The following is a 72,089-nucleotide window of genomic DNA, read 5'->3' on the forward strand; positions in this document are numbered from 1 at the left end:
ATTTGCTTTACCCAGCAGTTCAGGAATATCAGCTAAAATGTCATGCTAAATGAAGGAAAGGAAATGGAAGAAACTGTTGAGTTTAGCTTTATATAAATACTGCAAACACTTATGTATGCATTGGATTTTGTGATATCTAATTTAAACTAGTATTGATCAGAATTCTTTAAAAATGACATTTGGTACCTTGAAAATGGTCCAGAAAGTCTTTATGAAATGATATGTTATCATTCCTTCCAGGTATGGACAGGGATTAGCTGGAAACTGGCTGAAAGCTAATGCATGAGCGAATCAGGTTATAAAATTGATACCATCTATGAAAGTCTTCAAGAATTCAGTTCACTTCAACAAAAACTTATTTAGCATCTACTAAGCGCCAGATACTACGTTAAGAATTAGCAACCATTAGAAGAATAAGACAATTTCAATGGCCTAAAGGACCTTAAAGAGTGGTAGGAAAGACATCAGTAAATTTCAGTGGTTTGAGTTATTTCTGCAGTGCAGCAGAAGTTCAGAGGGTGGTATTTGTATTTGTGTTGGGGAGTGTGGTGAGTACTTCAACCCAGGCTGGGGAGTCATGACCAGCTTTCTGGAGGAGATGATGCCCAAGTTGGTTTTCAAGGATGAAGTTAGAGGGTGACAAGAATTGCTATTGCAATTAACTAGGAACATAGGTCTTGAGGTTATGTTAAAGGGATCTTTTGTGTGTTTTACCCTCTTAATTTTAAAAAAAACACTTCATATATGTGACTGTCTTATATTTCAGAATCTTTCAAATAAATCCCTTCAAGAGCAGTGTGACACTTCAGAGAATAGGATTCAATCATTCAACAAAGTATTCCATTAACTTAACTTATTTTAATATGAAGAATAGCCATTTGTTCTTTGACAAACAATTAGTGAGCAGCTACTACATGTCAGGCGCTGTCCTACACGCTGAATTTGAATTGAAAGCCTTTCTCTTCTCTCATTAATCTTATATCCCATTATATAGACTTCACCCAAATCTATGAACAACAGAACAGCTATTACAGCACATAAAACACTTTCTCATGCATACTTTAAATTTTACAACAGTTCTGTGAAGTGGTAGATTGTCCTTGCTTCCTTTCTTTGAGGCACACTGCACTCACTTGCACACCTCACTTGCACATCTGTGAAATATTAAATGTGAGGTACAGAACCCTCGGACTACTTCTCCTCTTGTTTGATCCCAACCTAATCCTAAAATTTGAGTTTTAGAATTGCAGCCTCTTGATCCAATTTAACAGATCAAATTCAATAAATATTTGTTTTTACCATGGGCCAAGCCCTGTTTAATATTAGGAATACCATCTCAGGGAGCTTACAGTATAACTAGAGAGGCAAAGAGTCATATAATCTCAAATAAATGTATAGTTACAGACTCTGATAAAATTTTTAAAGAAAGTCCCATTGTGCTATGAGGAGGTATAATGGGGTAAGAGAAAGACAAAGGGAGGTATGTTAGTGAGGATTTCCAGTAAGACTTTATTCATGTGTTCAGGAAGACTGTGTTGGAGTCAACTTAGGAGAAGGTGTGTATGTGGTGTATGTGTGTGTGTGTGTGTGTCTATGTGTGTAAGACAGAAAGGCAGGGAAGAGGGAAGAAAATTCCAGAAAGAGATAAAAAGTGTGGGCAAAACTTTAGAGGCAAGTTGGATTATACAAATAGCATTCAGTGGAAGAAAGAACTCTGTAAGAAAACTACATTTAGAATGTGGGAAGGTCTTGAGTTCATTTTGGGGCATGGTGAGCTTGAAGAGTCTTTATACTAATAGAGATTTCATTTTAAGTAGGAAGTTGGGTTTCTAGGAGTAGAGGTTAGAAGGAGCACTGGAGTGAGTATATAGAACTGGAGTCATCAATATACAGATGTCATTGAAGCTACAGTCATGAAAAAGATCAATTGGAGAGAAAGAGAACAGGGCATGGAAGTGATGCTACCACACCAGTAGCCAAATACTAATAGCCAAGAAAAAAAAGATGATCAAGGAAGAAGATGGAGAAGAAAGAAACAAAACAAAATAAAATGAAACAGAAGAATGTGGGTCCTGTCACTCAGGCTAGGGAAAGAGGGTTTCTGGAGTGAGGGAGTGACCAATGGTATCAAATATTTCTAAGAGGTCAAATAGGATGAAAGATGAAAATGCCTATTGAACCTGGCCCAAGGTAGGGTGATCATAATGAGAACCGTTTCAGTGGTGTGATGGCAATGGGCTGGGGGTCAGTGGAGAGGATTCGAGAGACTGATGACAACAGAGGGCCAATGAGGTCAAACTTCTCTACTGATAAATCTGGCTTTGAAGAGAAGTGAGAGATTAAGTGGTAACGGGCAGGGGGGGCGGGTGGTAGATGCAGGCCCCTGGAGTGTTTCTAAAATGGAAAGAGAGGCTTAGGCTTTTTTAAGAATAAAAAGAATCTGGTTGAAAGGGCAAAGATGAAGATGCGGGGAAGAGAGGTTATAGTAGAAGAAAGAAGGTTCCTAAGAAGGCAAGTGGGATAGAATCCAAACTGTGAGTAGAGGGATTGACCTAAGATAGGAAAAAGGACCCTCCCATATAATGAGAGGAGAGAAATGGGGAGGAAAATGGGTGCAGTGCAGGCAGTTTTTAAGTCTGGCAGTGGGAAGTGATGGCATTCCCCTATAGTGCTTTCTATTTTCTCTGTTAAGTGGGAGTGGAGGCCATTAGCTAAACTTGAGATGGTGGTTGATGCTGTTATATGGCTTTTACACTGTTTGAATCTTAGTTTCCCCTAAGGAGTTGGTTTGTTCCTCTTTTCTCTAGACATCGCAGCCTACTTTTCCCTATCAAAATCTGGCCTTGGAAGTTGGGGTGGCCAGATGGGGACCCAGAGATATCCTATTCCAGACCAAAGCCAACTTACCCAATGAGAGAGATATGCAATAAGAAATAATGAAAGGGGCGGGGAAGGGAACATCTTGCCACCCTGACTTGGGTGAGACCTTAACTTGAAGGATTCTGGAGGCTAGACTGGAGCACGTGGCCTATAGGCTAAGCCCTACTCTGTCCAGCCTTCCGTTGCCATCATCAAAACAAACAAATAGCACACTTGAATTTCAGATCCTCTCATCCTAGCAGATCACATGTAAATGATAAGGCTGAAACTGTGGAAGAAGCCTCGGTGTCCATCGAAAGATGCGTGGATAAAGAAGCTGTGGTCTATGTATACAATGGAATATTCCTCAGCCATTAGAAACGACAAATACCCACCATTTGCTTCAATATGGATGGAACTGGAGGGTATTATGCTGAGTGAAATAAGTCAGTTGGAGAAGGACAAACATTATATGGTCTCATTCATTTGGGGAATATAAAAACCAGTGAAAGGGAATAAAGGGGAAAGGAGAAAAAATAAGGGGAAATATCAGAAAGGGAGACAGAACATGAAAGACTCCTAACTCTGGGAAACGAACTAGGGGTGGTGGAAGGGGAGGTGGGCAGGGGGTGGGGGTGACTGGGTGACGGGCGCTGAGGTGGGCACTTGACGGGATGAGCGGTGGGTGTTATTCTATATGTTGGCAAATTGAACACCAATAAAAAATAAATTTATAAAAAAATAAATGATAAGGCTGTATGAGGGTACATGTGTCCTGAGTGCCTTGGACAAGCAGGCTTCAAGCCCAACATGGGGCCAAAGTCCTGGCTTAGCTGCTACAGCAGTAACAGCATGACCTCTTTTATTCCAAGATGGCCCCATGTATAGGGGCAGCATGGAGGGAGGGGAGCCCTGCTCAGCAGGAGAGGCATCATAGTCTTTTATATTTGGGACACGTACCCTGAGTTTTCTCCTGCAAATGTATACTTCTCTGAATCACACAAACAAAAACTGTCCATGAATCTTAAGTTTGGTGGACATTTCTGAGCTTGAGTAAATTGTTTTATAATTAAAATAAATTATTATGCTGCCCCACTTGCTTAGTGTTAGCCAAGTACCCCAAAGACAGTAGCAATTAGAACACCTTCCATTAACTGTGTTGATCTGGTGCTGCTACCTTTCCACCCCTTTCTTTTACAGCCAAACTTCTCTGAGCTCTCCATCTGCTTCCTTCCTTTTCTTACTGACTTCATCAGTTCCTATCATCTGCCTTCCAGCCCAGAACATACTCTCAGGATTCATCAGTAACTTTTCAATTATTAAATCTAATTTTTCCTTAGTGTATATTATCTTGGATGCATAAAGAATTGGACTCCACTCATTTGCCTTCCGTGGCAGCTTATCTTACTGGTTCTGCCTCTAAATGCTCTCAGCTATGTTTACCTGTTCCTTCTTCCTCCCATTCCACCCCTGTGGATACCTGCCCTCAGCCTCTGTTCCTTTCCCACCCCCCTCGATTTTCTTCCTGGAAGACATTTCATGACTCCAACTATCACCTTCTGTGCAAATAAATCCAAAATTTATTTCTCGACTTCTGACATTTCTCCCCAGGTCTGGTCTCCTATCTCCAGCTAAATTATGCAGAGATCCCACTAGGTGTCCTGCCACTATCTCAAATGTAATAGATCAAATGCTGAATTGATTATCCCTTGGACTTAGTTTCTTTTTCAGTCACCAGCAGATCATCTGGATGACAGTAGAGTTTCCCACACCTGACTGGTCATCAGAGTCATTCTGTTGTGTGATGCTGGACTCCATGGTCCAAAGAGCTCTTCAGGTGTTTCCAGTGATCAGCCAAATTGGAAGCACTGTTCAAGGGAGAGGATCATCAAAGTAACCAATCTTAGGTCCTAGGATGTCGTAAATTTATTCTGTACCCTGTCTTCCTCCAAATTAGCACTGATATTTAATAGCAAAGTGACACTGAAAAAGCTATTTTATCTCCTTGAGCCTCAGTGCTCTCATCCTTAAAATGAATATCAAAATATCTACAGCAGATTATTGTCATGATGAGAAAGTGAGATTAGATGTGTAAAACATGCAGCATTGTGGCTTGTATACAACAGGGGCTTTCGAATTTACTTGCTCTACCTCTAGTCTTTCTAGTTCATTCTCCACACCACTAGCAAATTGATTTTCTGTAAGTGTCACTTTTATTTTGTCACTCTTCCTCATGACCTCTGTGGTTTCCCATTACTTTCAGCAATAATACCTGGACCCTGGCTCCAAAGGCAAAGACGTTTCTTCAAGAGTAGTTTTGTGGTGTTTAACTATCTTTAATTTCTGATTTAGCATCCGTGTAATTCAAAATTTAGAAACAGATTGTTTTTCATAAGTATGAATGTTAGTGATTCTGAAATTTGAGTCGCAGCCCCCCCCGATGGAACAATATAAAAAATAATCCTTATCTTGTCAAGCTAGTCCACAGAAATACAATTGACCCTCTGTAGCAAAAAAAAAAAAAAAAAAAAAAAAAAAAACCATACGCTTGTCATAAAAATATTAAAAATAGAGGAAATAGGAAAAAGCAATGGCACTGTACATGTATATTAAATACTTGAGCTACATCTACTTTTCCAGCCCAGGATCTTCTGGGGTTAGCCCCCTGAGCTACGATGTCCTTCGACAGATGAATGGATAAAGAAGATGTGCTATATATACACAAGAGAATATTACCCAGCCATCAGGAAAGATGAATACCCACCATTTGCTTCGGCATGGATGGAACTGGAGGGTATTATGCTGAGTGAAGTAAGTCAAGTGGAGAAGGACAATCATATGGTTTCACTCATACGTGGAATATAAGAAATAGTGAAAGAAATTATCAGGGAAAGGAGGGAAACTGAGTGGGAAAAATTAGGGAGGGAGACAAACCATGAGAGACTCCTAACTCTGGGAAAGAAACAAAGGGTTGCAGAAGGGGAGGTGGGTGGCTTGTTCCCACTAAACTGTGAATGATTGATTTCAGATTAGCCTCTGAGCTGATAGCAGGAAGAGAAAGAGCATGAAAATGGCAGAGGCCTGGATGGAATGAAAGGTAGCCACAAAAATACATGTCTTCTAGCATGGTTTTACCATGTTGGCCTCCTTTAATCCATGAAGGCCATTTATGTTTTATACGTCAGGTATATTGTCACTTTACTTCTTCCAGTTCCCCTTCATGATTAGTGTTGCAGAATAGTGATATTAGCTGTTTGGGGTAAAAGGCTGTTCCCAGAACTACAGAACAGCTTGCTGACGCCTCTGTTTAGGATGGTCTTTCCCAAACCAGGGAAAGAGAAGCTTTCCTCTCTCTCAGCACGGTGGGTGTGCCCGCTGCACACAGACGCTGTGTTACTCAATAAATTTTTATTCCAAAAGGAGTGTTCACCTCCAAATTTGCTTTTGTAAAGAAGTGATTTGTGGGGCCTCAGCCTTTCCAAGCTAGTCACTTCTATGAGAGTCTCTTTGTTTGTTTTTACATTTTTTAAATTTAAATTCAATTTGCCAACATATAGTATAACACCCAGTGCTTATCCCATCAAGTGCCCTCCTCAGTGCCCATCACCTAGTTACCCCATCCCCTCACCCACCTCCCCTTCCGCAACTCTTTCTTTCCCAGAGTCAGGAGTCTCTCATGGTTTGTCTCCCTCTCTAATTTTTCCCACTCAGTTCCCTTCCTTTCCCTTATAATCCCTTTCACTATTTCTTATATTCCCCATATGAGTAAAACCATATGATGATTGTCCTTCTCCACTTGCCTTACTTCACTCAGCATAATACCCTCCAGTTCCATCCAAGTCGAAGCAAATGGTGGGTATTCATCTTTTCTGATGGCTGAGGAATATTCCCTTGTATATAGAGACCACAGCTTCTTTATCCATTCATCTGTCGAAGGACATCGTGGCTCCTTCCACAGTTTGGCTATTGTGGACATTGCTGCTATGAACATTGAGGTGCAGGTGTCCCAGCTTTTCACTGCATCTGTATCTTTGAGGTAAATGCCCAGTAGTGCAATTGCTGCATCGTAGGGTAGCTCTATTTTTAACTTTTTGAGGAACCTCCCCACTGTTTTCCAGAGTGGCTGTACCAGTTCACATTCCCACCAACAGTGCAAGAGGGTTCCCCTTTCTCCACATCCTCTTCAACATTTGCTGTTTCCTGTCTTGTTAGTTTTCGCCATTTTCACTGGTGTGAGGTGGGATCTCATTGTGGTTTTCATTTGTATTTCCCTGATGGCAAGTGATATGGAACATTTTTTCATGTGCTTGTTGGCTTCTTTGGAGAAATTTCTGTTCATGTCTTCTGGCCATTTCATGATTGGATTGTTTGTTTTTTGGGTGTTGAGTTTGATAAGTTCTTTATAGATCTTGGATACTAGCCCTTGATCTGATATGTCATTTGCAAATATCTTCTCCCATTCTGTAGGCTGCCTTTAGGTTTGGTGACTGTTTCTTTCTTTTGCTATTCTCTCACCTCAGCTCTGAGAGATGGAGGAGGAAATGGGGAGTTACTGATCGAGGGGTGTAAAGTTTCAGTGAAGTAAGATGAATAAACTCGAGAGATCTACTCTACAATATTGTACCTAGAGTCAACAATAATGGGTCGAACACTCCCAATTTGTTAATAGGGCAAATTTCATGTTAAGTGTTCTTACTACAAGAAACACAATAAACTTAAATAAATTAGTAAAACTGCTACTAAAAAAGAACCCACATGAATAGAGAAAACTGGCTACAAAATCCAGCCTGCCACTAATGAATTTTGCTGATCTGAGCAAAGGACTTAATTGTTCAGAGCCTCAGTTTCCCAACCTGTAAAATGGTGTTGCAGGAATCCCCCTTGAACAGGGTTCAGATGAGAGAGTCTATGAGATCCTAATGGCAGTTATCAGTTATCTAAGGTTCCTGCTGTGGCTCCTGATGCATACTGTGTACTGGGGACAGACTTTGGTGATTTTTTAACCTGCACTTGCATTAGTTGATACCAAATTGCTTTCCCTTTTCTTATAACACAGGCTGCTGACGAAGGGGGCAAAGGAAGCAGGAGTAAATAGCAGAGATTATTGACGATTTCTCCTAATTCCCTGAGGGCTGCTTTTACCTCTCTCCTTTGTTTAGGGGTCTCTTTCACGTTTAACCTGCAGGCAAGGCAAATAAACATTGTTTACAAGATATTTGAGTTCCTCCATTCCCTGACAACATTTCCTTTCACTTCCTCTCCACCAGAAGCCAGAGCAATGACCAAAGTGGCAGGAACAAAAGGAGACTGGCAATGGAGAGGCGCCTGTCCATTAATTCACCCAGAAAAGATTCTGATTTAAGGTAGTATTCTTTACGCGGACACGGGTAGTTACTAATTTGATTTTGGTTTTCTCTGATTTTGATCTGACTTTATCTGAGCATAATATAAACATAAAATTCTTCCCAAAGTGAAAATGTCCCCATTAGTTTTTTTCTCATATACAGACACATGTTCTTTGAAAAAAAAAATCAAGAAACGAGGATGAAGTATAAGAAGGAAATAGAAACAACCCACAAGAGTATCATCTAGAAATTATTTTAATTAACAGAAAGAATTTCACCCTATGCATATGACATTTCTTGCTAGACTCCTATGGATGGATATTCGAGTTGTTTACAGTTTTTAAAGATAAAAACCTGTACATCCATGTCTATAGCAGTATTGTTCACAATAGCCAAAAAGTGGAAACAGCTCAAGTGCACATCAATAGTTTAATGGATAAACATTATGTGATATATTCATGCGAGGGAATATTATTCAGCCGTAAAGTTCTGACACACGCTCCAACAGCGTGAACCTTCAGAATACGCTGAGTGAAAGAAGTCAAACACAAAAGGCCACATATTATATGATTCCATTTATATGAAATGAGCAGAATCAGCAGCTCCACAGAAACAGAAAGCAGATTAATCTTTCCCAGAAGAAAACAGTGAGTGACTGCTGATGGCCACAGGGTTTCTATTGAGGGGTGGGGGGAGAGCGAGAAAATGTTCTGAAATTAGATAGTGGAGAGTGATGCAAAACTTTGTGAATCTACTAAAAGCCATTGAATTGGCTCTTTAAAAGGGTGAACTTTATGGTATGTGAATTACATCTTAATAAAACTGTTATTTTAAAAAAAAACTCAAGGGATAAAAGCATTCAAGAAAACTATCTGGAGGTCAAAATGTCAATAGCTGCCAAAATGCCAAGCTTCTATCGTAACAAGTAGCATTGGCAAGAGTGGTTTGAATTGTCTGATGAGGTTACATATCATATTGAAGAGTAAATGGGAGGTGATAAAATATAGACTGAGTTTAGACAACTCTTTTGAGAACTTTTGATGGGGAAGGAAGAGAGAAGTAAGGCAATAACTGGAGAGGAAGTGAAGAGGAAAGATGTATTTAACTTTAAGTTCTAGTTTTGTTTTTATTTGGGCAGGAGAGAGACTCATGCATGACTCAGTGCTGATGGAGAAGGTCCAGTAGAGTAGGACAGCGGAGTGAGAGGAAAATACATAAATGGCAATTCTTGAGAAAGTAGGAGGTAAGGCTTAGAGTTTGATAATGATAGACTGTAAAATAACTGTTTTGAGAAAAAGGAAAGAGATGACTAGGATGCCAGGAAAAAAAAACTTTGAAGCAGTTCTGGAGGTCTCCTCAAGGCCTTGAATTTATGGTAACATTCATTCATTCATTCATTCAGTCAGTCAATCATGCACAATGCTACTCACCTATGCTATCCTAAGGACAACACACTAAGTCATATGCCTTGCCAGTGGTGTGTGGTGATCCAGGGCGTTTTGCAGGGAGAGTGCAGTGGAAGCACCAGGAAAGAACTGAGGTTGTTGGCAGGAAAATGATCACAATGAAAGACCACACCAGTTAGGACAGAGAGGGAGGGAAGTACTTCAGAAATGGGTAAATATAGAAGAAATTAGAAGAGTGATTAGAGGTCTTGGTATGGTCAAATAATAATAAAAAGGACTATGATTTATTGCATGCTTTCTCAGTAGTGTCATGCTAAACATTGTGGGATGTATTATCCATTCAGCAACTGTTATTTTCATTTTAAAACAAAACAAAACAGGGGCGCCTCGGTAGTTAAGTAGTCGGTTAAGCATGATGGTTAAGCATCTGCCTTTTGGCTCAGGTCATGGTCCCAGAGTCCCGGGATTGAGTCCCATACTGGGCTCACCACTCAGCGAAGAGTCTGCTTATCCCTCTGCCCCTCACCCCAACTCATATTCTCTCTCTCCCTCAAATAAATAAATAAATAAATAAATAAATAAATAAATAAATAAATAAAATATTTAACAAAACAAAACAAAAACAGAGACTTAGATCAAGAAGCTTGCTCAAGTTCCTAAGTCTAGAACATGGTAGAATGGATATTCAGGCTAGGGGATCTGACTCCAGAGCACTTGCTCTAACTGTTGGGCTACTTCACAGCTACAGATGTAATTCATGTAGCCAAGGCAGAGAGTTGGAAAGATAGGAGTTGTGCTTGTTAAGTGGTGATGTTTACAATTAGGAAATCAGGCATGAGCATTTTAAATGCTGAAAAGGACCCAGGGCCTTTGTCCATGGGGTGTGGGCATCAGGAATAGAATATTAAGGAAGACCATTGAAATTATGGAAATAAAGGGAGGTTTGAGACCAGCCTTTGGATATATTTGTCCACCTGTATGCTCAACTCTCTAGAAATGTTAGCAGAACTTGGAATGGAGAGGAAGACTGTGAATCAGGTTCTAGTCTATACTAAATAAAAGACAATGAAAAGGAAGTTGGTGGAGGGCAGTGATGCCAGAAGAGCAAGGATATTATGGGATGATGGGTGAGAATTGGTTTGGAAGTGTCAGTGGGGACCATATCCCAATGCTGAGGTTTGTGAAGTTTGAGAAAATTAACAGACTCTACTAGAAAGAGCAGAAGAATTATTCTCAGAACAGAGCTAGGGTTCATTTTTAGGCCTTGACTTTTTTTTTTTTTGATTCCTTTGAAAGGTACTTGAGAATTTGATGGAAGCCACAGACTTGTTCTCAGGAAACTGCATGTAAACACATACGTACACAAAAATTGCATACAATGTATTCTATTGGATGGAAAATTGATTTCTTTTCAGAGACAGAATGTAAAATCGATCTTCAAATAACTGCATCTTTAAATCTTGCTTTTTCGTACAAACAACAAATGGGCATTTCCTAAAAACTTAACATAATTCCAAACTATGCAAATTTTAACAGTAAATTTTAATGTGCTTTAAAGCAAACCTTAATGAGGATGCTCAGGTTTATTCACAAAAAGGAGAAAGTGAAAGTCAGGATGGATGGAAGGGGGAAGGAGGGCAGGAAGTCTGGGAGGGAGGGAAGGAGGGAAAAAGGAGGAAAGGAAGGAAGGGAGGAAGGAAGGGAGGAGAGAGAAAATGTTGCAGGACTTTAATGTGGAAATACACTTGTGCATGGATTTATTGTACATTTATCTTTATTTTGATGCAAGAAATAGAGAACACTCTGATTTTACTTATTTTATTTTATTTTTTTGCAGCACTTTGACTTTAAAACTAACCCTCTCATAATTCACTTTTCCAGATGAGGGTGAGTTTATATGGGGAATTCCAGAGACCATCTAAGCTTCTGCATTGAGTAGCTGAATTCATGTAACATCATTTTCTTTGTCCTCAAGCCAAAGAAGCTACCTTTAAGAAGGGCTATGACATGAATGCTGCCAGTGTCAGCAAGAAAATTATAAGGATTTCATGTTTTGATTTCAGTTCCCTAAGTAGAAGTAACTTCAAAATTTTTTTTTGGTTTTGTTTTGTTTTTAAAATTTCCAGGTATATCTGCAACTTTCTGCTTACAGAGACATTGAAGCTTTGCCATTCTTAATTCCAGGCTGTAAAAATACTTCATTACCATGACATATATAGTCCTTTATCTCCAATCTTCTCTGAATGCACGTATTCTTGCAATAGACTCCGTGATAGTGAGGAAAGACCTTGAGTACGATAATATGCCACATGAATGTGTCTAAACGTGGCTTCCAAATAAGGCAAATCATTAATGGACTCTGTTCTGAAAAGCTGTTCTTGGAATTGTCTTTCCTTTTCTCTGTCAAACAAATAAAAATAAAAATGTAAATATCTGCATGGAGGTTAATCAGATGCTTCAAGATTTGCCTTGTGGAAAATCAGAAAACTCTGGCATGCAAGTAAGGAATTTCACATTCTGCTTCCATTTCTTGATGAAACTTTGGGATAAGCTGGCCAATCCTGTTCAGTTTCTGATGAAGTTAATGACTTTCTCAGTGGAAAACAAGATTCGGTGCCAATATATACTGATGGAGATAGCAGTGAGTCACATGGACATATGGAGCTTCTTTCTTTACTTAGCTATGAAAAATATCAGGCACACTCCAGTCTCAAGTCTTTTCCACTTGTTCCCACTGCCTAGAACATTCTTCTTGCAGACATCTGTATAGATCACTCACAACTTCCTTCAGATCTCATCAAATGTCATTTTCTTAGAGAGGACCCCCTATTCTCCTTTTATAAAATGGCATGGAGCCCTCCCCTCAGCAGATACTCCCCCCAATACCATGCTTTGTTTTCCCTATGGCTCTTATCACCATGCGATATAATTTATGCTTGTTTGTTTATTGTCTCTCTCTCCCACAGGACCTGTGCTCCACAAAGCCTGAGCCATGGTAGTTTTGTTCATGTCTGTTGTCCTCAGCACCTAGAACAGTATTAAGCACAGACAATATAAATTTGTTGAACGCATGTTTCATCTGTTTAAAGTACAATTTTTTGTCTAAGTTTCTCCAAAAAGGGAGGGATTCTCTGTGTGTGTGTGTGTGTGTGTGTGTGTGTGTGTGTGTGTGTGTGTGTTTTTCCAGTTGTTGCCCTTCACTGTTCACTCCTTACTCCTGCTTGAGGCTTCTCACGAACCCTTCTGGGCTTTCCATCACGGCTCTGCAAGCTGCTGTCCTCTCTCCATGCTGTTCTGCCTCAAGCATAAATAGAGCCTATTTATTTTCTTCTCCAAGGCTATACTAACATGTTTTACTAAATATGTGAGGCTTTCATAAGAGGATTACAGAAGAGAAAAAGAAAACTTGGAAGTCAGTTCATTTGTCATTATCTGTCATAAAGGGTTTCTTGCTGACTTCTTCTCTTGGCTCCAGCCATCCCATAGGTCAATGCAAACTGTGATCTGTTCTTTAGAGCAGAGCCTTTTCTCCCATCTCCTCCCTTTCCTGAGCCTCAACTACCCCATGAATCTCAATCCCAAAGTAAAAGAGGAAAGGACTCCTTTCTCTGGCTGAATAAGTGACAAATTAACAAACTCTAGCACCAAAAACAACAGCAACAAAAACAAAACAAAAATCACTTCCATGATTCACACCTTCCCCAAGGTTAAATACAATCCTCCCACCATGCCTAGGATCACGAAGCTCTCTACATCATCACAGTGTATACATATTTGCAGATGAAACTCTGATTCTGTACATGGAAGTCACATCACTTTTTCCATGCATTCTCTTCATGGCAGGAAGTTTTTTTGTCAAGGCCACATAGTTATCTTTCTTTACCTGGTTTCAGATCTCAGAAGAACTGCCGTCTTTCATGTCATCACATACAAAGAGTGTGGTCTAGCGGCGCCTGAGTGGCTCAGTTGGTTATGATCTGACTTTGGCTCAGGTCATGATCCTGGGGTCCTGGAATGGAGCCCTGTGTTGGGCTCCCTGCTAAGTAGGGAGTCTGCTTCTCCCTCTGCCCCTCCCCCTGCTCTCTCTCTCTCAAATAAATAATTAAAATCTTAGGAAAAAAACAACAACAACCGAAGAATGTGGTCTAACCAAAATGCAGCAATAACCAGATCATTCCATGAGTCAGGGAGCTATACTTGGTGGCCATCTGATAGAGTGATAGGAACTCACCTTTATCACTTAGAATGGGATCAAAATGACCGAATGTGAACAAGAGAAGAAGAAGAGAAGAAATAGCCTGCTTCTGTGTTAAGTATGATATGGGATTGTTTCCTTTAGTTGTTCAGTAAGGTAATCTCTACACAATAGGGGAGTTGTCTGAAATAGAGGATGAATAGAAAGACTACTATACAGATGATCCGGTTTTCTCTTTCTGGGCACATAGGGAACCATGTTTCCCTGCCCCATTGCTTTTAGGAAGGGGCATCCAACTAGTTCTGATGAATGGATCACTCCCAGACTGAAGCATGACAAAAAAATGTGTAAGGATGTCATGCCTATGCACCCTCTGCAGTGGGAGTTGAAGAAGGCATACATTTTGGATGGCACATCACCAAAGTGGTGGAATCTCGATCAGCATTGGCCCATGCAGCTGATGGAGCAGAATCCACTCTGCCCACCCCTCCACCGTGATCAATGCTGAATGTAAACTCTGAGACAGAAATAAATCTTTACTGTAGTAAGACAAGACAAACAAAAGTCAACAAACTTTCACTGCCCCAAAATGCACCATTAGATTTCTTTATTACATTATTGTACTTGTGATTATAGTACAAATTAACTCCAAGGATTTTAGTCTTCCATAAACAAGGTGATTAGTTTTCTTCCATCTCAATATAGTTCTTTCTCCATGATACCTCTCTCCCAGAATTTCTAAGTAGTTGCAGTTTCAAAAACAACCTTAGTGATGGCACAGTTTTTCTCTCTTTCTCTTTTGTCTTGTAAGATAAGAATCATCCTAGCTGAGTACAGAATGAGGGTGGTGAGGAGTAACTCTAGAGGCCCAGAAATGATTGTGGTAATTGTATTAATGGAGGATATTGGTTTGGGCAAGAGTGATGGCTGTGGGTATGAAGAGAAAGGATGGATTTGAGACATGTTTCGGTGGTTCAATCCATAGGAGTTGAAAGGTAAATAAACATGGTGTGAAGAGTGAAAGACACGGAAAATCAAGGATGAATCTTGTTTCCTGGCTCAGGAAATTTTGAATAATGTTTTAGTCATTCCAATGCAGTGTTTTCATTAAAAAACCCTAAAACTAGAAACCAAAAACAGTCTACAGATTCAAGGTAAACATTTATATTTGCTAGATTCATGATTCCTTTCATACAAACTTTCAGCATAAAAAAATATTGTGGCTTCTGTGTCCCACTTCAAAGATAAAAGTATAACCAAAGGAAATGGAAGTGTCCTTATAATGTATTTCCTTTGAAGTTTTCTGTAACTTTATGCTTACAGTAAGCAACGGTAGATCTCTTTAATCATAAGGCAGAGACATTTATTTAATTTTTTTCGATAGTAAACAATTCTAGACATTGTAATATGGTTTTAAAGATGATCTTATATTATTTGATTATATATACAAACAACATAGACCTTTTCTAGTAAGACAATATTCTTATAATAATGGCAAGTTTTTTTTTACAAAGTCATATTTCAAAATAGCAGGAAGAAAATGTAATAATTAATCTTTTTAAGCATGTCACTGAGCCCATGAAGCATAGTTCATAGACCCCACATTAGAATCTTTGAGCTCTAGCCAAAGTGGAAGATGAGTTTTTCAGGAACTTAAAGATGTAATGGTCAATCAGATTGGTGTTTCAGAAAACACAGTTGAAAGATTTGGGAGGGAGATGGAAAAGTCGGGCACGGGTTGATGAGAATAACTACCAAGCAATTTGGAGGTTAGAGGACTGGATGAACAAGAAGCTTGCGTATGTTGACTAACAAAGATGACTAGAATGTGAAGTAGCTGATTTGAAGATTGACACACTATTCATCTTAGGCATTTTTTCACTGATGGGAAAAATGCATGTGGCTCAGAAATTACCAAAGACTTGGATCGGTTGCAGCTCCAAAGAAACCTTTGTTTTTCAGGATGGGAAGCTTTGCCTTGTAGAAAGAGTAAGTAGGTTTCCATATTGATAACTTGGAGTCTTGGGAACAGCCAACATATCTTGGAAGCACTTCAGAATTGCTTGATGCTTCACCTTGGCCTCAGTAGTCTCTTTAAGGACATGTAAAGGAAGCACACTGCTCCTTGTTTTTATTAATCTAGAAATAAGAAACATAAATTCCTTAAGAGAAAATCCGCCCTATTTCCCTTTCACATCTGTTACCAAACTGTCTTATCAAATGCATCTCTTTTGAGAATCTCTTTTTACTCTAAGATTCTTGAAGTGATTGTACCTGGCTTGTTGAAAGGATCCAGACATTTCCTCCTGTCTTTTATACAAATGACATACATTTCTAATGTCACTTCATATAACGACACTAGATTATGTTGTTCCTGGTTTTCGCTGCCATGGTTCCCTGCTCCTTTCCTCCATATAGTTATCATAATTTAACAAATAAATATTTGCAAATTTGATTAATATCTATCTCTATACTATAGATGTCAAGGGAGCAGGAATGTTTGTTCTAATCCCTCTTGTATCTTCAGTACCTAACCCAGAGCCAGTGTGGATAGTTGCACAAGAAAAAAAAAAATCTTGATTTATTAAATGTATGTTTAAATAAATATTTTGCCCCTTTTCTTTTTTTTAATATAGTTTCTAGGAAGAAAAACATTTTAATCTCACTGTAACAGAATGTTTTCTCACTTGCTGGGGAAATCTGACCATGTTTACAAGGAACAAATTGTGCAAGATGGTTAACAGTGCATGTGTAAATAATTAATTAAAAAATATTTGGATGTTCAGTATTCAAGGCAGATATTTGCATTGTCAAATTCCTATTGATACGGTTTGATTTTTCCCTTCTATAGGATTACTGAACTTCTATATGTTGCTGAAAAGAGAAAAGAGGTGTCATTAGGTCTTGGTTTCATTTTTGGCTTTATATATGACTTAGGGTAATTCATGAACTGTGAGCCTAAGCCTTGTCAGCTGTAAAATAGAAAAACTCACATGACTGTATTATTTTCCACAGAATGTTGTCAAGATAAAATAAGACATAAGACATTTGAATATTTGGTTGATAAAAGTATCATTTATATATCTATATATATATCACCCAATATGTATCTATTCATTAAAAAGGAATATGTACATATATATTAAATATTTTACCAATAAAATATCTATGTATAAATATACTCACACAAATAATTATTTAGCTTGGTCTGGCTATGCATATGGTTAATATTCAAATGGTAGGGGATGACTACATAACAATGATAAAAATAGTGATGATAACTATTTATTGATATTTTTTAATATGCTAAGCATTGGGCTAAATGCTTCACATATATTTTGTTATTTAATTCTTACAGAAATATGTTAATCATTTTTCCCTTTCCACTTCTACTCTTCTCATTCTCTCTCATACTCAATCCATGAAATTAGATGTTGTATCCATCAATCCACTGAATCTTTTCTTCTCAAGGTCACCAGTGGCCTCTGTGTTGACAATGTCAATGTTCATTCAGTTCTGCTCTCCTCTCACTCAACCCTTCTGCAGCATATGACAGTAGTAGATCGTTCTGTTTTGTGCAGCACTTTATTTGCTTGGCTCTATGACACTACCCTCCCATGATTTTCATCTTCTTGACCTCTAAATATTGGAAATCTCTAGAGGTCAGACCCAGGACCTCTTTTCTATTTTAACACATTCCTACTGGGATCTCAGTCTTGATAGCTTAACCATATTTATACCCTGATAATGCCCAAATTTTAAGATACACTTTTGACCTTTTTCCTGAATGCATACTTACATATTCAATGACCCACTGAATACTCTCACATAGATGTCTAATGAGCATCTCTTAACTAAACTCTTTATAAAAATTTCCCTCCTTTTTACCTCTTTCTTCAGTCTCCATTCACCCAGGTGCTTAGGCACAGAACTTTGGAATCATTCTCATTTTCCTTCTCACAACTCACATTAAATCTATCAGAGGTTATATTCAATCTGCCTTCAAATGCACCATGAATCTAACCACTCTTAGCAGCTGCCAAATGCCATTTTCCTACTTGAAGCCACCACTGTCTCTTGCCTGCACTATTGCAGTTACCTTTACTTGGTCATCCTTTATCTATTTCTGGTTCCCTAGAGTCTATTCTCCACATAAAAGCCAAAGCTATTTTTTCAAACCATGATTTGGATCATGATACAGAGATCAAAAATGTCCAATGGCTTCCTGTCACAGAGTAAATCCAAAACACTACTATGGCATATAAGTTTCTACTGTTATTCTTTGGACTTTTTAATTCAATTCATAAGTCTCACAGATCTTACTTTTTCTCAAAATTGCCAGAGTATTTCAGACTGAAGATGTTTGCATTTGTTCTTTCTTCTGTGTGGAAAGCTCTTTTCCACATATTCACATGGATCACTGCCTCGTTTCCTTCAGGTCTCTGCTGAAATGGTATCTCCTCTGAGGCTTTATCGGCCCCTGCTCTTGTCTGACTACTATCAGATTATCCAGAACTATTTTCTTCTTTGGAACAATTATAGCTACTTGAGATGATATTTCATTTTTTTTTAATTATAAGGTGCATGAGAGTAGTTCACTGTAGTATCCTTACTCTCTAAAACAGTGCTTGGAATATGGCAATATAAAATTAAAATAAGGGATCCCTGGGTGGCGCAGCGGTTTAGCGCCTGCCTTTGGCCCAGGGCGCGATCCTGGAGACCCGGGATCGAATCCCACGTCGGGCTCCCGGTGCATGGAGCCTGCTTCTCCCTCTGCCTGTGTCTCTGCCTCTCTCTCTCTCTCTGTATGTGACTATCATAAATAAATAAAAAAATTAAAAAAAAAATAAAATAAAATTAAAATAAACATTTTATTTTTAGAGAACCCTCTGTGGTCAATCTGATTACCATTTTTTTTTTTTGAATAGGAAAGATAACTAAGACTCAGAATAGTCAAGTCATTTTGTCAAGATCAAGATCACATCATTGTTAAGTGGTATAGTCAGGATTTGAATACTGATCTTGCACTTTAAACCACTGTGTCATACTATAATATACTGCCTTCCCTTTCTATGTAATTATCAATTATCTTACAAATTCAGGAGCCCTAAATTTCCATAAACATTTTGTCAAGATATTTGTGTGTGTGTTCACATTTCAGCACTCTTTGCCTTTCTAGGATTTTTTTTTTTTTTTTGAAGGTTCATACACATCTGCACTCAACAGCTTATGTTTCAGAGTCCCTGAAGGGAGATTTAAAGAGGAGAAAACCACCTGCTGAAACATGTCAATGCAAAGATTGTTAAAAACAATCAATGACACTTCCCTGACAATTGGATAAATGCACAGATGCTAAGAATTTCAGACTACAAAGTGAAAGTGATATAGTCAGGTGACTTTTATCTCTCTGATCCCGTGTTCAAGCTTTGCAGAGGCCTGAAGCAGTACTTAAACCATAACACCGTTACAGGAAGAGCCATTGACTTCAGCATTAGACAAGACCTAAGGCCAGTTCCTGAAGTCAGGTTTTACTGATTTTTAACACTAAAAAGATTTCTCTAAAAGCATATCTGGCAATTGTCTTTTTAAGGTGCTTTTAAGAAATGCTAAATTTTCTTCTCTTTCAACCATTATTCCATTTTCATTTTGTGTACATTTAAAGAAAATCTTGAGTCTGGAAGTCAAAGCATGCAACATATCAGTTTTGTCTAGATGTATGTCAATGATTGGATGAAAGTTGAAAGACCAATTTTTTGGTTATGTGATGCCAAGAGTTGGATATTTGAGAATATCTGAATATTATCTGAATATTTTTCACTTGCCCATGAAACATAATAATTGTTAACATTGAGTGTATTATGCTATGCAAAATAAATCAGGCAAAGACAAATACCATATGATTTCACTCACACATAGAATTTAAGAAACAAAACAGATCAACATAGGGGAAGGGAAAGAAAAATATATTAGATAAAGAAAGAGAAGGGAGGCAAACCAGAAGAGACCCTTAACTATAGGGAACAAACTGGGAGTTGCTGGAGGGAAGATGAGTGGGGGATGGGTTAATTGGGTGATGGTATTAAAGAGGGCACTTAACGTAATGAGCATTGGATATTATATTCAACTGATGAATCACTAAATTCTACCCCTGAAACTAAAAAGAAAAGAAAAAGAAAAAAATAATCATTAACATTTATGAAATCCTGGTTCTACCACTGCTAGTTGTGTGACCTTGTGTACATTACTTAACTTCTTTTTTTGCATGTCAGTTTCTAATTTGTACACTGGGGATAATACTAGTGCCAATCTCATGGGATTTTGGTGAGGGTCAGATGAGACAAATGTTAAGCACTTAGCGTTCAGCAGGATGTGAGGGTTCCAGAAACACCAGCTATTATAATGTATACATGTGACTTCTAGATCAGAGTTCCTTTTCCTTGACCCATTGACATTTTGAATCAGAAAATTCATTTTGTGGGGTGCTATACTGTGTCTTGTAGAGTGTCTAGCAGCATCCCTGGGCTCTAAATACTACATGTCAATAACAGCCACCCCTTTCCTGCTGTGACAACCAAAAATGTATCCAGACATTGCTAGATGTCCCCTGGGGGACAAATCACTCCATGATGAGAACAACTACCAGACAAATGATTTATATATAGTATCTCATTAGATTTTTCATAACAAGCTTAGGGGGTAATTAATAATTTCATATCATTTTAATGAATGAGGAAAGTAGACTTTGGGAACATTCATTATTTGCCTTAAGACACATAAGACATACTTGTGAAAATTGAGTTGTTACTAGAATCTGACAGCCTGACAACAAAGCTGCAATGGTATGTTCATTAGGTGTGTCTCAGGTGATGGGTTGTTCCCATGCACAATGCCAAGAAGTCAACATTCCATTGCATTTCCAATATGCCCTGCTCAGGAGCCCATGGTGGGCTTGCTCCATGTGGCTTTACAGCTCAGTGTCCTTCTTTACGACTTACTGTTCTTCTCTGCGTTAAAGAATGCTATACTTTTCTGTTAGGATCAGCCTATGAGCGAGGGCTTCTCTCTCAGGAGCATTCTCATCTTAATGTCAAAGCAGAAGTTTCCACCCTTATCTGCGCTCCTGAAACTTTTCCAATGAGAGTAATAGTGCACTGACTTCTGCTTAATAGTTATTGCAGACTTAATTGAAAAAAACGAATTCAGGAATTTTATCTGAAGAATTTGTGGTGCATTGAGAACAAGGTAGAGAATAAACAAATTAACAAAATAAACTGATAAGCCCCCCCTTCCCTTGCTTAAAAGTTAAGAACAGACAATTCCTAAGTAATCTGTGAGTATTCTGACTTTGGCCTTTCCTAGATGTTTCCTGGTCTTAGGTTTCTAAGTTCTTTCTCTTTTTAATGATGTAGATTTGTAGTTAGGGGAGAGGAGGCAGAGAGGGAGAGTAATTTCTTTTTCCATCTTCATCTTCCTGGATTCATCTGCTGCATTTTTCACTTTTGTGGCTCCCATAATAGTACTTTGTTATGGCTTCTCCTCTCATCTCTGGTCAGCTACTCACTGTTTCCTTTCTTGGCTACTTCCATTTTGGCAATCTCTCAAATTATTGAACCCCAGGGTGGGATCTGTAATCTATAACTCGTCTTATGTTCTATATTCTTTGGGCAATCTTATCCAGTCTCATGGTTTCAGATACCATTATCTTCCAGTGGATTCCAAGTTTTTGTCCTTAATTTGGGCCTGTGCCCTGAGTTTCAGACTCATCTATCCAATTACTAGCTTAGCATCTCTACAGGAATGTTCCATGGGCACTGTTTTCAACATGTTCTCACTAAAGTGGATCCCTTCCCTCAGTTGGTGACAAAACTATCCACCCAGTTGTTCAAGATAGAACTTGTGCATCATACAAAATCTATAATGTCTCATCTCTCTGTGAGACAATCACCTAAATGTCCTTTGGTAAATGTTTTCTCAGCTTGTGACAGAGATCCTGAGGTATCAAACTGGACATTGTAAGCCTTTTATGCCACAGGGAATGATGTGTGGCCTCTGGGGTTTGATTCTCAGTGGGAACGTGGGAGTTGGATCCTGGGCCAGGACTCTTGACCAAATCTCTTTGCATCGACATGCTGCTCTTGAAGCTATACCTCTCTGTGTTACTTCCCACCGAAAGAGTGGGGAAAAATGCCAACAACAAAAACATGTTCTGGCTTTAAACTTGTTATATTAAATACACTATTTTAAAATCTTAGGTATAAAAAATATAAAACAGACATAGAATAGTTTTTCATATTGCACACATATTTCTGGTTTTCTTAAAAGGATCATCACAAAATTTTTTTAAATAGGTCTCAGTAAATTAAGAAAGTACATGATTAAAAAATATTTCATACAACTTTTTAGGGACAGATTGGACATATTGGAAGATACCTCCTCTTTAGATTCATAAATGTACATTTTCTTATTAGTGCTTATATTGCTATATGAATATGTGCTCAATATCCACACTTACATGTGATTTATTTATTTATTTATTTATTTATTTATTTATTTATTTATTTATAAAAGATTTTATTTATTTGAGAGAGAGAGTGAGAGGTGTGTGTGCAAGAAAGCACAAGGGGGGGAGTTGATGGGGTTGAGCAGAGGGAGAAGGAGACGGAAACTCCCCACTGAGCAGGGAGTCTGATGCAGGCTGGCTCTCAGGACCCTGGGATCATGACCGGAGCCAAAGACAGTTGCTTAATTGACTGAGCCACCCAGGTGCCCCCTAAATGTGACCACATTTCTAAAAAAGTTATGTATTTGTGTATTTTGTTCATACAAAATGTAGTAAGCTCTTTTAAATGTCATTGTCCTGAGTATTTATAAAATGTCCTGTGTTAGAAACAATTTTATGTAATATGTATTCCGTATACATGCAACACATGGGACAGTTGCTGAGCACATCGTTTAACGTGTGTGATGACATAAAAATTATTGGAGTTTATAGTTTGTTTTGCTATTGACCAGTTTTACCCCCAACTCAAGACGTTTCATGATTGTTTTCTTTGTCAAAAGTCTCTTCCACTAATACCAGAAAGACATCGATGCAGCTGAAAATAGTGTCACAAGGATGTCAAACTTGACTCAGGTGGATTAACAAACCATTCTTCCTCTCATTTGTACTCATTTTTAATGATCGGCAACTGAGCCTGACAGTATTTTTGTGACACTTTCAATCTACAGGACTGAGAGAGCTGCTGTTTATCCCTACCTCACCGGAGACATTAGCATTAACAAGCTGAATCCTGCACTGCCTGGTGCCAGCCACAGGTCACGTCGGTGTGAAGACAGCTGTCTCTTGGGTGGGCCATGCCATCTCTATTTTCCCAACAACAGCTGGCTGAGGGATCTATTAACATCAATGTGAACCGAATGCCAGCAACTTGCATTATGACCTCAGGTGTAGGAAGGGAAGTATGGTGCTTCTAGCAGAACCCACCATGTTGCCCATAAGAAGCAGGACTTACATAGGGCAGGGGAACAAAAGAAGTCATCAGACTTCCCCTTGTCCATATCCAGTCAACTGACACTCTTGCCCCCACTGTTTTAAATCAAGATGAACAAATTCAGGGTTACCAACACATTGATGTTAGAGTGGCATGGTTTCCTTTCCTAATAATTTATAGATGTCTGCAGCAAAACAACTAGAGTTTATTCACTAAAACAATTGCTTTGATTTTCAATCATGTACATTCTTTGAGATCTACTAATATTAATGATTTTTTTGTGCTTCGGTGTTAAAGAGGAAGGAAAAGAAAATTACCATATTCTTTTCAATATGAGAACTGTCTCTGTTCCTTGTAGACAAATTAAGCTCTGTGAGCAAATATGACCCTGAAGAACATTTCTTAACAGAAAAATATATTATTGCATTACTATTTATTGAAATTTTTAAAAAGTGGTTCTGATTGGCAGATCTTTGCATAATAAGTGTTAAATAGTTTCTTCTTTACTTCCTGTGAATCTCATGGTCCTTTGCACTTTCAGTCTTAGATTAAGATAATATCTGATCAGTTTGCTAATTGTTGGTGGTCTAGGACATCTCCCTAAAGTTTCTTCCTACTTCAAGCAAAAGATGAATAAATTAGAAGAGAGTAAGTGTTCTTTAAATTTATGGTTGCACAATGCCAGAACAAAGCAGTTGGAAGTTGAAAACTGGTTATTTGCCTTGTTTTAGGTGAAAAGAAAGGGAAAAAAAATCCATTATTTGAACTTAATTAAGTTTAAAAAACTTAATTTTTCAAACGCACTACATTAGTTACTTGTTGAGATGCAAGTTTAAGCTGGATTAGATATACATGTTTTGAGGGAACGTTTTTCTTACTTCAAACTTGAAGAAAATAGTCATATATCCAATTTTTTCCGGTGCGAATAGACGAGTTCTTTTTGCTATTTTCCTCATTTGGAAAACAAAACCATCAGAATCGCTTGTTTATTTTTTGATCCCCAAGGAAATAGTAGTGTTATCAAATTTAGGAAGTGGATAAATGCTGGAATAACATAAACAGATTCCATTGTATATAAATAAGCCAATTTAAAGTAATTTAGTAAAGGAAAGGCTCTATTGCTTTCTTAATTTTTTCCTAAACACTTTGCTTTATTGTAACATGTACCGGGCCTACATGTTTCAATGTTCTTTTTCTCTTTACCTCCTCCTCTGGGGTTTCAGTCCAGTAAATTCAAAAATCATTGCCTTTGGGGGATTTACTGGTATTTAAAAGCAGATCTCAACATCATACAAATTGCAGTTGTAGTCTGTGTAAGGTAATGGTCAATAAATAAGGGAGAATCAGAACACTAAAGCTAGATTGTGAAGAAAGAAAGGAAAAAAAGCTTACTACATTCTTTCTAAACAAACAAAAAGGCGTAATTGGAAAAATTCATTTTTATGTTTCCTTACATTAGATGAGACCACTGAGTGAAACATTCACTGATGAATTACTCCTGTAATCTGTGTAGGAAAACAGCTACTGGCAAATTAAAGAGTCCTGGAACAGAGCCATGAGAACTAAATGGCTAAAAATGAAAACAGGCAAACATTTGAGAGTATTCTACGGAATACAGATCTTTCAACACCTCCCCCTTTTCACTGGTTAATTCATCGTCATGGAAACAGAATTTATCAAAATGTTCTTGCTCACTCCTAGTGACCCAGTGAGTAGACTTACAGAGCTGGTGAAAGGTAACTCAGGCTGAAGCAATTTTTACAAATGATATGCTGCAGTTCATAAATTGGTGAATTTTGAATGGTGCCATTGTGTCGGTTGAACAGGTTTCCAAGTCTCAAGGGGTGTACTTTTTTTGTTTGTTTGTTTGTTTTTCTTTTTTAAATCTGCCAGCCAGAGAAACCAGAAACCTTTGCTAGTGATTGAGCATGGATGACTAAGCCCGTGGAAAGTGGTCGGTTTTAGATTTTAACTCACCTTTTCCCCTCAATTTGTTCTTTCCCCCCTTGTCTAAAGGATGCTCAAATCCAGTGTTTGGTAGCATTTCTTTGGTTTGTTCATCTGCCACAGCGGCAATCTTTGCTGTTCTGTATCTCAAAGATGCAAAAATCCTTCACTCCTCATCATAACCATCTTCTTTTATCTCTAGCAGAAGCTAGGTGTTAGCAATCACAGCCTAACAGATTTGGACAGCTTTAGGCTGACACCTTTCCCAGATCACAGTTAACCCCACGATGGAGTGGTTTCTTGGTTTTGGGAAAACGACTTGAGGAATTCCCTAAGCAAAAGTGCCATTTTTTTAATATTAAAAAAAAAAAAAAAAGACATCATCCATGCAGCTGCCAAATTCAGGGAAGGTTGATTTTTTTTTTTTTTTTTTACTTTATTTTATGTTCACAATTAGTGACTTGTTGTCATGGAAACCACGCTTCAGATGATTCTTGAACTTAAATGGCTGGATGTGATCAAGCAAAAGCCCTCCCCCTTTTTAGGCTCAGGAGTCAATGTCTCTGTCTCTGGTTATTCTGATAACAGAATCACATAAAACATCTATAAACATGCAAAATAATAGCATGGGGCAACATCAATTAAAACGGAATATTCAATAATTCATTCTTTAATTAAGGCTCTTTCCCTTTTTTCCTGAAGCTGTAACCTTTCAAGTGTTAAAACAGACATAAGAACTAAATCATTTAGTAAAAGAAATCTTTTCTAATTAGCAGTTTGTGATACACTAATGAAAAAAAAAAAAAAGCCAAGATTTAAAATTCCTTTTTGGTTTTTAATGTTTAATACAGAAAGCAAAGTGAAAGGGCTTCATTTGGAAATAACTATGGATTGGGGCACTTGCCTTTTATGGCGAGTGTGTGTGTGTGTGTGTGTGTGTGTGTGTTTCTTTTGTCTCTGAGTAGGAAGGGTTGGGGTTTATCAGAGAAACAGCATAGCCCACTCGAGGTTCCTGGCAGCCAGAAATAATTATCTATATTGAGAATGCAGGCATAGTGTTCATGTTTGCGTATGTGACTACCCTATGTCAGAGCTGGGAAATGAAAACCTCCAACCATAAGAGCAGCTCATCTTTAAAAAGGAAAAATCAAACACTCAGGCACTCTGGATTTATTTGCTGACCTCTGTTTGAATACAGAATTCACTACTCTTCAGAAAATACTATTATGCAGCGTGTACACTTGACTCTCTGTGCGTATCTGGGTTTCTTCACTCTCCAGGTATGGGGAGTTCACTTTCCTCACTACCTGTATTAATGCTAATTCATGGAAAAGAGGCCCATAGGAGAGGGAGCAAAGTAAGTCTGGCCAATTCTCTTTTTCAATTTAAAGGGCATACTGGCTTTTATTTATTTATTTATTTATTTATTTATTTATTTTTTGCTAGTGGAAAATACAGTTGACTTCAAACATCTTTTCAATTAATTAAAAGTGACTATAAATTCACACTAAGATTTCTGTAGCTAAAGGAAAGAAAAACCACATTATGTTGCATGAGATACAAGGTATGTGACTTTTATGTTGCATGATACACATATATCATGGATCCTGAAGTATGGTGATATTTGTAGCTATTGTGTGAAAAGGTAAGTGAAATTATTTGGCTGACAGTTGGTGAACCAGACTCCTCATTACTGTAATTATACTCCATTTCTTAGTTTAGATAGATCAACTGACCTCTCTGTGATTTGGTTTCTTCATCTTTAAAATGGGAAAACTCTCTGACCATTCCACAGTTCCCACAGACGTGTATTAAGGCCATTTGTGTCACAGCACTTAATACATTTTGATGAATAAATATAACTTTGGTACTTTCTTTTGCAAATTGAATGGTGATAACTCTAACAGTGCATTTTTTTTTTTTTACAAAGGCGCTTGCCTTTTCTCCCCCTAAAATTCTGTCCTAAGAAACAGAATAGGATGAAATGCCATAGTACTGCTGCACATTTTGGGTCTCTTTCTTAAATACAGATCTCTATTAGGAAAGCAGAAGGTTTCACTCTATTTCGCCAAGAAACAGTATGCACAGCGGACAAAGATAATAGAAAAGATGTGATGCATGAGGGCACCTCTTTTGATTGTGAGGCCAGAGAGAGTTAGTTAAACAGGAACAGGTTCTTATCTTCTATCTTGTAGCCTTTACTCGTACCCTGCCCTCTATGTGGAGGAAAAGCAACGCACACTTTCCTCTCTAAGAGAGGTGCCCCTGAAGGTCAAGAACTAAGAATGATGCTGGTGCCTGGTGCCTCTCCCTCACTGCTGTGTGTCATACGTGTGGAGAGAAGTTAGCTGAATATGATCCCTTGAAAACTAGTGAGGAGGAAGTATATTCATATTTAATCTGAATTCAAGCGAAAAGTAAGCACTAAGAATACTGTGCTCTCTTCCAACATCGATTTTATCTGCTTCTGAAAATTCACAGCCTACACTGAAATCAGGGAGATGAGAAACACATTTGTTCAAATGTATTGTGCTCTGGGGGAAAAAATTACACACACACACACACACATGTACACACACCCCTTTGTTTTAGCATGCATCTCTTCTCTTCCTCTCTCAGCCGCATGTTTAGTAGAGGATAGTTAAAAGCATTTGGGATGGGTCACAATGAAATAACTAAAGGATGTCACATCTATCTCTGTACCCATTGCAGCTGTCTGCTCTGACTTTGGGTGACATGAGCAGCCTAGTCCTGGCTCTGATGACTCTCAGAGTGTACCGTGGGGTGGTCATCAGCGGTGTTATGTTGTATACTCCCTGTCCCCCTCTCCCTGTCCATTGGTGGTGGTGATGGGGGGGTGATATGTAACATGGTATAAACCAGAAATGAAACCCAAGGAGAAAAATGATACGTTAAATCAAAGTTGCCATTTTCTTTGGGAACTAAGTTTGCTTCTTGCAACCCGCTACCAAAATGCCTGGGAATTCAGATAAATTCATTAACATGCTAAGTAAGAGACTACCTTGCTAATAGTTCCTTCTTTTTTTTTTTTAAGATTTTATTTATTTATGATAGACATATATATAGAGAGGCAGAGGCAGGCTCCATGCCGGGAGCCCGATGTGGGACTCGATCCCAGGACTCCAGGATCGCGCCCTGGGCCAAAGGCAGGCACTAAACCACTGAGCCACCCAGGGATCCCCCTAATAGTTCCTTCTAAACATGAACTAGGGAGCAGCTTCTTGCTCTTAATTTATTTTATTACATGATCTGTTTGTTTAGCACAGGGATGACTGGATCAAGAATTAGCACCTGAGCCAACTACAGCCAGCTTTTGGGTTGGGCAGCAGCCCGTTACGTGGTTTGATGAAGTGATTCTGTTTGGTATGGATGCTGACATTGGAGGGTGAGGAACCAAGTTGGATTCTCTCTTACTGAGTAGAATAGGGACATATACAGAGGGACACAATCAACTGATCAGAGGCTAAGAGACACACAGAGAAAAGGCAGGCATGATGAGATGTCTGGGTGGCTCAGCGGTTAAGCATCTGCCTTCAGCCCAGGGCGTGATCCTGGAGTCCCGGAATCGAGTCCCACATCGGACTCCCTGCATGGAACCTGCTTCTCTCTCTGCCTGTGTCTCTGCCTCTGTGTGTGTCTCTCATGAATAAATAAATAAAATCTCTTAAAAAAGAAAAGGCAGGCAGGAGGTGGTGAAAGTCATGTAAACAAAAGACATAAGGTAGAGAAGAAGAAAGAAAATACAGTTGACCCTTGAACCACATAGGGGTTAGGGGCTTTGACAGTCCATGCAGTTGAAGATCTGTGGATAACCTCTGACTCTCCAAAAACTAGCCTGCTGTTGACCGAAAGACTTCCAACTAACATAAACAGTCAATGAACACATATTCTGTATGCTATATATATTATATACTGTATTCTTACAATGAAGTAGGCTAGAGAAAAGAATATGTACTAAGAGATCATAAGGGAGAAAAAAATACATTTATGGTATCACATTGTATTAATTGAAACATCCAGGGATCCCTGGGTGGCTCAGTGGTTTAGCGCCTGCCTTCAGCCCAGGGTGTGATCCTGGAGACCCGGGATCGAGTCCCATGTTAGGCTCCCTGCATGGAGCCTGCTTCTCCCTCTGCCTGTGTCTCTCCCTCCCTGCCCCCTCTGTGTGTATCTCGTGAATCAATAAATAAAATCTTGAAAAAAATCCATGTATAAGTGGATGTGTGCAGTTCAAACCTGTGTTGTGTAAGGGTCAACTGCAGTCAGAAAACAGACCAGACCCACTCACAGTAGAAAAGTGATCTGTGAGGGGTGCCCGGTGGCTCAGTCAGTTAAGCATCTGCCTTCGGCTTAGATCATGATCTCAGGGTTCTGGAATGAAGCCTTGAGTCGGGCTCCCTGCTCAGTGGGGAGCCTGCTCTCCCTCTTCCTTTGCCCCTCCCACTTGTTCTTTCTCTCTCTCTCTCTTTGCCTCTCCCTCTCTTTCTAATGAATAAATAAAATATTTTTTAAAAAAGTGATCTGTGTGAATTATGGTGGCTAGATTATGATGTGTGGCCCGTAGATTGTGTTGTGTGCTATGATGAGACAAAAGACATTTTAATTCTCCATGAATTTAGTTCCCTTGATGGCCAAGAAGGTTTCCTGCACTCCCTCATTTCTCCTTGTATCCTCACAGCGCATCCCCATAACTTGAAAGCTCTCAGCCATTCATATTTCAAATATTTATTCTGTTCTGTTCTTTCTTCTCCTTCTGGTATTCCTAATATGTGTACATTATATCTTTGTGTTTGTCCCACAGTGATTGGATATTGTGTTCTTTTTTTGTTTTCAGTTTTTAAAAATCTCTTTGCTTTTCAATTTGAGAAGTTTCTATTGACCGATCTTCAAGTTCTCGAGTTCTTTCCTTGTCTGGGTACAGTCTACTGAGGAGCCCATCAAAGGCGTTTTTCATCTCGGTGATGGATTTTTTTATTTGTAGTCTTTCCTTTTGACTCCTTCCTGGACTTTCCATCTCTCAACTTCCCTTCCCACCTATTCTTCTTACCCATTGTCTCTTTGTTCCATGAAAGACCTTAGCATACAAATTATACTTCAATTTCAGGTCTGATCATTCCAAATATCTACTATATCTGAATCTGGTTCTGATGCTTGCCATGTATCTTCAGACTGTGTCTTCTTTGGCTTTTAGCGTGCTTTGTAATTTTTTGTTGTAAGCCAGATGTGACGTCTTAGGTAGGAGAACTGAGCTAATCTGACCCTTAATGTGACATTTTCTATTTATCTGGCTAAGTGTTGAACTGTGTTTACTGTTTGCTATAGCTGTAGATGTCAGAGACTGAAATTTCTCATGGTGTCCTTGCTTTTGTCATCTCTGTTGTCTTTAAGTTTACCTGAAGGCTCCTTTGCAAATGAGGTCTGAGCCATGCAATTCTTTATAGCTGTACTCATCTGTTATTATTCAGAGGCCCTGTTCATGTGGTAGATGAACATGTGGGGGTGGGCAAAGCATTTTAGCGCCCCTGATTATGTCTAAGTCTCAATTTTATTTGGTTCCCCCCACCTCCTCGGTAAGACCAAAAGGCTAGAGGGTACTGGAGTTGAGTGTTGCCCTTCCTCTGTATCTATTAGACTCTGATAAAACCCAAGTCAGTTTAGCTTTACCCTCAAGGAAAGATTTTGTCAAGTAGAACAAAATGCTCTAGGTATATTTCAGAATGGTCACTTGTCCCTTTTTGGGAGCATGCGGAGATTTTTCTTTGATTTCTCAGTTAAGAACCTGGTGGGGCTACTGGAGTTAAAACTCAAAAAAAGTGTGGGGATCATCCCAAAGGCTGGGTCTCCAGGTGTTTTTATTTCTTATGCTTGTCTATGCTCACTCTTTAGCAATTAGTCAGTTACCCTTCCGGAATCCCTAATGGAAGCTGGCTCCAGCTGAGGTTTCTCCTCAGTATCCAGTGAGCTGTGATTCCCTGTACTGGTCTCTCCCCAGGTTTTGGGGTAGTGATCTGCTCCATGATCGAAATTCTCTGATGGATTTGAGAAAAGTTGACGATTTTCAGTTCATTCACTTGTTTACTTGTGGTGAGGATGGGAGTGATGGCTTCCAAACTCCTAACATGCTGGACTGGAAACTGTAAGTGAACCTTGTCACTTGAAATAAACTAAATTCCCCTCTGTCCTTTGCAACCAATAAAAGTACAAAGAACAAACGTTGTTTAAGCCAGTGGTTAAAGCTTGTTTGTTCATTTCTTTCTTTCTTTAAGTCAGCCTGACATGATCCCTCTTATCATATTTGAAAGTTCTCTTATTAGATGTTTAAAAACTTGTCTTTATTCAGTATGAGCTGAGGCAAGTTACTTAACTCACTTTCTCCTCAATTTCTTCATTGGCAAGAGAGACAGAGACACATACGCACGCGCACGCACACACACACACACACACACACACAGATTGATCTAATACATAATCAGGTAATCATAGAAGAATGCTACTGAGAATTCATGCATAGATGGTATTTGAAAAAGGTGGGGTACTGTATATATTTATTTAATGTCTTGCATGCCACTTTTGGCTATTTTGAATGAAGCACCTTTATACAAAATACTAAAAAAAAAAAATTAAGTGATGTATTTTAGTGTCTTTTCTTCCCTTAAATTCCTCTGCCCACCTCTCATTTTTAGATAGGTCATTATTCCAGAAAACTCTCTCATGTCTACAATGTTATAGGAATAATATATGGGCAGGTATACTCTTTTTTTTTTTTTTAAAGATTTTATTTATTTATTCATGATAGTCACACAGAGAGAGACAGAGAGGCAGAGACACAGGCAGAGGGAGAAGCAGGCTCCATGCACCGGGAGCCCGACGTGGGATTCGATTCCGGGTCTCCAGGATCGCGCCCTGGGCCAAAGGCAGGCGCCAAACCGCTGCGCCACCCAGGGATCCCCGGGCAGGTATACTCTTGAGAAAGTATTTTCTTATTATCATTTTTGACAATAGACCTGTTCTATAAAGGGAGTCTTTGAAACAGAAGCTATAATATCAATCATCATTTTAACAATGTAATTTATAAACTACAATAGGGACTCTATCACTTTCTCTGCAGTTTGGTTTGTTTCATGCATTTTCGGTGCCAATACTTTATTAACACCTCTTACTTGTACTAAAGTGATTGTTCTCATGAACTTAGCAAATTTTATCTCTCTGTGCATTAAAAACATGCTGGTGAAGAGGATCAACTTACTAATTCAGGTTTATAAAGGATGAAGCACTTGCCCTTGAATTTATATCATCTTGATTGCTTTGCAGTGGCTTCAAAGAGGAACAAAAGTCCTTCAGGATAACAATGTTTCTGTTTTTATTTATTTAGCCACAAAGTAGCCTTGAAAGATCAGCTATCACACAATCCTGGAGATGTTTTTTTCTGTTTATTTATTTATTTCATACTGGGGGGAGGGAAGATGTGTGTAAAGAAAAAGAATTAGGTATGACAGGCTATTTGACAATTTGTTAACACAAATTAACCTTCTTTTAAGACTAGCTGTATGTGAACATCTAAGTTTCACTCCAGCTGAACAACACAGTCTCTGTTTGTGGGACTGTCCTGAAAGAAGGTAATGTTTGGAAGGTGGCCGTGACAAAGAGTGATGACATTTCTGCTCTATTCTGAGCTTTGTGAAGCTTTCCATGAACAATATGATATTTTTGCTTGGTTTAGGATCTGTCTATTGATGTGCTCATCTCAAAGCTATCTCCAGAGGATAGGAGTACTTTGGGCAAGAATGTCATTTTTCCTTTTTTATTTAATGGTTGAAGAAACTAATGCACAGTGAAATGATGTGGCTAAGGCAGGGCAGTAAAACAGATCTGCACTCACTGGGCTCTTGTTTGAATCCTGTTGTTTCACCGTTAGCCATTGTCTTAGTCTATTCTTAGCAGCTTAGACTGCTATAACAAAAAACCATGAGCTAGATGGTTTATAAACAACCACAATTTATTTCTCACAGTTTGGGATACTGGGAAGTCCAAGATCAAGGCGCTAGCTTGGTCACCTTTGGTGAGATGCCTCTTTCTGGTTCAGAAGTCATGCCTTCTCACTCTGTCCTCAAATGGTACAAGGGGTTAGGGATCTCTCTGAAGCTTCTTTTAGGGACATTAATCTCATCTGTGCAGGCTCTCCACCCTCATGACCTAAGCACTTCCCAAAGGCCCCACCTTCTGATATCATCACATTGGGCATTAGGTTGTCAACATACGAATTTGGGGGGGAATATACATATTCACATCACAGTAGCCAGTTTGCTTATGGTGTTCATGAGTTCAGAATTAATCTCTCCTTTCTCTAAACCTCTGGGCTCTTTATATCTCTCTTAAGGCACATGTCACACTATAGATTATGTATTAGGTAGTCATGTATATCTTATCTTCTCTCTAAGTCTGTGGGGTCTTTGAAGATAGAAGAAACATATCCTTACTCTTGTACATAAAATGTCAATGACCCATAAAGCTAATAATAAAAATAACTTATTTTCCATGTAATAGTTATATAATTTAAGCAATTATTTCTTATGTGCCATGTGAATGAAGATTCCAAATAGTATTTTACTAATATGTTCCAACATGTCTTCTTCTTCTATTTTTGTTTTTGGTTTTTACAAGAAGAAAAGTGAATCAATGCTGAAGCTTTCATAGGACGGACAAGAGGAAACCCACAGACCGAACTCATCCTTCCTTCATATGCCTTCGACAGCAAACTTCTGGGATCATAAGAAATGACTTTTTCAGGATGCATATGATTCAAAAACAATTTCTTATAAGATTCAGTAGGGGGGAAAAATCAGTTCCAGAGCTTGTGGAGGCTTTATCTCAATTCTGAGTATGCATCGCCTCACCTTCTATGGACCTAACTCTCTCTAGGCACACCTGTCTCTAACATCAACAGCATAAACCTCAAATAACCCAACTCTCATCTTCTCCTGATCCCATCTCAGTTCATACTTATCAGGTGAAAAACTGATATCACCAGTGTGGTCATCATCAGCTTTCCTTTTTTGCAGCATGTCAGCATCTGACCTCTCCCCTCCCGGACAGCTTGGTTTGAGGGATTTGAAGTTTAAACTATATTTTATCTCTGTACCTTCCTGATATTGGTAATAAAATAGGTTGGCTGGAAGACAGATTGTGAATAGAAAACTATGTTTCTCTTAAACTGTGAGCCTGGCTTTATACTCTTAAAAATGTAGTCTGAAAAATGACTTCTGCTTTCCTGGTATAGGGTAACTGCAGTTCCTGACCATTTTCATTTTGCCTCTTTGACATAACACCAGTGGTAGAAGCAGAGAAAAGTGGCAGAAGTTCCCTACAGGATGTCTGCCCTTATGTGTCAAACCCAAGGATTAGTTCCAGAATAAATTTACAATGGCCTAGCTACTAGCTAAATTTCTATTTCATTTTTTTTAAATTAAAAACAACTATTTCAGGTTACATTTATTTTGATTATTACATCCTATGGACTCAATATATTTGATTCTAGCAGGTAACATAGCAAATTAGATATTGTACCACAGATGGTAAATATCTCCCTGGTGTCACCAAAGTTTGGTGAGTACGGTCTGTTTGAAATATGGTAATGGGAGAATAGATCTAATTGACTAGAGATAGACTTTGTTGAGTAGAGAAATTTGCAATGTCATTTATGCCTGCTCAGAAATCCAAAGTCCTAAGAGCAGAAATTTACCAGAGATAGCTGGGGTGTGAATGAAAGGTGAAAGGATAGGTGTGATATCATTGTGAAGATGTATTTATTAAGTGCCATTTGGCCTGATGTAGGAAATACATGATTTATTTCTGATTTAAGTCAGACATGTTGCACAGGTCTAATATATTATAAAAAGGGGAATTTCAAGTTCTGTGGATGTATAATGGGCCTCTCATCCAGCTAGAAGTACCACATCTGACAAGTTCTTTACCTGCTTTGTCTCAAAATGCATCTCCCAGAGTTATTGAAAGCAATTGGGAATGATGATGACTTTGTATCTGTATTTGAATAACTCATTTTTGGCAAAATAGAAGTTATATATCCAGGGAAGACAGGGCCATATTCTTTCAAGGTATATGATAGCAAGGAAAGAAAAGAGTAGGTACAGTCATACCTATTCCCTGGATTCTGGGAATGTAGACCTCAACATGTTCAGAAACATGGTCAGCATGATTTCCTGGCATGAAAATCCAGAAGGGCAGCTGTCTCAAGAGGAGTGTGATAATTGAAGCCTTGTCATTTAGAACAGAAATTGGAAGTACTGAATATGGCTCTGAAGATGAAAGCTAGAATGAGTGGATGGAAGCTAGAGGAAAACAGATTTTCAGCTCAATGTAAGAAACAACATTCTAACTTTTAGAACTGTCCAAAGATAAAAATGGGCTGGCGTGGGAAGTAGAGAGTTATTCATCACTTGATGTAGCCAAGCATAAGCTGGATGACTTCTTACCTAAATATTCTGGAGAAAAGTTGAGCATCAGATGGATAATTGGACTAGGTGATTAATGATTCTTTTCAATACCGAAAGGTGCCAATTATTGACAAAACTACTATCATACAGCTCAATTGTTTAACAATGGGCAAGGTGCTCTTACAAGAAGTATTTCTTTAAATTGCACACCATATTTTCTTCTATCCTCTTAATAATTACCAAAAAATATCAGCTAAAAATTCCAATTTCCTTCTTTCTTCAAAGTACACATATTTTGCTTTTTCTTAAGCAACTGTACATACATGTCACCTAATGGAGCACAACACAGAAATTGTGTTGGCTACTGACCTAACTATAGTCACATCAACAAGATAGAAATTTGTTTTTCTCCCACACAAATTAAGTCTGGAGATAGATACTGGTATGGCAGCTCCAGAAAATCATCAGTGACTCAGCTTCCCTATATCAAAATCACTAAGATGACTCTTGCAACTCCAACCATTCTATGTTCATTCCAGGCAGGAATAGAAAAGCAAGGGGCAAAAAAGTTTCCTGGAGGACTCTTACATCTCAGGAGACACCTCTATTTACACATGTGCTTTGGAAATATAGTTCTTCAGCTCGGCACATTTCCCAGACTTCTCTTATTAAGCACAAAAGGGAGAAAAGCAACTTCCGATCTTTGCCACAGGCATCTTATTGCACATTTTCATAGTTGGACAAGCAATGACTGCTTTTCTTTGTACAGATATAATTTTCAGTGACATATAGCCAAGGTCTAACAGATTCATAGAGGTCCTGAGCAAGTTTATAATTTGGCATTGTTTTAGAGAAATCATTATTCTTGGGGCACCTGAGTGGCTCAGTCAGTTAAGCATCTGCCTTCAGCTTAGGTCATGATCCCAGGGTACTGGGATCCGGTTTTGTGTTGGGCTCCCTGGTCAGTGGGGAGGCTACTTCTCCCTCTCCCTCTACCCCCAACCCCTTGTGCTCTCTCTCTTTCTCTCGCTTGTGCTCTCAAATAAATAAATAAAATATTTAAAAAAATAAAATGCAAAATCATTATTTTTTATTTGTTCAACAACTATTTAGAGGAGATATTGAACCCTTAATGAAGAAGAGGGAGATGAGGAAAGCAGCCATAGGTGGGCCCAAGCTTATTCCTATGGACTTGAAAGAATCAGCCCTGCTCCCTAACCTGTTTACCCTTTCAGCAAGAGAGAGGGCCTATAAGGGACACATCCTTTTTCTTAAGCAGCTACGTTTGGTCTTTTGATTTTTTTAATGTATTCATTCATTTATCCAGTAATCTAATGGTTCTGTTGAATAGTTACTATTTGCTAGGCGATATTCTAGACCTAGAATATGGAAGTGACTGAAATAGACAGTTTCTTATCCCCATGGTATACACATAAAGTGCCCTTCCTGAGAGATGTTCTAGAGAAAATTTTCTTTCTTTATATTTCATGTGATGTTTTAGCTGCCTGCTATTTATGGATTGGCAGCTGCAGCAACTCTTCAGCTGGCCCATACTTTTATCTAGCTCTAAGGAAATCAGACAAGGTGATAGTTCACACCCTCCAGCCCCCTTTCTCCCTCAGAGTCCTTATGTACCCGTCTAGCAGTTCCAAAACTCCTGTACACACCCATGTCATCTGAGGGTCATCTGACCCTCTTCTAAGGGTCATATCCTCCAAAATTACCTATCTGTCCTTTTCCCCAACATTCTCTTAAAAAGTAATTATTTTGGGATGCTTGGGTGGCTCAGTTGATTGAGTGTCTGCCTTCAGTGCAGGTCATGATCCCAAGGTCCTGGGATTGAGCCCCGTATTGGGTTCCCTGTTTAGGAGGGAGTCTGCTTCTCCCTCTCCCTCTGTGTTCTCTCTCTCTCTCTCTCAAATACATAAATAAATAAATAAAATCTTAAAAATTTTTTTTTTAAGTACTCATGTCTTGTTAGGTGTTAGGCAATTTGGTTACAGTGTTTTTTTTTTTTTTTTTTTAAAGATCATAATTAATGATTGCTTGTGCCGCTGTGCTGAAGCTCATTGGATCCTCACAAGAAAAGTCCATGGAGTTGGCATTAATATTTGAGATTAACCATTAGGAAATTGAACCTTAAAGAGGTTATATAAATGTATTCAAGGTCATTGAGTAGTTTGTTGGACTCTGACTCGGTTCTACCTGGCTCCAAAACCCACTTCACTGTTACATGCATACGCTCAACACTTGATGAGCTTTAGTCTCTCAGAAAGCACTTGGATTATATTTCTTTAAAAAGATTTCCTATTAGCCTAACTACCTAAATGTATATGATATGTCATTTTCTTTCACTCTCATGCTATTTTGCAAAGATCTATTGTCCAGGCGAAGGCCAAAATTCAGTTGGCATCTACTCTTTACCCTTTAGGAAGGTGACTATCAAGAAGTTCTGAGAAAAAAAAAAGTGTCTAACCCAGAACTGATCTAGATAGCAGCTGCAGATGATTGGAGTTAGTAGAGTAAGCTTTAAATGGGGCAAAGTTTGACATCAAAAATAGTGAGCTGAACTTAAAAGGAAGAAAGCTGTGGCAATGGAACAAACAGATTTCAGATATAGGCAGCTCAGAGCTTCTGTCCTGCCCTCACTATTTCCTAGCTGTAAAAACACATGTTACTATGTCATCCCCAGTGTCATTTTCCTCATATTCCAATGTGAATAAGAATACCTGCTTATTATCGATATTGAGTGAACCAGGGATAATATGCTTAGAAAATTTTCATTGAATTTGTCTGTAGTAGGTTTTAAAAAACACCTCATGTGGAATCCAATTAATAAATGTAGAAGGAAATAGGGAAATAGAAATTCATTTCTGGACAGAGGCCGCAGCAATACTTGTTATAGATAACATCGACTGATGGATGTTAAAATAGTGGGTAAAAGTTTGAGGAGAAATAGGATTTGTGTGGTTTCAGAGTATCAAGGTATTTATTAACTACTAAAGGAAAGATAACAACTTAACAGTGGAGAAACCCATTGGATATGACTTTAACCAAGTTATCATAGTATAACCAAAAATAACATCAACATTTGCACTCTGATATGGTGCATTGAGAACGGTACATCACTTCTGTGGTACTCTTACAAAAATGCATCACTTTGTTCTGATCATGAGAAAACATCAGACAAACCCAAATTTACTCCAAAATAACAGATTAGTACTCTTCAGAAGGATCAAAGCTATGAAAGATATGAAAGGCCGAGGAAATATCACAGATTGGACAAGGCTGAGAGGAAATACCAATTCAGTGCAATCCTGAATCAAGAAAAAAAAAAAAAAGGAAATTAGTGGAACAATTGGTAAAATTCTAATAGGATCTGTAATTTATTTAATAATATCATGTCAGTAATATTAATTTCTTGGTTCTGCTAATTGTACAATGGTCATGTGAGGGGTTAATGTTATAGGAAGCAGGAGGGACATGTGATAACTCTCTGTACTATTTTTGCAACTTTTCCATAAGTCTAAAATTAATTCAAAATAAAAAGTTTAAAAATAAGTCTGCAGTGATTCTAATGCATAACCAAGATTGAGAATCTCTGGTTTAGAATGTAGCAAATTCTCAACAAATGATAGCTATTACCAAATCTGGCTAAATGTCATGCACATCCAATCTGTTTTACTGCTCAGGAAGCATGGTTCATTTTTTATGTTTGTCTGACCTGGATTTGTCTTTCCAGATAGTAATACTTGAATTTACTCAAATATAACATAGTCTTGAAAAATATAAGTAGTCAAAGGGACTTTTTAAATGATTCAACTTTAGAAATTGAATGTTTTTCTTGATAACAAGGGAACAAGGAAACAGTCCCAATTTCCCTGTCAAATTTTCCACATTAAGAATGTGAATGACCTTCACCTCTGTACAACCCTTGCTTTAAAGCCTGAGTTCTCTCATTCCTTGCTAATTTTGGTGATTTTTGATGAATAGGATGGGCTGCCTCTTTAAGTTTCTCTCATAGGGAAAAAAAACAACAACAAACTACACAGTAGTATCTGTTAGTCACTGGACATTTTCTAGGGCAGAACAATTACCTTAGTTTGATTAGCAAGCAAGGAAGGAAGAGGAGTTAAGGAGGGAAACTTCTGTTTATTCTCCAGGCCTAAATTTAGAAATTCAGATTATTTCTCTAAAGTAGAAAATGTTAGGTAAAGCATAAATATTTTCTTCAGCATAGGTCACCCACAAGAGAATTTGGGAAGGAAGGAGACCAGAGTAGTTGTTTACCTATTTGCAGAGTTTTAAAATAATTACTTGCATAGTGAAGACTATTCAATTTATAAAATTAGATAATTTGGAATAATAATTTCACTCACTCAGGTTTATAGAAGAATTTAAAGTTCTTATTCCAAAGAGTCCTTCAAATAAAAAACTGGCTGCTTATGTACTAAAGTGAAAATGACAGATTTAAAATATTTTAATGGGAAATGTTACATTTTCCCCCCAAGTGATAAAGACTTAATCTGTAGAAGCAAGGGACTCTAAAGCCAGTGGTTCTGAAGGTGATATTTTGAGGTTGCTCAATATCTTCACATTCTTTTTCCTCATCTGCAAGTGGGGCTAGTAACAGTAATTTTCTCATAGCATCGATATACAGAGTAATAAGAGCATTTTTTTAAAGGCCTAGCATAGTGCCTGACACATGGCAAGTATTAAATCTATATCATCAATTTTTGTCTGTTTTTTGTTTATGTTTTTTTTTTTCCCAAGAAGGATGACAAGAGAAGACAAAGGAAGGATGAGTTAAAAAAAAAAAATCTGTACCTAGTTCTGGTGGATCCTCTAGACAGTGGCCTGCACTTATATCTCCCTGTCACTTAGCTGGGCATTTTTTACTAGTTCTCAATGTATATTAGGAGTTAGAGGATTATTATTGAATAAGTGAATACAATCATGCTCTTGCAAATGCCCTCAACTCCTTCAGCCCTCTATTTCTCCTCCATCTTGAGCCAGCGATAATCTCTATTGACTTGAAACCACATACCTAGCTTTTCCTTGGATATCCTTGAGCATCTGAATATTGCTAGAGAAAGCGACATGGCTGGGCTGACTGGTTTCACTTTAAATTAACACACCTCGGACGGACCTTCAGCACCACTCAGAAATTGTTTCCTCAGTAACTTTGCTTCTCAGCAAGATTTTAATTTCAAACGTTCTCTTTTCACACCTCCCACCCTCTCATTCTTAGCTGAATACTTCACTTCATTTTTCATTCAGAAAATAGAAAACATAGAATGAAAACTCCATCTGCCCACAACTAAATTGAGAAACCTAAGTTCCTTTGCCCCCAACTCTGTTATGTTCCCACCTGTTACTATAGCGGCCTATCTTTCCACTGATGCTTTGAATCCTATCTGCTGACTCCCAATCACCTTTACTGTGATACACAACCACTTTCCTACATTCCAATATCTCTGCTTTTCCTTCATTATTTTCATGTACATGTCAACATGTCCCATTATATTCCCTCTTAAAACCTAACCTTCCATGGATCTGAAGATTCCTTTGGCTATTACTTCATTCTTCATTCCTCTTCAGAGCCCAACTTTGTGAATGGTCAAGTCTTATTTTCTATCTCTGATTCTTCACCTTTCTCTTGCTCTTTGCCCCAGTCTAATCTAATGGCACTTTCACCATTCCAGTAGATGTGGTGGGTTTGTAGTTTGGTTCAGTGTAGTTAAAAAAAAGATGTATTAGGAAAGCCATTTGCCTTAAATCCAAGCCACAGTCTCTGGTTTAGATTCATCAGTAAATGATAATATGATTTCTAATTCAGATTCCCATTCAGAACTCAGGAGGGGAAGAAAGGGAGGTCATTTTATTGGATCCTTAAAACTGCAGCATCTTTGTGAATTGGTTAGGATACTGAGAAACAGATAAGGGCTAGAAATTGGGACTCAAAATAATTTGGAGATAGGGTTTTCTAAATGGCTGGTTATTTGGCTTTGGTAAGTAGGGATCATGTTGGTTTGACCTTGGTGAATCACAGAAGCTAAATATGGCTGATATCTCAGAAGCAAGGATAATTTTGGTTAGATGTGGGCCTTGGTAAGCAGAGGCTTTATGGATAGGCTGGGATAGCAGATGCTGACCTGAGCCTGGCAGGTGCGAGTTCCACCTAAATGGTATAGTCAATGTCTGGATTAGATTATCTGGAAAATCATCCTTTTCATCCTAATTAAGATTTGCCTCAAAATAAGCAGCACTTTAACATATGGAGTGAAAGTAATTGGAGTTGAGGAACTCAAGAAATTGACAGAGAATGTGTCAGATGGCAGACAAAAATGGAGAACAGGACCCTGAGTCAAAATAGCAGTTCATAACTTTGGTTGGGATTTTCCATAGAAGAAGATCAAGGAATGTTCTGTATAATTTGGAATTATTTCCATGAAAAATAACAAGAATATTTTAAAATAATTTTGGTGTTTAGAGTGTACTAGCTATTTGGAAAATTGACTCAAATGAATTCCATGCAGCATCCTAATCTCAATGGGTACTATTGGCTCTACCTGTAGCTTTTATCTTGAATACAGTCACATTTCACCATCTCTACTGTTTCAACCACAATTCCAGCATCCTCATCTTTTACCCTACTGCTGCAGTAACCTCCTGGTCTCCCTCATATGCTTGTCCCCCTAGACTCTATTCCTCTGCACAGCAGCCAGAATGACCTTTCACAAATGTAAATCAAATCATACCACTCTCTGGCTTAAAATCCTACAGTGGTTCCCATAGCAATTAAGTTCAAATCCGTATTACTTACCATGATTTGCAGGGACCCTATGCAACCAGTCCCAATCATCCCTTGTCATCTTTCCTCCTGACAATTATGTGTCAGCTACAATCCCAGATCATTCTCTTATCAGAGATTCTGCATGTTTTATTCCTTCTGCTTTGGAATGCTTCCTCTTCCTTCTTCTCTTTTCTCCAAACCTCCAGACCTTAGTTCAAATGTCATCTTCTTTGAGAGGCATTTCCTGACCTCATTATTGAAAGCCGTACCTAACCTCAACTTCTCATCTTGTCACCTAATGTACGACCTTGTGCTCTTAATTTCTAATGCTTATCACTCCCTGAAGTCATCTTTTTTTATGCATTTGTTTATTATGCACCTTGTCTCACTAGAATGGAAGCTGTATAAGGACAGGGACTTTGGTTCATGCTTATGCCCCTGATATCTAAAACCATGCCTGATGGACAATGACTACTTGTTGTGCTGGTGATGAAGCTATTCGCCTCTCAACATCGAAGTCATCTTTTCATATTCTGCTTTGTCCAGCTGGGCCTGGGAACCTGCAAATCACATTTCTCCCTTAGAGTTGAGTCTTCCAGTTGAGCCTTAAGTTCTGCCAGCTGGGGGGCAGCAGAAGAAAATAGCAAGTGGGGAGGGAAAAGACCTCTTCCTCCTTGCTTTTCTGGTGCTCCTATCGGCAGCATTGCAGTAGCATTTCTTCGCTGTGGCAGGGACAGTTGATTCATGACATCGGCTCTAATTTGCGAATTTCACACAGCCTGAACTGGCCCCATCATCCTCTCTCAGATCTACCAATTCCATCCTGCATCACTCTTCTCAAACAAATGAGTTTCAGCTCCATGGGGTCCTTCTTCTAGGCTTGTCAGCCAGAGCCATTCAATAGAAAATGCAAGTCACATATAAAATTTTAAATTCCCAGTAGTCACATCAAAAAAGTAAAAAAAGAAAAAAAAATAACCCAATGTACCCCTAAATATTGTCATTTCAACATATGACCAATATAAAAATTATTAATGGGATGTTAAACCTTCCTTTTTTCGTACTTAGTCTCTGAAATCTGGTGTGTATTTTATACTTTTGGTGCATCTCAACTGGGACCAGTGGCATTTTAAGTGCTCAAGCCACATGTGGTTGCATTTGGACTACCATGTTAGACCATGCAGCTCAATGCAGTTTAACATTTCTAACATCTCCTCTCATTTCAGGCGTAGGGGAGGTCTTAAACTACTTGTGATTCCTCCATGTTACCAGTCTTATAATACCTAATTGATAATTATTTGTGTAAGTGTAAATCCCCTTTGTTGAAATAACTGGCCTACCTTCTATTCCTTAACTGGATCCCACCCAATTCTTCTGTCCAGTAAATGAATGATGCTGCTGGGAAAATAGATCATTACATCTTAAAATGCTACACAGATGATACAGTTTAATCATCCATTTGGGATGGGGTGAAAGAACTGAGTACTAGTGAAAAATCAGAGCATGGCAGAGTGGCTTTGTAATCTGAGATCTGCTCACACATGAGCTGGGGAAATTTTGTCTTTCCTTTGGACTGTGGAGCAGTACAATTTTGTCCCCTTCCCTCTGTGCTCCCCATTATAGCTCACATCACAAAGAGAGATGTGACTATTATCTGATGGATTTTGGCCAAGGTTTTTATAAAACCATGAGATGGGTTTTGGAAGTGTCTAGCACAAAAACAAAATGAGGTATATAATACCTTTGCCTCTAACAATTTAGGCGAATTTAAAAATGTTACCTTTGGTAGGCTCTATTGTCAGCTATATCTGTGTAAAGCTTAGACAATTTAGATTAAAAAAACAAACTCGGATAAACAAAAAACCCTAATAATTTGCTTGATTATAGGAGCCTGAAAGCCAACTTAATTGTATTCAACTTTTTAACGGAACTCTACCAAATTGTTTTTGTGTGTTTGTGCATATACTGCTTGGGTGGTCAGTGTATTTTATGTTAGGAGCTCTGAATGTGAGTCAAATATTTCTTTTTGCCATATGCCAAGAGGCTAGACCATATCTCCATTTGGTCTGGTCAAATCACTTTTGAAGCAGGAGGGTGACAGCATGGACCAGCTCTGACTTCATAAAATCAGGGCAACAATGCTTGCCCTTAAAATGTATTAGGAACTAAAGGACTCTTCTCCTAGATCCTGTTATAGATGCTATGAATTTCATTCTCTATTGTCTTATTATGTCCCTTACCCTCTCTTAACCTTTTTGTTCTTTGACCTCTTTTTTCTTCTGTCACTCCCTTGTATTCTCCTGCTGCCTTTTCTCCACTTGGAATCATTGTTCTTTTGTTGCTAGAGGATATACTTCCCGTTAGGACTTGAAGAGCATGCCTAAGCCAACACAGATGGAGGAAAAGTCTTTCTTTTTTTGGCCACTTTTCCTACCCCCTACCTTCTTGCATCGGATCTCTCATCTTTCCTTTAGACCTGCTTCAATTTATATTTCTCATTATAACTTTCTGTAACTTTCTATTCCTTTTGCCATTCTCTAGTCTTTCCCCTCCCACTAATATAAATTTTCAGCACTTAAATCAAGACTTTTTCTCTTCAAGGCAGTATGTGAACTTTAGTTAATCCTTGGTGTACGCTCTTTTATTACCACTGCTATATAAGGCACGGAGGAGATTGAGACTTTTCCAGCTCCCAGAGGGGTCAATTTGGTGTCTGAACTAGAAGGCTGATAGGCCTTATGCTTAGTTCTTTATTAAGACCGGGAGATAAAGGCTCTGTCTCTCTCACATAATAGTTCCCTGGATTTATACAGTGCCCTTTTCCTGAGGATCCAAAAGCATCTGAACACAATTTGCCAACTGCCTCAGTGTCCAAGGAAATAAATGCTTACCGGTATACTCGTTCGCTAAACAGAATCAGAATATGTCAAATAGGGTTTAGCCAGTGGGACCAAAACGAATGCAGTAGTCTCCCTCTTCCTTTCTTTCATTTTATTTGGATCTCACGGGGAATCTGTGTTTTTAAGAGAACTCTGCATTTGTACTTAACTGCAGGCAGATGCTTGTTCCCTTGGCAGAGCTGCATGGTATGCAAATCAGTCGCTCTGGGAGATAACAAATCTCACAGGCTGAATGGATTTTCTGTGGGCCAAAGGGCATTTACAAATTAATTGCAAAGCTGCCCTATGACACCGATGTGAAGTAGGTTAGCAACTTGCCCAAAGTCACATTGCTTCTGAATCCTGGGCCTGGGAGAAGTTATCTTCTCTGGAAGCCTTCCCATCACTCCCCACTTGGCCGCCTGATTTCTCCTATCCACTGAGTCATACAGACAGACGTGCTCCCAGAATGGTTTCAGCTGCAACCAGCAGCAGTGAACTGTCCTGAAAGGGATGCAGTCTCTTTCCCACCACCTGAACCCACTACCGCTACCGAGCGGGGTGCGGCTGTTCTGATTGCAGGGAAGTTTCCATTGCCTCTGGCCTGGGGGTGCCCAGGAGCCTGGATTCAGTTATAGGGAGTTAAAGTTCTGTCTCTTTGATGAGGCCCCAGGTGCAAAGGCATTGCCTCGGAGAACTGCTGAGTGGCTCAGTGAGCCATGAGGATTGTCTCCCTTCCCTGCTCTACACACCCAAGGCATCTGTGTGACCTTCCTATGGCTGCTGTAATAAGGCAACCCGAACTTGATGGCTTCCAATGGGAGAGATTGATTCTCTCACCATTCTCCAGGCCAGGAGGCCCACGTCAGTATCACTGGGCTGAAAGCAAGATGTCAGCAAGGCCAGAGACCTTCAGAGGCTCTAGGAGGGGAGCATTCCTTGCCTCTTCCTGCTTCTGGTGAGGCAGGGGTTCTTGGCTTGTGGCTGCATCCCAGCTCTCTCTGGGTCACTTCAGCTTCTCCTCTTCTGTATCAAATCTCTTGCTGCCTTTCTCTACAAAGACATTTATGATTGCAGTTAGGACTTGCCCGGATAACCCAGAAACATCTTCCCATCTCAAGGCCTTTAATGTAGTCACATCACCAAAGATGCTTTTTTTTCGACATAATGTAACACTCACCAGGGCCCTTATACTCTACCAAGGTAAGATGCTAAATCAAGGTGGGTGTTTGTCTAATTTCTAACCTCTCTAAAAATAGTGTTTTTTTTTTTTTAAAAAACAAAGTTTTACGTCAAAAACTTAAGTCAATTTCTTTCTTTAGGGTTGTAATGCCAATGAATACTGATTAGAGAAACATAAAATATTCCTGGTGTTTATTGTATAGTTTTGATGTGACGGAGAATTTTCTGATTTGGTCATATATTTGCTGGGCTATAGCCAAGGGTTGTAAAGTAGAAGATTATTTTTCCCAGACTCAAACCTATTAGCATGCCTTTAGTGGAGTATTACTTTTGATCATTCAGAGAAAGGGCAGTATAAAAATAAAGTTCTTCAAGTATCCTGCAGATTAGTTTGTTATGTGGGATTTGGGGAAGTTTTTTCTCTATAAAGAACTCCCTTGCCTCTTCTCCCTTCTTGTTGTATAACTCATATTTTTAGTACCCCGTGGCATTTATACCTTATCAGAAGTTTGTGTTACTTTTAGTTCCTTAAAGGAGACTATCAGGGTGGTATGTTTGTTTGATTTTTGATTTTGCTTATATTTAAAAAAATTATTTTAAATTGAAACCTAGTTGACATACAATATAATATTAGTTGTAGGTATACAACGTAGTGATTCAACAATTCCGTACTTCATGCAGTTCTTACCAAGATAAGTCTAGTTATCCTCTATCACCAAAGTTATTATAACATTATTGATTATATTTCCTCTGCTGTACTTTATATCCCTGTGACCTATTTCTTTCATAGCTGGAAGCTTGTGCTTCTAAATCTCTTTCAGCTATTTTGCCCACCTCCCAATCCCTCTCCTTTGGCAACCATCAGTTCTCTGTATTTATGACTGTTTCTGTTTTGTTTTGTTTATTCTTTTGTGTTGTTTTTTTAGATTCCACATAGAAGTGAAATCATATGATATTTGTCTTTCTCTGAGTCATTTCATTTAGCATAATAAAGGTGGTATGTTTAGATTTTCACTGTTATTCCTCTTTGCTTGCTCAAGGCACAAAGTACTTTTTTCCTATGTTTTTGTTGTTGTTTGTTTCATAGTTGATATAACAAAAAGAAGACTGGATAATGCTTGGGACATTTTGAAATTTGCTTACATTTATTTTTGGTTGAGAAGTCTCTTAGTAGGGAGCCATGCTTTCCATATAGATTTCATGCAAATGTGAGACGAATTTAAATTTATTCTCAGATTTTAGAGGAAAAAAAAACCCCTAAAGGCTTATGATTAGGTTTGAAGTTTGTCTGAATTGAAGGTCCAAGGAAAGAATCATAAGACATGAACTTATATGAAATAATAATTATAGAAACTCCCTTTTGTTTTGAGCAGAAATAGCAACACTAAATTCACATCAGATTCACCGAGGTATGTATGGCTGATTTATAAACTATTAGTAATATAGATGGGGGAATAGTAATAAATATCAGTTATTCTTCTTTTTTAAAAATATATATTTTGGGAGAGAGAGGTAGAGAGGGTGTGAGCTGGTGCGTGAGTAGCGGGAAGGGGCAGAGGGAGATGGAGAGAGAATCCTCAAGCAGACTCCATGTTGAGGATGGAGCCTGACTCAGGGCTTGATCCCAGGATTCTTTTTTTCATGACCTGGGCCAAAATCAAGAGTCGGCCACCTAACCTACTGAGCCACTCAGGTGCCCTTCAGTTATTGATATTCTTATCTTTTGGGATATTTTTCATTCATCTTCCTAGGTATAGTGTTGAACATTCCATTTACCTAAAGCAATGAAAAAAATACCTGCTAACTGGATCAAGAGTTTCATTTTTTTCTATCAGTATTCTTAGACCATCATTAGAAACAACTGGAGGTAGCCTACACAGCTGCCTTGGGTGACTTCATAGGATGTGTGACCACCATTAATGCTTAGTTAGGTTCCATAGATCATGCTAAAATAAAAAAAGAGAGAGAGACAGGATATAAGGAACCTGGAGAGCAATTTCTTCCTTTTTAAATTCCCACACTTACATAGCAAGTCCCGTTACAGCTTTTTCTCCTTGATGCCATTCCAACTTATCCAGGTCTTTCTACATCATTACTACTTTCTTGAGTTAGGCCATCACCACTTCTTACCTAGGTTATAGAATGTTCATGATCCTGTTTATCTTTTCAGACTCCTCTCCTGTCACTTCTTCTATCACATTATTTATTACAAGATACTGACATGTTTGTAAATCTCTTCAAAATATGTTTTGTTTCTTTTGCAGATGCTGTTCCCTCAGATAGGAAAATCCTCTGTCCTCTGATTTCTTTTTGCCCTGGCACCACTGCTCTCCTTTGCTTGATTAACTTAGTTTAGCAATGACCTTCACCTGGAAGTCCTCACTAAACCCCTTTCCCCAGATTAGATTATTTTCTCTCTCCACCTGCTTCTTCAATTTAGTCCTTATCACACCTTGATTTTGTCTGTGGTTTTTTTAATTTACCTGCTGAAGCTTCAGGGCAAGGCATGCATTTTGTTAACCATTGTGTTCATATAATAGGCATGCAATAAACATTTATTGACTGAATGAAGAACCCTAGTCAAATAGGTTTGTCAGGAAAATGAAAACAGACCAGGAAAAGACAAAACAGATGCTGATTGGAAGTGTCAGCAGTTACATATTTTTTTATCACTGGGAGAAACTAATTTTCTTTGTTCTGCTTTCTCCTCCAAAGAAGCAAAAGTGCTAAGAGCAGAACTTTGCAAAGCAAAGCTTCTTGTTTTCTTACAATTTACGTATCCAGCACTCTAAATTGGTCTTAATAGATGATACGGTATCACCATAAGCTCTTATTCCAGTTTAACTTATTTAACTGCAGTGACTTTTTTGAAGTATTTCATGTGCTCTTGTTTTTTCCTGTAAGAAGTTTTTGAAGGAACTTTGACTTTCATCAGAGAAAAAATAGACTATAGCTCAATTTTTGGAAAGTTGTATCTCGTGATTGTGACCATGATTATGAAATGTAGCTGCCCAGGGAGGAAGCAGCAATGTGAGACAATGTACTGAAAGGACATGATACTTTTCCTGTGGTATAGGGGATTGTCAAAAACTTCATAAATATAGTTTAATTTGACTTTACTTACTTTTGAAAGTTGCATCTTTTAATTGGGTAGTAGACATTTTCTGACTTGCCTAACTCCATAGGCCTTAAGCCAAAACGAAGAAAAGTTAAGTCTTTAATAAAACATGGCTTTCCTTAAAAGATTTGTTTTTTCCTTATTTCCTAAAAACTTAAAATGCAACTTAGAATGAACCCTCTGGTTATTGAAATGTTTCTGAAGATCTAGTAAAACAAAGTAATTAGCAGGAAGAGGAATGGATGCTCAACCTTCTGTCCACTCCACCCTGTGGATCTTGGGCACTTCTTAATGAATGTTCTGTTGAAAAACGCATTATGTAAAATATCCAGCTTGCTTTTTCTTCCTTCCTTCCCTCTGTTCCTTCCTTCCTTTTGTTCTTTTGTTCTTCTTTCATTTACTGAATATATGTGTCATTCAATCCTACTTCTAGAGATGAAGGCCTGTGAACCATTAAGGAACTTGGCATTTATGTGGAAAGAAAGTGAACCACTATTCTGAAGTGGTTTGATAAATGCAGTGTTAGAGATATGCATATTGGAAGAGTCATCTACTCAGTCTGGGCTCAGTGATGTGATGAGAAGGAAGAATGAAGATTAGAAAAGGCTATTGGGAGAAAGGGAGGCATGAACTGATAGTTGGGAAAAGATATAATATATAGGAAATAGATCGAAGTGGAAAAGGGAGCAAGACAGGGGACAAATAAGGAAAAGAGAAGAGAATACCCAGGCACCTTCAAGTAGTTAGGTATCTCTAGAATTAGAGTTTGCATGAGAATTATTAAGCAGAGCTTGTTGGGGCTGTTGCAGACAGGACACAAGGTAGGAGAAATGAGCAGGGACAGATGTAGAAGGGTTTTGTACAGGTCAAAATATATTTTTGAACACTTAGATGGCTTGCAAGGCATTGGCAATACACAAATAAATGAGAAAAAGTCCCTGCAATAAATGAACCCGACATTTGGTAGAATAGGAAGACATGACAACAAATAATTGCAATAAATTCAATACCGACAAGTATTTGGATGTTATTCAAATGACTGGGAGCATGTGGAGAGTTTTAAGTGTCAGCAGAATGTGATTACATTGCATTTGTGTTTTTTGGCATTGTACAGAATGAAATAGAAGGTTGTGAAGCCAGAGATTAAGACATCGCTTAGGAGATTCTACTGCACTGATCTAAGGGAGGTGTGAAGAAGCCACCAGTGGGGATGGGCAAGTGGCCACAGAGCTGTGTTGTGTTCAAGAGAAAGAACTGATAGGACCTGAGGATTATTTGATTGTTGTGGGAGAAGGGAATGTTGTAGAAGAAAGTGACTTCCAGATTTCTGACTTAAGAAATGGAACAAGAAAGTTTTCTTTCTCTGTTTCCTGTGAAGAGGAGGACTGGCTATTCAGCTTGATCAGAGTTTGATACTCACGTGTAGTGATTTATGAGGGACTACTGTCCTCAAAATGAAGAATTAGGCAGAAGACCTCCCCTTCCTTCATCTGGTCTTATGAGGAAGGGTTCTCCTCTGCATCCTGTCTCCATCTAGGTTGTGAAGCTGCCCTTGATGCTGACTGGGAAGGTGATCCAGGCTTTGCCCTGTAGATATATTACCCTGTTGCCCAAACAGTTGACTTGGAGAAAAAAAAAAAAAAAAGTACTCTTGGTAAATCTCCAGTACTGTGCCCCAAAGTTTATTTTTTGTTGTTCTTCACCAGTCATGAATAAAGGAGATGTTTCAGCCTCATTCACCACTGATCTTTGCATGTATGCTCTAAGGGCCAGAAACCTGGAGCAGAGACTTAGGTTGCAGCCTCTCATGAGTGACTGAGTGTCAATCGCCGACATAGGGGGACACAGTGTTAACCGTTTTATCCTTCTAAGTCTTTTATTCAGTCCCTCTTTCCTTTCCTGGGTGATGGGGAAGCATCTGCCTTCGCTCAGGCTCTGGAGCTCGATCATCATCTGTAATTTTTTGCTCTCTTTCATCACCAAGTTGCAGCAATTTCATCCTTGAAATGACACTTGAATCCATCACTTCCTATTTCAGTCATCACAATTCTGGTTCAGGCTCCCATTATCTCTGACTTAGATGACTGCAGAAGCTTTTTAACCAGTCTTTCTTTCTCCAGTCGCTTCTCACTGCCTTTGGAGTTTTCTCGAGTATATGAGTATCTCATCATATCACCGTCCTGCTCAAAAACTTCAAACTTGTTATTGCTTATAAGAACTACCTGCCATGATGTGATGCCAGACTGTACATGGGGTGGTGCAAAAGAACTGGTTTGGGTGGCGGAAGGTTTGGGTTCAGTTCTGGCCGGGTATAGTTATCCTTGTGACCTTACAAGTTTCTCTAGTTACTTCTTGTTTCTTCATCTACAAAACAGGAGAGTAAAAGGAGATATTCTCACAGGTCCTCTCCAGGGGTACATTTCTCAGTGGCCACATTTCTACTTTCCTAGCCTCATAGTTGCCAATTAGTCTTGACTTACAACAGGATAACTGTGGTACCATAAACACCCTCTGCACTTTCTTGTGTGTCATGGCCTCAAGTACTTCCTTTTCTAGCCATCATTGATTTCCCCCGTTGAAATCTTACTTATCTCTCAAGGCCCATATCAGATTCGACTGTCTCCACCAATCCTCTCATGATCTCTTTAGTTGGAATTAATCATTCTTTTGTAGATGCTCTCAGAACATTTTGTTTATAAATCATTGATGGTTTTCTGCAATTGTCCAAGTATCTATTTCTTTCTCCCCAGTGTACTTTAAAATCCTCAGTAAGGAGGGTGCATGTGTATTCTTATTTATATGTTTCCATCCTGACACTTTATACCTGGCAGGATCTCAGTTGATGGATGTTGCTTAACTGAATGGACATAATAAATATGCTATTCATTAACGGGTGTTGTTTTTTAATGTGGTCACTTTGGGGGCTCTCATTCGTCAGACTTGACTGATGGATTTCCATGTGAATTTTGGAAGTTTTAAAAAATCACATTCGGCATTAAACGGCAAATGTTTAGAGAGTGAATATACTGTAATCTTTAAGTTAAATTCCGAAATAAAATATCAGAAAGGTCTAGCACAGAGGAAGAAAGCTTGGATTGAGCATAGCCTCTTAGTGTAACACTAATGGATTAATATCCTCTTGGTTGCATGGCCTTTGCACTGTTTTATGAAGAAATCACTAACAATATATTTTTTAGTACTTTTAATCCTCCAAAGATGATTCAATAACTCTTGTCTGTTTGTTTTTTTAAAAACCTTTTCACTGAAATGACTTATTCTCGTGTAGGTTAAAAATTGCTTGGTCATTATACTCTGCATAAACTCTCATTTTAATGGTGAAGATTCTGACCATGTTGATGATTCTTTACCCTAAATACTCATCAAATTGGAGTTAGACTACAAAGCGCTAATCGTCTTTGTAAGCAGAGAGGAGTGATTAATTGCTGCCTATTCAAAAGTCAGTTAACGGAAAGAAAAAGAAACCAGCCCAGTGTGGGATTGTGTCCTCCTTTTCTCGACCAGAAATGCTCATCGGGCACTTGTCTGTTTTAGGCTTTTCAGATGTTGGAGATAAAAACTTCGGCTAATTGTAGCTTTAGAATGGGATAAACACTTGGACCTTTCTCTGAGTTTCAGCAGAGAAGTTCAGTGTCATTGATGATGCTTGCCATCTGAAATTGTACTTTCGCAATCAGAGTAATTTTCCATTTAGGAGCCTCCTTGCAGCAGCTGAATGCTAGCAGAACACTCCAGTCCCCTGTGCTTCATAACTTCGTGGCCTTTGTAGCACTGGGGGTGAGGAAGAGGGTAGAGAAAATCTTCTTATATCTTAGCAACTAATTGATTTAGTAGGATTCATGACATTCAACAGACATCCTTATTACTTACGTTGTCTTGTCCTAAATCCATCTCAGACCACTGTGACATGGAAATGCAATTTCTTGCTGGAGCTACTTAAGTAATCCCACAGTGTCTAATAATGTCCACTGTTCAGTGTGTTTTCCCAGCATGCTACTTCTTCAGCTTTGTGACCTGATTTGAGTGAATGACATGCATTTGGGGGGAAGAGAGGCTGATGTGTAGATGATTAAAAAAAAAAAGGAAAAAGGAAAGGAAAAGGAACTTTCAAAGGAGATTTCATTTTAAAATGTGAGAAATGATGCAGTACCAAGTTTCAATATGCAAATCAGCCAAAATAAACCGCGCTGTACGGTGTTTGACATGCACAATGTCATTTAATGAGGCATAGTTATCCAAGTTATTTGAACTGTTTAAAAATCATTGTTAGCATCTGGTGAGAGTCAGCTAAGTTTTACAGCTGATCTTCACATACACAGGGCTTCATATTGCTTGCAAGACGGAATAGATACACTTGCTCATTTTGCCAAGTAGAGTTCCTTCTCCCCTTTCCCATACATTTTAAATTAAATTCTCAGGGGTCATTCCCTGATTCAGGACATATTACTTCGTACCAAAGCCCCTTTTACTTATGATCCTATAGTTAAATATCGGGAAAGGGGTGTAAGTACCTGAGAAAGCTGGCTTGAGGTGGAATTAAGTACATGGTGTGAAGGTGAGGAAAATAAAAGGGGGTTAGATTTATCCAATGAGATGAGGAGGAGTTACTGGGGGTTCTAGACACAAATGCACAAATATTCCATTCCCTGCATCAGCCATTATTTATTTTTTAAAGAGATTTTATTTATTTATTCATGAGAGACAGAGAGAGGGGGGCGGGTTGCAGAGACATAGGCAGAGGGAGAAGCAGGCTCCATGCAGGAAGCCCTCTGCGGGACTTGATCCTGGGACTCCAGGATCATGCCCTGAGCCAAAGGCAGATGCTCAGCTACTGAGCCACCCAGACGTCCCCCCTGCATCAGCCATTAGTTATCAGTGATACAAATAACCATCTTGGCTACATTGTTGGGTAGGGTAAGATCTTGGAGTGTAGGGAGAAGATAAAATATTTGAGGTGGAAGGCTCATAGAGGAGCCTACATTAAATGATTTATTCACTTGGAAGACACATTTCCAAGTTGATTTTTTAATAGTCATATTTTGGGGAGTTGCCACGTTAACTTAAAAATACAAATTTATCTGAGTAGCTTAATCTATACAAGAATCTTGGTTCCCTTTCCTATACAAATGTCGTCAAAATTTTTCACCACATTGCCAAACCAATTTCCTCTTTCCTGGAGCATGTAAAATGGTTTTCTAGTGGTTCCCACAAGTGGAGTTTGTTTGAAAACATCACTCTTTTGTCCTGTTGGCTGGCCTTAATTATTTTTTATTTTCCTCTGGGGGTTCAGAAGATTTGGCTGTTTTCTCTCCTTGAGGATAAAGCAGGAACTTCCAAATGCCCAGGAAAATAAATGTGTTCCTGACTAGGTGCCCAGTAGAATAATGTAGCTGAAATTATTGTTTTTTTATGATTATTAATACTGAATTATGCTGGTAAAATGACCTAAGATCCTATGATGAGGAGAGCTGTATAAATATGAAATCACTGTGTTTAACAACAGCTGCATCCTCAAAGGATATTGGAAATCCACTTATCTAGATTTAAATATGAGAAAGAGCATGAAATGTGTTAGCTTTTGAGATAGGGATGTGGATAAATTTTCAGGTTCATATAGAGTGATTATCTGAAGTCTATTCTGATTTACCAGCTGGTTCTTCCCTACTGGATTGATAGTAGATTTTAATATACTGCATTTCTTTCATGTTTTAGCTACCATATGACTCCTGCCATTAAGTAGTATGACACAGGTGTGCTCTGGTAACTGCTGACCTTCAATAATCAGGGAGCATCATCTTTGCTCTAAGTAAATAGAATATAAGGGGCAGGCTTACTGTGCTTAGATTCTCTACATTTAAATTAGGAATTTTAAAACATTTCATTAGAAAGATTTCTTCCATCTTTCCTTTTTCTTAAAAACTGTTTAGGATAAAAAGGTGTGGAATATTTATTGATCCAGGGCTAAGCTGAAGAGCCCACTGGGGAGGCCAGTGCTATGAAAGGCCATTGCAGGATGGGGATCCATGCCTAGGAGCGTTTCTTTCCTGTCCCAGTCCTCTGGACCCTCATTGACACTATCTTCTAATGGTTGTCACATCCAATCTCATGTAATGCTTCTCTCTCCATGCCCTTAACCATCACTTGAAATTGTGGGGACATAGGGAAGCAGGGAATGCACTGGGTAAAGCAGAGCAGGAATAGATTACGTGACTATTGACTTATTTCAGCTTTTTCATGTATCTTTCCAGATATGTCCAGTTAGTGACATAGGGCTCCTAGAATGGGTAATTTGGGAGAGGGAGGCTTTAAAAGTTTTCAACTATTTCTGAGGCAAATTCAATTGGGGTTTGCTACTTTAAGACAGACTCAGTTTAGCTATTCATACATCTCTATTAATTTTATAAAATTCTTTTGGGATAGGGTTGTCAAATACAGCAAATAAACATAGAATAAAAAAAATATTGCACAGGGCATACTTATGCTAAACAAATGCATAGTTTCTCTAAAATCCAAATTTCATTGCCCATTCTATATTTTTCTAGCAACCCTGTCTAGGAGACATTCTGGAGTTTACTACCACACCCCAGGTTCCTCAGGTTTATCCTGATGTGTTAACACCTGGAAAACATTTTGATAACCAAAGGAAACCAGATCGATCAGGGCAGGAGTCAGAATTCATTTGCATCACTGGCTATAGGCCTCTTGATAGTCCCTCCTTCTGGAATTGTTTTGGGTAAATAGTTCATATACCCTATTGAACAGAACAGATGTACATAGTTGGTGTTTTCTTTAAAACTCTCCTGAAGCCTCCTCCACTATTTCACTTTCTACAGACAATGTTGGCACCACTGGAAAGAGGTGGAGACCAGGGGGGCAGCCGTCACTTTGGCCTTTGCAGTCTCCGCAGTCTAGAAGCCTAGAAGAGTCAGAAGGCTAGGGACTGCCACTAATCCTCAGGCCACAGCAGCAGGGTTTAGGAGAATAGCTGTGACGTAGGGATATGACTGTCCCTATGCAATGTCCATGTTTTCATCATTAGGAGTCTAGAACTCTTCAAACACCTGAAGAAGAGCTCATTTACTTGAATAAGAACCTACTCTCAAAGGAGGAGACAGCTCACGACCCATCGAGGATTCATCTCACCATGCCCTTTCCTCATATTCAGGTCATTTACCAAAAGAAGCACAGAAATGTCAAATTGTTCCAGATTCATGCCCATTGCCTCACTTCTTGTCTCCTGAGCCTTGTAAACTTTTCTGGAACAAAAGCTTAATCAGCTGAAACATCCTTATGTCTTCAACCTCTTCTAAGTCCCTTTCACTTTTCTTGTCTAACTAAAGCCTGATTTTCCTTTTGCGGCATTATTGCCCCTGGAGGCCTTTCAAATAGGGCAGTTTTCTTTCCTATATGCCTTATAGAAAGGGATGAGGCATGGGTTAGGGAATTTGCTTGCTCCTTCTGATTACTTCTAGATCATTCTTTCTATCCTCCCTTCCTTAAAAATACTTGACTTTTACTTCCCTGTCATCAGAGTTCAGTAACATCTGTACACTTTTTGTTACAACCATCCACTTTGAATAGCGTACCTCACCTCTTGAAGATTTTAGCTTTGTGCTCCTTATACCAATGCCACTCCTGTCACCTTCCTCGTGGTTTCAAATCCAGGTATATGATCTCTCCAGTACTCTGTACTCTCTGTTTCTTTGCCTCACTGGACCTCAGTCAACCACTCCTCTGGCTACAATATGATCTTTTCATTACCTATACACATCTGTTACCTCAATTTCAGACGTCCCATTAACTGCTTACCACCCCATTCCTATCTCCCCAGTTTACTCCCTGAATTACAGGTTTCCCTATTATCTGAAAGTAGAGCATTCCTAAGAAACCTTTCATTAGCCAAATCACATAAAACAAAGAAGCAATTGCCATTCCCTTATACAGAAACATTTTTGAGTGTTGAAAGACCCCTCCTTGGCTTTCTGATACCTTAGGACACATCTTGCTAACAGATGCACAAAATAAATCGAAAAAGCACAGATGCTCACAGACACAGTTCAAAGCTACGGTGGCTTGAGGCTGAACTCCCAGAGGAGGAGGGCAGTGGTGCACCTCTCATTGCTCGGTGTGTGTGCTGCCCCCATCACTGCTTGCTGCAAAAACACAATTTTCATTTTTCTTCATAAAAGCAAAAATCCTCTTGGATTTCTTTCAGTTACCAGTCCAGGAACTAATGTCGCTCCTTCCTAAGAGTGAAGTGGAGTAACACAAACTTTCAAACTGTCAGAAAGCAAGGGATACCTATACTTCAACTGCAGCATTTTTTTTTAACTGCAGCAATTTTTAAACCACCTCCCCTAAGGATCCCTGGGTGGCGCAGCGGTTTGGCGCCTGCCTTTGGCCCAGGGCGCGATCCTGGAGACCCGGGATCGAATCCCACATTGGGCTCCCGGTGCATGGAGCCTGCTTCTCCCTCTGCCTGTGTCTCTGCCTCTCTCTCTCTCTCTCTGTGACTATCATAAATAAATTAAAAAAAAAAATTGAACCACCTCCCCTCCCCTCCAATTACCTATTACCTTTTCACTATCCCTAAATCCCAAATCTCCTCTCCCAATCCCTTATCCAGTTTGAGAGATACTCATTCATTGGCATACTCTTAACTCCCTCGCTCACTTTCCCTTTGTTATAGTGGGCTAAATCATACTTGGCTAAATCACAACCTTGGTTAAAACAAGCTTGCTGAGTACTTCTGTGATTGAATCCAGGCTGATGCAAGTGGGACAAAATGCACAATCACTGATGACTGGCTTCACATGATCATTACTTTCAAGGCGGACCTTAATGCTACCAGCCATCCTACCAGTCTACTCATTCTCCCAGGCTCCTGGATTAGCTCTGTGTACTTCTTCTTCCTGTCTTTCAATCTTCCCAGCACCTTCTACCCTCTCTAACTCTCACCTAACAACCCTGCTTTCTACTTCCCTGGTAGCATAAAACCATCAGAAGAAACTTCCGCATGCTCTAATCTCCTGTTTACTTCTTAACCTGTATACTCTTCCTTCTTTGATTATAAATAAGCATGATATTCCTGGCAAAGGCCAAATACTCCTTGAATGATTAGACCCCATCCTCTCTTCCCTACTCAGAAACATTTCAACAACTCACCCCTTTCTTTTGTTGCTCACATATCCTCCCTCTGTTCTATTATCTAATTAGCTTATAATTGTATTGTTATTTTCCCAATATTAGGAAAAAAAAAATAAACCTCATGATTTCTGTGTCTCTTCTAGATATTATCCCATTTTTCTGCCAGAGGGCTATCCGTGCTTACTGACCTGCTATTTCTAATTACTCCTTTCTCTCTTTTATTTTATTTATTTATTCATGAGAGACAGAGAGATACAGAGAGAGAGGCAGAGACACAGGCAGAGGGAGAAGCAGGCTCTATGCAGGGAGCCCGATGTGGGACTCGATCCCGGGTCTCCAGGATCACACCCTGGGCTGAAGGCAACGCTAAACCACTGAGCCACCCAGACTGCCCCACCTTTCTCTTCTTAACCTACTCATCTTTTAACTCCCACTCTACTGCTGAAACCGGTCTTATCAGAGTCACCTATCATTTCCTTATTGCTTAATCTAAAGATTATTTCTATATCTTGCTTTACTGGAGTTATCAGAAGTATTTTGACAGAGATAACCTTTCTGTCTTTAAATATTTTCTTCATTTGACTTCCAAGAAACCAAATTTACCTAGTTTTCTTTCTACTTTTCTAGGTACAGCATTACTAGTTCTTCATCCTTTCAATTTCTTTTTTTTTTTTAAATTCTATTTATTTATTCATAAGAGACACACAGAGGTAAAGACACAGGAAGAGGGAGAAGAGCAGGCTCCATGCAGAGAGCCAGATGTGGGACTTGATCCCAGTACTTAGGGATCGTGTCCTGAGTCAAAGGCAGATGCTCAACCATTGAGCCACCCAGGCGTCCCATTTTTTCAATTTCTAAACGGAATGTGCCAGGACTTACTCCTTAGCCTTTTTCTCTTTTCCATCCATTTTCACCTTTCCTCAGAGGATGTCATCCTGATTCATGATTAAAAACAAAACCAAACCAAAGCTTATTTATTTCATAGAGAGAGAGAGAGAGTCGGGGGAGGAATAGAGGGGAGGGGAAGAGAGAGAATCTCAAGTAGACTCTCCACCCAGCCCAGAGCACAATACAGGCTCAATCTCAGAACCCTGAGATTCACAACAAGAGCCCAGAGCCAAAATCAAGAGTCGCTCCCTCAACTGACTGAGTCATCCAGGTGCTCCACTGATTCATGATTTTAAATACCATCTACATGTTTATGATGTCTATATTTATTCATGTCTCCTGCCTGGAACACCTCTGAACTTCAGTATTCAGATGCATCTGAATATATTCCATACACACAAGTGTCTACTTGGTGTTACATGGCGATGTCGCGGTGATGTCTAATAGACATAACATACTTAACATTTCCTAGATAGACCTGCTGATGTCCCCCGCCCCACCTCCGGATCTGTTCTTACAGTTGTTTTCCTATCTTTATTAGGGAAAATTCATTTACCTGCTTGTTCTAGTCAAAATCTTTGTCTTATCCTTGACCTGTCTCATCTTCTGGCATTCTACATAAGATTTCTCACAAATTCTACTGATTTTACCTTCAAAATATTTCCTAAATATATCCCATTCTTACCACCCCTGCTATAACTCCTGAATCAGATGCCTGAATGAATGCAGTAGACTCCTAACTGGTTTTCTTGCATCTGCTCTTGCCCTTTTTGGCCTGTTTTCAACCAAGCAGATAGAGATGTTGCTACGTATAACTTAGTTCATATCATCCTCTGTCCATATGGTTCTCCATCTTTTACCAGGCCCTATATTATTGTCCACAGTGCCTCTTTGCCTTTACTTTCTACCACCATTGTCCTCATTTATTCTGTTCTGACCACTCAGGCCTCTTTGTTGTTGCTTGAAACACAGAGACACTGCTACACCTTGGAGCCTTTGCACTTGCTGTTCTTTTACCTGGAATGGTCTTCTGACGAAGACCTGTGGCTAGCTCTTTTTTTTTTTTTTTTTTTTCTTCATGTGGCTAGCTCTTTTGCTTCATTCAGGTTTCCATTCAAAGATGAAATTGAAGGCTTATTTACCCAGTTTATCTAAATTTCATCTCCTTGTCTCTGTCCCAACACTTCTTTCCTTCTTTATCAAATTTATATTTTAGACTATTAATTCCATAAATTTCTTAGTTATTTTATTTACCGTCTGCTTCCCTATGAGAATCTAAGGTCAATACAAGTGAGAATGTTAGTCTGTTTTATCCTCTGCTACATATCCTCAGTGTCTTGGCACATAGGAGGTACTCAAATATTGAATAAATGAGTGAAAATAGGAACACCCATGGAAGATGTTCCTGAATCTGTGAAGCATATAAAATGAGCAACTTTGTGGGTTTTATTCTTTAGTACTTTATGGATGCAAACATGCTAGTTCAGAACACTTGGAAAATATCCCTAGAGAAATGTGTGTATTAGGGATCATTGCTTAGGATATGAGATTATTTTAAGAGAATGAAAGTTGTTTTTGTGAAGTAGCATTCCAGGGGCTAAAACTATTAGAAAGAAAAGGCAGGCCATTCTAAATGTGATAGAACATTTAAATTGAAGTGGTGGTGGGGGGAGAGGGGGCGAGGTGGGGGAGGTTTGTGAATAAAAGACCAACTTGCTTAGTAAACACATAGTAAATCATCTTTCATACTGAAAGGGACCAAGAATCAGAAGATGGAAGCACTTGAGCAGAAATAAGGCTTGATTTCTCATTTTTCAAAAGGAGACATTCATATCTGGCCTACCTTGACTTTTGTAGTGAGCTTCTGCTACTATCAAATCGTATGGTTATAGAAATATACTGTAGCTTCTGAAAAGCTACACAAATGCAAGGGATTATTTTAGGGTACCGCTGTCCAAGAAATGATCCAGTAGGGAGTGTGAAGCAATCAAAAGTCAACAGAATGAAAATCCCAATTTATCTAAAGGCTTATTGTTGACTATTAGGGAGAGGTAGAATGTGGTTAAACCAGTGTGGTCTGATGGATTTTTGTGGTCTATGGTGCGTAAGAGGTTAAGGCAACTGATTTGAAATCTAATGGAAATTCTGTGTGCAGTCTGGAGTCTGCTCCCAGTAACTCCTCGGGGCTATAATGTGATTTGAAGTGAAGGAGGGATTGAAAGCATAAAGCAGGTTTCAGGAATCTGTGTGCAAAGTAAACAGCATCTGGCCAATCACTTTGGTGGGTATGAATTCCAGAGAAGGGATCACCCGAGAGTTCACGATAAATGCCCTGGTAATGTTATAAATGTGAAAGAACAAAAGATGGTAGCACAACATGGAACAAAACAAAAGGTCATGGGCTTAGCAGTTGAGTGGATCTTGGGTTTGGCTAATAGGGGTGACAAATCCTGGTAGAGCTACAGAAAATGTGGCAAGTCAAAATACTCTGATTATGCCCACACCCAGGTCTTACTACCTTTGTAGTTGTGAAGTTTTTCCTCATTTCCTACCCTCCTGCAGCAATTTAAGCCTGTCTCCTCTTTTATAGTGGTCATAAAATTATTCAGCCTCCTTTTAAAATACAGCTCCTGCATTTGACTCTCTGATCTCCTGCAGCACTGAATTCCACTGTGTGCAGAAGTATTTCATTTTATTGGTTTTTAAATTTTCTTGCTGCGCCATTCATATGAGTACTTATTCTCATATTGTGCAATGGCATTTTAAGCTTGGAATTGATAACTTTGTTCCCCCTGTACCTTTCCTAATCTTAAATGGTGCAATTAAGTTCCTTTCTAACTATGCTCATTGTCAGGCTGGAGAAACCAGGTTTTTATAATCTTTCATTGCATGTCAGTCCTGCCAGACACCTTACCTCCCTCACGGGCCTAATCTGGACCTTTCTGCTAAGCACACTGTGCCCTACCCTATAATCACCACCAGGCAGCAATTGTGAAATACTCTGAAAATTGTGAGGTCATTACCCGACAAAATCTTACATTTAGGTGAGGCTTTTATCCCTGAAGATACCTGTTGTTCTTTGCCAACAATCTCAACACTCCAGACAGCGAATGTATATGTCAAAAATGTACGTGAAAAATGTACATGTCAACGTGTGTCTGCCTGCAGCTCCTTGAAAGGGGTGTTCTCCGTCTTTGTGCCCCTGCCAGGCAGGGGATACGAGGATGGATAGAATGGTCATGTGGGTCTCGTGGAATTAGAACCATGTTTGTTGTCGCCGCAGGCTGGTCGTTGTGGGTGGCCAACCAAAAGCCAAATAATAAAACCAAATAAAATAAAATAAAACAGAACATTGAGCAGTTGCTGGAGGCAAAGGGAAGTGTCAGTCTAGGCTTTTGTTATGGCTGTGCTGTAAGCATCCGTGCACGGTAGAAGGCCTCGACTGGCACTAGGAGGATGCTGTGTAATTGGAAGCAAGCAAAGCACAGATGCTGGTTCTTATTAAATATCTGCAGGTTTTAGTAGTTTTGTGTACCTTTTTTTTAAAAAAGAAGAGAAAAAAAAATCCCTCCGAAGGGGTTCACAATTTTCTGTTCACCTGATTTGGAGATCTTTGACGTGTCAGCGTGGCTCCTACCTCAGGGGTGGTTTGACCAACTCGAAGATGAACCTGCCTAGGGAAGGGAGGGGACTTGGATTTTGAGGACACCAACAAAATTGCTTTGATGATCTTTAACGCCAGCCTTTCAGAGATCACGCATGGCACAGGCTTTTCCGATGATCAAATAACACCATGAAGCAAAGAAGCCTCTGCTGGTATTACAAGTTCTAAGGTCCAGAAATGCAGATGAATTTCAACAGGAGTCACACAAAAAGCCAGAGCTAGACTCCGAAATGCAGAGCCAGGGTGAGACCATTTTATTTACTCTCAGGCATTTTTGCCTTGGGGCCCACATTTAGGGAGGAGCTAATAAACTCAGCACTTGAGAGAAGTAATATCCCAACATAAAACTTAAATCAAATATAGTATACAAATCAAAAATGAAGAAAATATAAAAGGTTTAAATAAAGACAGCCTAGGATAACCAATTTTTTTTTTTTCCTTCTTCCTCCGGCTCCAATATATGTTGGCCCGATACCCTTGCAGTAGTGTAGACCTCCCTATAAATAACCTCATCTACTGGGATGTAGTAACACCTAACTAGGCTCAGCTGTGTAAGACTTATTCCCTGGCACACATCTTAGGAATATAGGAATATCTCAGGTTTGGTATCTATGTTTCCAAAAAAATAAAAAATAAATCATTGAACATTGGAATCTGACTCCTGTTTCCCTGGACATTACCTTCCTGTTAGTATCACTGAAGACATAGCTCAGTGGATTGAAAATGGTACTATTTTGTGGTGCCTGTTCTCAAGCTCAGATCTCTAATATACAGAGTGGTGATGCTTTTGAGTGTTGTTTGATTGGATATATTTTCCAACATAATACACACACACACACACACACACACACACACACACACACACACTGGCCCAAAGAAAAAGAAGAAAGAAGAATACAGGACTTTTATGGAATTTTTATAGAATCGAAATTAAAATTGAACAAATATGTAACATTTGAGAATTAAAGGTCACTAATGTTCCTGATGTGACTTTGTACTGATATACTCTGGAAAAGCTCAGAATATCATTTCTGGGGTAGCCTCATCACTCAGTCCTCTTCTGCTTAAGTCTCTACCTAGATTGATAAGTCACAACAGGGCAGGATGGGGATTAAAGTGACTGTCCTATTCATAGTTTAGCTCAGTTGCAAAACTGGGCTCTGCCCAGAGGCCAAAATGGGCCTTTCTCTTTCATCCCCACTGTCATAAATTAATCTACCCAGTTACAAGAGGGTACAGGATGGGGGGTGGGGCGTACTGACTGACTTTATTCATTCTTGGGAGACTGGAGGTTGAGAATAAATGTTCATTGTTTTTAGTCAGACAGAACTAAGAAATTGGACCATGAATGAATAGAGCCATCCCCATGTTAACTCCACCCAATAGATAGATGTGGCCAGGGCAAATGAGGTTCTTACCAAAATTAGTCACTAGGAGAGAGAGCGTAGAAGTATAGACTGATGGATGTATTTCTATAGAAGGCAGAGATATTGATGAAAAAGCCATTTTTTTTTTGTAAGTCTGGCTTCTTTTCCTAAGCAAGAGCCATGTACTAGACTACTATCCAAATAAACAATTATCAACAATTTCAAGGGTCATGGTTATCAGCACACCACAGAAAAGATCAGGTTCAGCTCTCAAAGGTAAAACAAACAAAACAGAGTAGAAGAAAATTAACAGTTTCTTAGACAAGATGAGAGTATATTTATTTTCACATTAAAGTCTAGAAGTAGATAGTTCATGGGTGATATGGTGCCAGGACTCATATCTCTTCTGACTTGTTCTACCATTTGTGCCTTCCATTCTTAAGGTCCCCTTACAGTACAGAATGGTCAGTCCACCTTCTGTCATCAAACCAGCATTCCAGACAACCAGAATAAACAGATAAAAACAGGGTAAAAGGTGGACATTAGCTGATTCTTTTAAAAAGCCTTAAAAAAATTGCCATTTGACTTGTGCTTATATCCCACTGTGTACACTTAGGCCCATAGTCACACCTAATTGCAAGGGAGGCTAGAAAGGTGAAGTGTTCTGGGTAAGCAGGCACCTAGAAAAATTTGAAAGAAGGAAATATTAAGGAAGAAGGAAACACCCATTGGGGTACAGCTAGCAGTCTTCACATGAGAACTACTATTGGTTTCAGAACCTTGAAATATGGAACTTATTTTGGCAACAGCTCACACTCTTCACTCCTTGTTGAAGACTGAATCACCACATTCAAAGGGCTGGATTCTCAGCAGCAGCAGCCAAGTTATTTCAAACCTTAGGTGGTTGAAATTGTAAATTTTTTAATTTTTGTGTCCCGTTCTTTATCTTTTGTCTTTGATAAACCTGTTTTTGTTATTTGATTGCTTTTTTAGCCCACGATGATACTAAATTCTTGCTTCTTTGATATTTCTTAATGATCATTTGTTTGTTTTCTCTTTGTTTCCTTTAATGTTGTCTCTCTAGGTAAAATTAGATGTGATCTTGTTTACTACTACATTCTAGTTTAGTATAACTTAGAGTTGAGCCTCATCCACTTCTTATTTTGTAGATTATTTTAATAGATTCTAAAGCAAGATATAAAAATACCGTATGGAAACAAAACAAGACAATACCACAAGGATCTATATACATTAATATGTGAAACATGAAGGGTTATTTTTTGTATTCAATGCAAATGCATAAAACTTAATACCTACTTTAATGTGACATCAGGTTTAAGTTATTATTGCTTTAACATTAAAAATATATTTGCTTCTACCAAAAGCAAAAAATATGAAGTTTGGGGCTTTTGTAATTGTTATGTTTAGTAAGTTAAGCATTTACGGTTCTTGCATTTCCTTTTTTTTTTTTTAAGATTTATTTATTTATTTATTTATTTATTTATTTATTTATTTATTTTAGAGAGAGAGTGGGAGCAGGGGAAGGAACAGAGGGGAAGGGAGAGGAGAAGGGGGAGGGAGGGGGAAAGAATTTCCAGCAGATTCTGCACTGAGCACTGAGCCCCATATGGGGTTCACCAACGTGGGGCTCAATGTAGGGTTTGATCTCATGACCCTGAGATCATGACCTTAGACCATGACCTGAGCCAAAAGCAAGAGTCATATGTTTAACTGACTGAACCTCCTAGGTGCCCCTGGTTGTCACATTTCCTGAGGGATCCAGAAGTCCATAGGTAGAATGAGGAAAAACATACCTACTTCCTAAAGATACCAAATTATATACTCCTTGAAAACACCAATATATTTTGAGTCATATGGCTGCTAGACTAGAAACTGGATGAATTTGATTTACTGGTGAGGAAACCCAGCCAGATGCCCAGCATCTGTATTTCAGTTAATGGAGTTTATAATTTTGAGGATTATAGAGTTCTAAGGATGTGTCCATGGAGAATGCTAAAGATATACAGCATCATTTCAATTTCATGAAGGCCAAAACCTGCGTAAGATAATGTCTCTTATAATTTAGAAAAAAAAAGAAAGTCAATTATGTTAGAAGCTGCATGTTTATGATTCTCCAGCTCTTTGCTAGAAGGAGTTCTTAAACAGCCAGGTGAATAAGAGAGAAAATTTGTCTGCTCAGGTAAATAAATGACAAATTTAGCAATTTGGAGATGGGGCAATATTAAGATGTGTAAGAATATTCATTTTTAATATTCTTTCAATATTCAGTATACAAATTCTAATGACCTAATAATAATAACTTTAATATTAACCATTATTAGGGTTATGGCAGCAAATGTCTTTTCTTAATCTTTGGTTTAACTCATTATTTTGGTCATCATATGGTCAGAATCTATTCTGTGCTATTCTGTTCAGTCTATTCCTGCAAAATTAATGATAATAAATTGGCAGGAGGTAAGACAATCAAATAGAACCAATTAATATTGAGACAACCTCAATTTGTTACAAAGCTATATCCTATATGCTTTCCTCTGGTGGGTTTCCAGTTTCAGAATTCCTAGGACTTGCTGCCCCTTAAAAACTTACTTTACCTGGATGAGAGTAATGAATCTTATGTTTGAGGGCCAAACATAAGTGGCTATTTTTTTTTTAAATTTAAGCTCCTCTGATAAAGGTAGGATCTGTGCTTATTAAAGTTAGACCTATACACTATAAATTGTGACTTTGCATCGTCAAGATTAACAGTGTGAGGCCAGTGAGATTTTTGTCTTCCATAAATAAAAAATAGTCTCAAAGTCAAGATTTTAAGGATAGTCCAGGAGGCTTAAGCAAGCTTCTTATATTTTGTGGATCTTATTAATGTTCCCTCTAGATAATTGCTGCTACATAAGCTAAATTTATCTGCCAATGAGAAAAAACTAAATCAATACAATTGGCCAAAAGAAAGAAAGCATATGATGCTCTTGACTGTGGAATTCATTACCTAAGTTGATAACAAGTAAGTAAATAACACTGAAATACAGCCAACCTCACCACATACTAAAAAGTAAAGAGAAACAGAATGATTGGAGCAAACTTTGGTGCTCTGTTATTTGTCGCTTTGATTAGCACAAAGCTTGTTATGCTGGTCAAAAGACTTGGAAGCTTAGCTTAACAACACACTAATATTTCCAGTTGTGCTATCTTTGGTTCCAGTTTTGAACTTTCAGATCTCTTGTTTCTCTTTGTATTAAATGTTTGTGACCTTTTCTAATCATTATAAAATTAGATTGGTTTTGAGTGTCGTGAAATAATATTAATTTGCAACTGTCTTTTACACTTTTACCCCGCTAACATTTTATTATTTGTAAAGTAAATAAGGAATTTATAAAAACAGCAGTGGGGCAGCATGAATTTTTGTTTTCCTTGAGTAAGAAAATCCTTATAATCTGAGACTGCCTCTAGCAGTGTTTATGATAAGTTCTTGATAAAGAGAGTATAACAATCCCCACAAAAATCTTTCTTAAGGCACTATGAATATACAGAGTCAAAAAATTTCTATTTTCTCCTTGTTTGGAAATTTTAAGCAGATCTTCCTTACTGAATACTTTTCCATTGCTTGAGGGGCTATATAGGACTGTTTCAGTATTTTTGGCTTTCAGAGAGTTTGTTTCTCAAGAAGCTTCTTGTCCTGAAGAAATGTTTGGAGATCCATGGCTGTGATATAAAAGGAAGTGCTGTGTAGTGAAAACATATTTTATGATAACTCATTAGCTGGCAATGCCAGAAAATGTTTCTAAAAAATGAACATTCCTGTTTTGTTTTACTTATTTTTAAATTTTCATTTATTTTATATATATATATAATTATACATATACATATATATATATTATACATATATATGTATAACTTTTTTTTTGCCAGGGAGCTAGTGACCAGACACATTCTTTCAAGCTGTATTATGCAGACTTTTACACACACACACACACACACACGTACACACACATACACATACACACTCACATTTAGAAACAAAGCTAATTGAAGATACAATCACAAGACTAAATATAATTTGCTATCACCTTACTAGAGTCTGCTAGTGGCCACTTTGCTACAGGCTATCATTTTTATTGCCAGTGGGAGTCAGTGATAGGCACAGAATTATTGCCTGATAATGACACCATTACCATGTGTCACTACTGTATTTGGACTTGGGGCTATTTGTAACTTGTTTGATTCCCCCAGCACAGAGCTGTAACTGAACAGAATATTCTAAATGTGCACATTTGTTATCCAGATACCATAGATCAGGGTCAACTGGGAAGCAACAGACAGTACATTCAGGGTGGCTGTAAACTCATGTTGAGTTATATCTGTGCACCCAACTCAACACTATTCACTCTTGGCATTTTTCAGGTGGTACAGCCTCTGCACTGGTAATTTGTGTGTATTTGTGATCGAAAGTAGGTCCAGTATGGGAAGCCATATGGTTTGTTGTTCAAGTCTGATGCATTTGTGAAGTAACAGCTGCAAAATCGAGCACACCTGGAATTCAGAGGCAGAAGCCCTGACAGAGCAATCTGTTGTATAACACCATATATGCTTGAGGATTTGTGGGGAGGAAGTCCCTACAGAAAAAATCTGCCTTGATATAACCCACATCTTAATACATAATCTACGTTGGCTGTTGGGCATTTATTTTTCATGGTTGGATACATTTATGCTCACATTAGTTGTCTGTGACAATTGAACAAATATGGTAGCAAACAGTTTATTTGAAGGAATAAAGGAGTAAGATGTATCATATGAAAATTCAGAAAGTGACTTAGCTACTTTGTTTTGCAGTGTTAGAGTAGGGTCTTTGTGAATATTGAGTGCATTTATATAATTTATATATGTGATGAGTGGTGTGTGTGATTATTGCAGAGTTGTGGAACTACAATGCTCCTTTTGGATTATTTTTGTGTTTAGTAGTGGGAGTGCCTCTGGTACAGAGGTAGACAATGTGCAGAATGTCACATGGGTCACACATACTAGATTATTGAGGTCAAGTATTTCTATATGAAGCTAAACTCAGGAGGGAACTGAACCAAGGCACAATCTAGTTCTAGTGCATTTGGCAGTTAAAATTCCCACTTTTTTCTCTATTGCATGTTAGTGCAGTAACCTTGAATGACTGACTGTCAGAGGGGTAGTATAGGCACAGACGGACATAGAACTGTCATGATGTGGGGATATGCAGAAAAGGTTCCTTTGGTTAGGATGGTATATTAATATCTGAGTTGACCCCTGAGGGTACATTAGCCCACTTGGAAGAAACTTCGAGATTTGTTTGCCTGGAGAAAACAAGAAAACAAAGAAAAAGTGCAAGGATAGCCATAGTGGTCAAAGTTGTGCTTCTGAATCCAGTAATTGTGTTAGGTTAGAGGAATGTCACTGTGTAGATGAAGAACAAATGTCAGGTTTTAGCAAGTTTTATCTATTTTTTTTTAAATTTTATCTAGTTTTATATGAGAATCATAATGAAGGAGAATATTATTCTTTAGTTGAGACTATATTCTAATAGCAGTGATAAAAGGTGAAAAAAGTGAACCAAGCAATTATTTTATTTATTTATTTTTTAAAAAGATTTTATTTATTCAGTCATGAGAGACACAGAGAGAGTGTGAAAGAGGTAGACACACAGGCAGAGGGAGAATCAGGATCCCCACAGGGAGCCCGATGCAGGACTCGATTCCAGGACCCCAAGATCATGACCTGAGCCGAAGGCAGAGGCTCAACCACTGAGGCACCCAGATGCCTAGGAGTTAAGTTCTTGATCAGAGTTGTCCTGTTGATGAAAGATACCCCATTCCTGGTTGCCTTGGCAATAGGGCATTTATCTTATGTTAATAGCATTATAATTAGGAACAAAACATGCAGATTTTTAAGAGGGTGGGGCATCTGATCACCTCCACTTTGGGTAAAGTCTGGGAGTAATTTGGGAGATTTTTGTCCCACAAGGTATTTAATTAATGGAACGAATATTACTTTTATATAGATATATTAATGAGAGTACCTGCATAAGAGGGTTTCCAGGTACTGCTGATCCATTGCTACCCTACTGAATTTTATCATGTCAATATTTTATATCCACTCTATCTCCCTGGTACTCACTATCACCATGAAGCCAAGAAACCAGAAACTCTGGACTAGGAAAGGCAGAAGCTTACACTCTTATTTTCCTGAGAAGGGTTGGGGAAAATCTAGGTGGTTGCTGCTTGAGTTTCTCTCCCATCCTTGACATCACAGCCATTAACATCACCCCCACCTCTACCCCAGCTCTGTGTCAACTTATTTCATGCTCTTTTTTCCCATTGTATTATGCATTTGGAAAATAGTTACCAGAACATATATTTTGTTTCGCTAGTAACGATGCCATGTAGCACTGATAGATCTTAAGCAGCTACAAAGAGGATCAGGGTTATTTCAAAACAGTTTTATTTATCTAATGTATTTGCCAAACACATATAGTGCTCAATATGTACCCGGCACTATTCATTACATTTACCAATATTAACATACTGCCATAGATCTAAGTAGATGGATAATTCCAGGTGGGTTGTAGCAGAATTTATTTTACCTTGGATAATTCAGATTATTGAAAAATTTGTTATATCTATGTTGAGAGAAGTTCAAAATATTAATGTGGAGAAATGGACCTAAAATCCAAATCCACATTAATTCAGGGCTCCTTACGTGTGGTCTATGGTTCTCAAAGAAGTCCATGAATGGGCTTTCAGGACACTGCATTTATGAGTCTGCCTATAAAAGTCCGCCTTTTTTTTTTTTTTTTTATGGGGGAAAGGGTGTATCTTCTCTAGCAGATTCTCAAAGGCATCTGCAACTTGCAGCAGTAGTGTTCTCATTCACTTTGCTTAGCTTCCACCATTATCTCTTCCTTTTAAGTTCAGTCTTATGCAAACAAATTGAAGAAGAAAATTAAAATATTTACTGTGTATGCAGATGCAAATTGATGATGTTGGCTTGGAGGGATTTTAGTTACATTTCCTCTAAAAATGCACCAAAGCCAATAATAGCAAGAAAAAGAAAAATAGAGGTAATCTCTGTAAAAACCATCAACAGTTCAATGAGAATAGAGAAACAACCCCAAACTGCAAAACATGAAGCATAACTCTCAAATCCTTGATGCCCAGCTTGAGACAAGAGTGTTTGCTGACATCTAACACAAGTCTTCTTCAATCTGAAGAAAGGTATAGATTTCCTCAAAAGTGTCACAGTGAAGGGCACCTGGGTGGCTCAGTCAGTTAAGCAT

At 38.6% G+C, this 72,089-nt stretch overlaps 2 long non-coding RNA genes across 4 annotated transcripts; one reads left to right on the forward strand and one right to left on the reverse strand.

Annotated features, from left to right (window-relative positions):
- Positions 1-11,428: 11,428 nt before the first annotated feature.
- On the reverse strand, positions 11,429-24,938 carry LOC140608066 (uncharacterized). Its single transcript, XR_012010028.1, has 3 exons — positions 24,751-24,938; positions 15,721-15,944; positions 11,429-12,637 (listed from the first exon to the last, which is right to left on the reverse strand). It is a non-coding gene; the product is annotated as an uncharacterized lncRNA (long non-coding RNA).
- Positions 24,939-24,982: 44 nt separating this feature from the next.
- LOC140608065 (uncharacterized) lies at positions 24,983-34,443 on the forward strand. Of its 3 annotated transcripts, none has more exons than XR_012010024.1 (3): positions 24,983-25,032; positions 32,061-32,220; positions 33,929-34,443. It is a non-coding gene; the product is annotated as an uncharacterized lncRNA (long non-coding RNA). The 3 variants fall into 3 exon arrangements; XR_012010026.1 differs by lacking the exon at positions 24,983-25,032 and adding an exon at positions 28,625-28,649; XR_012010025.1 differs by lacking the exon at positions 24,983-25,032 and adding an exon at positions 31,255-31,400.
- Positions 34,444-72,089: the final 37,646 nt, after the last annotated feature.

Source organism: Canis lupus, chromosome 17, assembly GCF_048164855.1.
Source record: "Canis lupus baileyi chromosome 17, mCanLup2.hap1, whole genome shotgun sequence".
NCBI lineage: Eukaryota > Metazoa > Chordata > Mammalia > Carnivora > Canidae > Canis > Canis lupus.